Source organism: Salmo salar, unplaced genomic scaffold (assembly GCF_965601325.2).
Source record: "Salmo salar unplaced genomic scaffold, fSalSal1 ptg000152l, whole genome shotgun sequence".
In the NCBI taxonomy this organism is placed as follows: domain Eukaryota; kingdom Metazoa; phylum Chordata; class Actinopteri; order Salmoniformes; family Salmonidae; genus Salmo; species Salmo salar.
The window spans coordinates 2040846-2112934 of NW_027675323.1; the positions used below are offsets into that span (position 1 = coordinate 2040846).

Here is a 72089-nt window from a genome sequence, read left to right on the forward strand (position 1 = left end):
TTAGGGTTCTACATTGTGACATCATTAAAATACTCCTACTACAATGTTTAAACATTCTACAATGTGACATCATTAAAATACTCCTTCTACAATGTTAAAACATTCTACATTGAGACATTAATTCATTGATATCATGAAATAACTCCATGAATTTTCTGATGTTTAATCAGAGATCTTTTACTAGAGTATCTCTTCTCACATTGATTACAGCTATAAGGTTTCTCTCCTGTGTGTGTTCTATGGTGTCTAGTCAGCATGCTAGAACAAGTAAAACTCTTCCCACATTGAGCACAGCTATAAGGTTTCTCTACCGTGTGTGTTTTCTGGTGGTATATCAGGCTGCTTAGCAGAGTAAAACTCTTCCCACATTGATTACAACCAAAAGGTTTCTCTCCTGTGTGTGTTCTCTGGTGTGCTGTCAGGCCGCCAGGTGAAGCAAAACTCTTCCCACATTCATCACAGCTACATGGTTTCTTTCCTGTGTGTGTTCTCTGGTGTGATATCAGAGCGATTAAAATAGGAAAACTCCTCCCACATTGATCACAGCTATAAGGTTTCTCTCTTGTGTGTGTTCTCTGGTGTGATATCAGGCTGGTTGACAGAGGAAAACTCTTCCCACAGTCAGAGCAGAAGTAAGGTTTCTCTTTTGTGTGATTTCTCAGGTGTATTTTGAGTTCTGATGAAGATTTAAAAAATGTCCCACAATCAGAGCAGCAGTGAGAATTATCCCTTGTGTGAATTCTCCGGTGTAGTTTAATGCCTGATGAGGTGCATCTTTTCCCACAGTCAAAGCAGCGGTGAGATCTTTTCCCTGTGGTTCTCCGCTGGCGTTTATTGAGGTGTTCTGATGTGGAGAGACTCTTCTCTGCCTTGTCAGCATCATGAGGTTGTTGAGGCTCCCCAGAGGATCCACGATAGTCCCGTCTCTCTCCTGTGTGAACAACAAAGTCAGACAGATGGTTAAAGGCCCACAACAGCGAAAATCCACTGTAAAAGGTGATGCCAACAGCGTAGCCATGATGTTGTACAACAATTGACGTCTGTAATGAATGTAATGATTACTTGACATTTGTCTTAAAATGAGCAAGAATAGTCATATTTTGTCTTGTTTTCACATTAGTAGTAACATCGATGATTGTAGGCTAGAAATAAGTTATTCATGTTGTTGAAACTCTAAGCAGTGTGCCAGACGACTTTTGGTCTCCAATATAGGCCCCTTTCTGTGTTTAATAAAATTGCGGCACGAGGGCAAAGCACACAATTTGGTTGCAGAAACTCATCCCTGCTAATGAGGAAACCACTAGTTATGGATGTACTATATCTGCTAATGAGGAAACCACTAGTTATGGATGTAGTATATCTGGTAATGAGGAAACCGCTAGTTATGGATGTAGTATATCTGGTAATGAGGAAACCACTAGTTATGGATGTAGTATATCTGGTAATGAGGAAACCACTAGTTATGGATGTAGTATATCTGGTAATGAGGAAACCACTAGTTATGGATGTAGTATATCTGGTAATGAGGAAACCGCTAGTTATGGATGTAGTATATCTGGTAATGAGGAAACCACTAGTTATGGATGTAGTATATCTGGTAATGAGGAAACCACTAGTTATGGATGTAGTATATCTGGTAATGAGGAAACCGCTAGTTATGGATGTAGTATATCTGGTAATGAGGAAACCACTAGTTATGGATGTAGTATATCTGGTAATGAGGAAACCACTAGTTATGGATGTAGTATATCTGGTAATGAGGAAACCGCTAGTTATGGATGTAGTATATCTGGTAATGAGGAAACCACTAGTTATGGATGTAGTATATCTGGTAATGAGGAAACCACTAGTTATGGATGTAGTATATCTGGTAATGAGGAAACCGCTAGTTATGGATGTAGTATATCTGGTAATGAGGAAACCACTAGTTATGGATGTAGTATATCTGGTAATGAGGAAACCACTAGTTATGGATGTAGTATATCTGGTAATGAGGAAACCACTAGTTATGGATGTAGTATATCTGGTAATGAGGAAACCACTAGTTATGGATGTAGTATATCTGCTAATGAGGAAACCACTAGTTATGGATGTAGTATATCTGGTAATGAGGAAACCACTAGTTATGGATGTAGTATATCTGGTAATGAGGAAACCACTAGTTATGGATGTAGTATATCTGGTAATGAGGAAACCACTAGTTATGGATGTAGTATATCTGGTAATGAGAAAACCACTAGTTATGGATGTAGTATATCTGGTAATGAGGAAACCACTAGTTATGGATGTACTATATCTGGTAATGAGGAAACCACTAGTTATGGATGTAGTATATCTGGTAATGAGGAAACCACTAGTTATGGATGTAGTTGTCACGTCCTGACCCTTGTAAGATGTCATTTTCTATAGTAGTGTGGGCAGAGCGTGACAGGGGGTGTTTTTGGGTGGTTTTCTATGTCTATGTTTAAGTTCTAGTTTTTCTATTTCTATGTTGTTGTTTTTGGGGTTGATCTCCAATTGGATTCAAGTGCATTTCACATTACTTTGGATTATAATTGTAGGGCTCGTTTGAATCTCCTGCTTAATATGTTTGTGTTATTGTCGCAAATCAACTGCTTTACACTTAAAAAACACTTCAACCAGTAAAATGCTCTTTGGCTAGCTTTAACATCAGCCTGACAATGAGGGTTTGTACACTAAGTGTTTAACAAATTGGCCCATAACTTCACCTAACAATAACATAGACCTACTGTAGGACCCATAACTTTATCTAACAACAACATAGACGTAGGACTATAAATCATTTAATATTTCAGGTGAAACATGGAAACTAAAATGTATTTGTCATGACATTTCATAACCTGATCACCAGATAATTTTGTGAATAATCCCACTAGGCTACTCTGTAATGTGTTGTCATTCTAAATGTCCTGAATATAGGAAAATAGCTCTGTGTGTTGTACAATAGCCTATCCATCAAGGAACATTTCTCTACACATTATGAGCTAAGTATCTCTGTGCACAAACAGAGTAACGAGACCCTACTGTAAATCGACCAGACAATAACACATTATAAACATCAATTTGTTAGGGATGTTGGATCCAACGTGGAGCACGGCATAACTGTCTTTACCAGAGTAATGAATGAAGAAGCACTTTGGTTGTTGTTGCATGTCGTGATGTTTGTCATGTGACTGTCATTCAGAAAATGATTTCCTGGATCAGCTGATGATAGTTGAACATGTGACTGTAACTAAACAGCTACAGTATTAAGTATTGTGTGTAATTATTGAAGAACCACGTTAATGACAGTATCCATTTGGGTGTCAATAAAGTTAAGGTGACTCTCGGTTAGAACCATTGGATTTAGTAAACTGAAATGATTTAGGATTTCTGTGCCCATGAAAACTGTTTTCCCAGCGTAACATAAGGAGACACTAAATGTTACGTAGGTAGAGAGCATTTCAGAGATCTGAATACAGAAATCCGTCCTAACAGGACAATAACCTAAACCACAAGGCCAAATCTACACTGGAGGAGCTTACCAAGATGACATTGAATGTTCCTGAGTGGCCTAGTTACAGTTTGGACTTAAATCATCTTGAAAGTCTATAGCAAGACTTGAAAATGGCTTTCTAGAAATGATCAACAACCAACTTGACAGAACAGGAAGGATTTTTAAAAGAATAATGAATATTCACATGAAGATCAGTCTCCTATTGGATGACATCACGACTTCCCATCAAGCCAACTCCTTGGAGGCCTTACTATGACATCACTCACTCCTTCTAGTTTGCAGTTGTTAAAAAAACACTATTTTACTCAAAACATTTATTTGTTTCCCTTTAGTGTGTTTATAATTTACTGTATTTATATATCACTTTTCAACAGGAAAAGTTTAAAAATCCCTGGAGGACGTCATGAACAATTCATACAGTACAAAAACATATTTGAGTGTAGAATGCCCTTTTAAAAATCACACATTAGTTCAACAACTGCAGAGTTTGTGTCCCTGTTTTATTAGATAGTACTCACTGTATTTACTGGTGTTAATCAGATCAATGTCCCTGTTTTATAAGATAGTACTCAATGTATTTACTGGTGTTAATCAGATCAATGTCCCTGTTTTATTAGATAGTACTCACTGTATTTACTGGTGTTAATCAGATCAATGTCCCTGTTTTATTAGATAGTACTCACTGTATTTACTGGTGTTAATCAGATCAATGTCCCTGTTTTATAAGATAGTACTCACTGTATTTACTGGTGTTAACCAGATCAATGTCCCTGTTTTATTAGATAGTACTCACTGTATTTACTGGTGTTAATCAGATCAATGTCCCTGTTTTATAAGATAGTACTCACTGTATTCACGGGTGTTAATCAGATCAATGTCCCTGTTTTATTAGATAGTACTCACTGTATTTACTGGTGTTAATCAGATCAATGTCCCTGTTTTATTAGATAGTACTCACTGTATTTACTGGTGTTAATCAGATCAATGTCCCTGTTTTATTAGATATTACTCACTGTATTTACTGGTGTTAATCAGATCAATGTCCCTGTTTTATAAGATAGTACTCACTGTATTTACTGGTGTTAATCAGATCAATGTCCCTGTTTTATAAGAGAGTACTCACTGTATTTACTGGTGTTAATCAGATCAATGTCCCTGTTTTATAAGATAGTACTCACTGTATTTACTGGTGTTAATCAGATCAATGTCCCTGTTTTATTAGATAGTACTCACTGTATTTACTGGTGTTAATCAGTTCTCCAGTCTTCTCTTCATCATTGACAGTAATTGACCCCTCTTCAGCCTTAATTCCAAAAACGTCTTCATCTTCTTTCACTTCATCCTCCACTCCAAAAACTGCATCTTCCTCCTTTTCTTTCACAGTAACATCCTCCTCCTCTTTCACTCTGAAGGCGTCTTCCTCTTCTTTCTCTGTAACGTCTTTCTCTTCTTCTTTCACGGTAACAGCCTCACCCTCTACTTGTTTTTGTATTGTAACAGCCTCCTCTTCCTCCTCCTCTTTCACCAGAGCTTCTTTCTCCGTCCAGCAGACCTCTTCTTTAACAGGAGGAGAGTAGCTTAGTGAACTCATGGTCGGAGATAATAGCTAGTTAGCATTAGCATAGTGCTAATTTAAACCTCTTGAGGATACCGTAGGATAGGGGGCGCCACAGCGCATTTTGAAAAAAAATCGTTCCCATTTTCAACGGCCTACTAATCAAACTCAGAAGATAGGGCATGCATATACTTATTATATATGGATAGAAAACACTCTAAAGTTTCTAAAACTGTTTGAATGGTGTCTGTGAGTATAACAGAACTCATATGGCAGTCAAAACCCCGAGACCGATTGAAACAGGAAGTGTAATTCTGAATTGTGGACTCGACTTCATCACTTTGCCTATTAATCACACCGTGAGCAATGGTTCACTGAGCACTTCCTATTGCTTCCACTAGATGTCGCCAGTCCTTTCACAGTGGTTTGAGCCTTATAGAGTCAAAACTCAGTGAATGACACGAGTTTGAAATTGGTCACAGGGGATGGGCCATCACCATTATGACGCCGGCGGCCATGTCTGCCCCCACCTTTGGATACGGTTTTAAAGGCCATGACATCATCCCCCTCGAATCTTATTGGCTCTCTTGGTGTTAGAGGCCCTGAAGATTTATTTTATACAACGTTTGACATGTTTGAACGAACCTACATGCGCGAGCATTGCTTTTATTCTGAACTTCAGAGCTGCGCTTGGAGAGAGCCATAGGACGCGCTACCAACATCAGGCTAATGGAACGTGAAGTATGGACTTTTTGACCGAAAATACATCTGTTGTGGACCTGGGATGCTTTCTGATGAAGACAACTAAAGGTAGGCGATTATTGACAATATTATACAAGATGAGATGGTTCATGCTATTGCGTCCAAGATGGCGCCGAGCTCTGTATATTAGCTCATTTTCTGAGTATCGCATCTCCTTTTATCGCAAAGTGTGATTACCCAGTAAAGTTAATTTAAAATCTGGTATGACGGGTGTTCTCAAGAGATATTCATCTATAAATGTTAGATTGACAATATACATTTAAAAAATCGTTATAGTATAGTAATTTATTGAAATGCAGCATTGTTTACCGGGACGCTTTTGAGGGGAAATAATGAAGTCAACGTCAGACAGAGATGTAAAATGCTGTTTTTATATATAAATATGACCTTTATTGAACAAAAGAATGCATGCATTGTATAACATGATGTCCTAGGGGTGCCATCTGATGAAGTTTGTAAAAGGTTAGTGCTGCATTTAGCTGTTTTTTGATTATATGTGATGCAAGTGGTTGGTCGGAAAATGGCTATGAAGCTGCTTTTTACGATGGACTCATCTAATATAATCTAATGATTTGCTTTTCCTGTAAAACCTTTTTGAAATCGGACGACGTGGGTCGATTCAGGAGAGGTGTATCTATAAAAAAAAAAAAAAAAAATATTATTATTTTTTTTTTTTAAATTATGATTTTTTTTTAATGCTAATTGGCGATATGATTTTTCGCTGGATTTTGATCCCGCTAACGGGATCAGATGCTGAAGAGGATAATTATTAACCAGCCAGCTAGTTGACTTACAACGTAAATATTAAATTTAATGGGGTAGCTAGTTGTTTCCACATAAGCATGTTTAAATCACAGTGGCAATTAAACCACGAAATTGTCCAAAGAACTTGAATGTTCCGACTTTGTCGGCTAGCGAGCTACCGAGGTGGCTGCAGTTGTTGAAGAAGCGTTCCGTCCACTAGATTAGACGTCACACTAGAAACATCGCCTGAAAGACACATGTCGCCATCTGCTGTCTGGAGGGAGGAAACGCAGTTGAGGAGGGAAAACTATTTTTATTCTTCATTGAATTATAATATTATAAAGCAGTTTAGGGAAACGTTTTTTTCTGTCCATTAAATATGAATATTATATCAACACGTACAAAGAGCAACAAGTGTTGTTTGATTAGTTCAGATTTTTTTATGAGAATTTTAAACAAACTCTACATCTACTCCACATCTGTATTTCTGATTCAGTCAAATAACTAGATATCAAAATAAGCACCTAGTTATTGATACCCTTGATAAAGATGAGAAAAAATGACTGTATAAAATAAATAAACTTTACCCACTACCAGGATATTTTAGCCGAAAATCATTTCACATTCAAATATGTCATTTTAAATGGCTCAATTCAATCCAGCTGGGCCTTTTTAACACAGACAGTTGTTCCTGGTGTAGATGTTATGCCTTTGTACAGATCTAGGATCAGTTCTCCTCCACAATGCATATTCAGTACCATTCAATTGTTTGGACACACCTCCAAATTCAATGTTTTTTCTTTATTTTAACTGTTGTCTACATTGTAGAATAATAGTGAAGACATCAAAACTATGAAATAACTCATATGGAATCATGTAGTAACCAAAAAAAAGTGTTAAACAAATCAAATTATATTCTATATTTTATATTCTCCAAGTTTATCATTTTAAAAGGCTAATTGATCATTAGAAAACCCTTTTGCAATTATGTTAGCACAGCTGAAAACTGTTGTTCTGATTAAAGAAGCAATACAACTGTCCTTCTTTAAACTAGTTGAGTATCTGGAGCATCAGCATTTGTGGGTTCGGTTACAGGCTCAAAATGGCCAGAAACAAATAACTTTCTTTTGAAAAACGTTAGTCTATTCTTTTTCTGAGAAATGAAGGCTATTCCATGCGAGAAATTGCAAAGAAACTGAAGATCTCGTACAATGCTGTGTACTACTCCCTACACAGAACAGCGCAAACTGGCCTAACCAGAATGGAAGGAGGCCCCAGTGCACAACTGAGCAAGAGGACAAGTACATTAGTGTCTAATTTGAGAAACAGACGCCTCACAAGTTTTCAACTAGGTGCTTATTCAAATTGTACCCGCAAAACACCAGTCTAAACGTCAACAGTGAAGAGGCGACTCCGGGATGTTGGCCTTCTAGGCAGAGTTGCAAAGAAAAGTCCATATCTCAGACCGTTTAAAAAAAGCAAAAGATTAAGATGGGCAAACTAACACAGACATTGGGCAGAGGAAGATTGGAAAAAAGTGTTATGGACAGACGAATCTAAGTTTGAGGTGTTCGGATCACAAACAAGAACATTCGTGAGTTCCAGAAAAAATGAAAAGATGCTGGAGGAGTGCTTGACGCCTTCTGTCATCATGGTGGAGGCAATGTGATGTTCTGGGGTGCTTTGGTGGTGGTAAAGTGGGAGATTTATACAGGGTAAAAGGGATCTTGAAGAAGGAAGGCTATCACTCCATTTTGCAATGCCATGCCATACCCTGTGGACGGCGCTTAATTGGAGCCAACTTCCTCCTACACCAGGACAATGACCCAAAGCACAGCTCCATTTAGGGAAGAAGCATTCAGCTGGTATTCTGTCTATAATGGAGTGGTCAGCACAGTCACCGGATCTCAACCCTATTGAGCTGTTGTGGGGGCAGCTTGACCGTATGATACGTAAGAAGTGCCCATCAATCCATTCCAACTTGTGGGAGGTGCTTCAGGAAACATGGGGTGAAATCTCTTCAGATTACCTCAACAAATTGACAACTAGAATGCCAAAGATCTACAAGGCTGTAATTGCTGCAAATGGACGATTCAAAGTCTGAAGGACACAATTATTATTCCAATTAAAAATCATTATTTAAAACCTTGTCAAAGTCTTGACTATATTTACAATTCATTATGCAACTCATTTCATGAATGTTTTCATGGAAAACAAGGACATTTCTAATTGACTCCAAACTTTTGAACGGCAATGTAGGTTCAACAGGTTTGAGCACCGAATCGCATGCGCAGTGTGGCCTTTTTGTCATCTACTAAACCACTTGCCGTGTTCGAGAGCATCAAATCCATGCTGCATTGTGGGTAAATGGTGACTGGCTGACTGATTTATAAATAATAATGAGTAGTTATTTATGATGTAAGGTGATTTGTAGATCAGTCAGTTGGCAGTCGCCTGCAGTGTCGAACAAGCCCAATACCAAACCAATCAGGTGGTTGTTTGATGAAATGAAGCTTCAGACGCCATTGATGACGTGCTGCTGATAAAGTGATACAGGCATCGGTACACTGCTTTGAAGTTTACTGCTTAGCGATTTGGACGCAGGCCTCGTAGCTCCGGTATCAAACATAACATCCCTAATGAAAAGTTGACAAAACAAAAAGTAGCAAGCAGGTTGATTTCCTCTGTCGATTTGAGCCCACAGCAAGAAGGCACCAGAGCCTACCGTGCTAACGGGTTCCCTCTAGATAACCCAATCACACAGTACATGGAAAGGTGTGGTTAACGTTTGCAAGCTTGAGCTAGATATCAACCTAGTGTGACCTTCCTGTTCCCGTCTCTCAAGTCAGTGAGTCAACACAGGAAGGAGCAATGGATGGACAGTTCATTTATTTCCAAAGCTGCAATGATGGGACACACACAGTATGGATGAATGATCAGTAGTGATGGGATATAAATAGCACTCCCATAGCAATTCTCCATAAATATGCCCTATAATATACTATCAAAAAACTATCAAGATGTCTGTCAAAGTTATTATGATCATATAGTGGATTTAACAATTCCTAATAATTCCTAATTTACTATAATAAAATAAATACAACATCAGAATAAACTGTCATCCATTTTAGTATCAAAATATATCAAATTAACCTGAAATATTACTCAATGTCCCCCTCTGGTGGTGAAGAAGTATAATCCACCTAAACTAACAGAACCGGGCTGATAAACTGGCTGGTGTTCATGAGTTTATAAAACACATACTTTATACATGTCATAAATTACCTGCATTGATGAGACACACAGTGTGGATGAATGATCAGGATATAAATAGCACTCCTAAAGAAGATGCAGTGTGGATGAATGATCAGGATATAAATAGCACTCCTAAAGAAGATGCAGTGTGGATGAATGATCAGGATATAAATAGCACTCCTAAAGATGATGCATTTTCCAGTTTGCTACCAACTTGAAAGAGGGAACTTTAGCATAAAACCCACATGGAAGAAGTTACTAAAACATAAATTGCTAATTTATGATGTAAAAGGTGGATTTTATGATGTAATGTCAACTTTATACATTTGTATCCCAGGACCACTCAATTTCCAATTTCTCCAGAAATCTGCTGTGGGTTACCCAGAATCACATTGGGTTACCCAGAATAACATCCTTTATCACTGACTGTAATGTAAACACACGAGCAGCGATCTAAGGTACTGCATCTCAGTGCTAGAGGCGTCACTACAGACCCTGGTTCAAAACTAGGCTGTATCATAACAGGCCGTGATAGGGAGTCCCATAGGGCAACGCACAGTGGCCCAGCATCGTCTGGGTTAGGGTTTGGCCGGGGTTTGGCAGGGGTTTGGCCGTCATTGTAAATAATAATTTGTCCTTAGCAGGCTTTCCTGGTTAAATAAAGGTTAAATACATTTTTTAAATGTAACTGCATTACACCGTTACACTGGCATACAAACTCGGTAGCATAGAGTTGATAATACATATGACGTTAAGAACTAGTGCATTGTGGGTAGTTTAGAAGATTTCCATAAATAAGTGAATAAATATGTAATAACACAAAAACATAACTGTTTGTACTTATAGGTAACCATATCGTGACTACAACTAGGCTACTAAGTCTTTAACCACACTGTGTTGTTACACTTGTGAGTAAAAACTTATGCTTCCTACAATTAAACTTGTCTGAAACTAAAATAAACATTTTACTCTACTGCGTTACCCACTCCAGTCAGCAGATGGCGGTCTGGGAATTTAAGGTGATGCTGTTGGTGTGACGTATAATCTAGTGGACGGAACGCTTCTTTCAACAGCAACAACAGTTATTCACAAGCAGGCTTTAATGTGCTGGGCTTTGTTGTATAAACACAACTTTTCACCTCATAAATGTTTTATTTGGAACAATGGGTCAATATTACATAGAAATAAGATGTTATTTAACCATAAATGGTTCTCGAAAAACATTGTTCTTGTCAGCCAATTGGTTAATAACAGTGGGAATCTATTTACACGGAGAGAATTTATGGAAATATACAACTTTGAGGTTTCAAGCAAGGAATATGACACTGTTATTAAAGCTATACCTAGTGGGATAAAAACTTTACTTCAGAATAATGCATATTTTGGAATATCTCCGATTGTAAGCGATATTCAGGTGAATGGCATTGGTCTACTAGATACGAAATTCAACAATCGTTTAATAAGGGATATTTTCTACAGGAAGTCTATTCCCTCTGCTATATTTTGTTGGGCTTCATCGTTTGATGTAAACTGGCGCCGTGCTTGGCTCACTCCACACAGATTTATGGTGACCAATAAAGTAAAGGAGATCTCCTTTAAGATAATCCATAGATGCTATCCGTGTAATAGCTTGATTTCTAAATATATATTTGACGTTACCAGTGAATGCAGTTTTTGTGAACTAGAAACTGAATCTATTGAACACTTATTCTGTAATTGTTTATATAGTGAAGTATTTTGGACTGATGTAAAACTATATCTTAGCCGCAAATTGCATACAACCATTGATATTACTAAGTTTGACATATTATTTTACTACACTGATTCCACAATTGAACGTGAGTATGTCATAAATCTCTTTATTTTATTAGGAAAATCTTTCATCCACAAATCAAAATTTATGAAGATAAAGCCCCTTTTCTTAATTTTTTTATCTGATTTGGAAAAGTACGTAGAATCTTTAAAACGTATACAAAACAATATGTCAAAAAAATGTATTCGATATATGTCTGTATTTGATTTGATATAATAGTTTTTTTTCTTTTTCTCTAATTTCTTTGGATTCCCTCTGGCTGTTATGTTATGTTTATGTTTTGCATGTTACTGTTATTTACAACAAGTTAAATAAAGATCTGTGCAAACTAAAAAACTACAAAAAAAATAAAATAATAGTTAGCGAATACATTACTGTAAACTAAAAAAATAAAAAATAAATAAATAATAATAAAAAATAAAAAAATTATGAATATGAAACTGCCTTAAATACAGATACCAGGGCCTGGACATGCAGTTAGGTTTGTTTTCCTGTAGCTACTCTCCAGTTTGCTCCCAGCAGCGTTCATAGAACATAGATCACTGTTCAACTAGGCTGCGGAGTTCCTAGTTTGACAGATAATTCAACCAGTGTGACCAGTGGGTTTCTTTAAATGAATGAATATGAAACTGCCTTAAATACAGATGTGAATGATAGTATGTTTTAAATTCTCACTTAAAATATGCAGTGCTCTATTTGAACGTCTCAATATAATATTATTATTTCATGAAAGGAATGAAAAATAAATTTGTGTGCAAAAATACAACAATCTTAACTGCATTTCCCTCCAGTCAGCAGACGGCGATGTGCGTCTTTCAGGCGATGCTGCAGCGTGACGTATAATCTAGTGGACGGAACGGATCAACAACAACGAGTCAGCCACCTTGGTAGCCTACAGCCGAAACATTTAGACTGTTTCTGTGCATATTTGCCTCTGTGTTTTAAATATACTTCTGACATCTAGTTAATTGCCCCCATTTAAATGTTATAGGTACATTGTTAGTCAACTAGCTGGCTTGATAAGTTAGCCTAGCACTAAACTAGTCGCTCATGCTAACTAGCTAGCTAGCTAACATCCCCGACCATGAACTCACTGATGTATTCCTCGCCTGCTAAAGAAGAGGTCTGAACATGAGCTCCCTAAACTACTCCCCTCCTGTTAAAGAAGAGGAGGTCTGCTGGACGGAGAAAGAAGCTCTGGGGCTGAACATTGTCGTGAAAGAGGAGAAGGAAGAGGAGGATGTCACAGTAAAACAAGAAGTAGAGGGTGAGACTGTTACTGTGAAAGAAGAAGAGAAAGACGTTTCAGTGAAAGAAGAGGAAGACGCGTTCAGAGTGAAAGAGGAGGAGGATGTTACAGTAAAAGAAGAGGAGGAAGAGAAAGAGGAGGATGTAGTTTTTGGAGTGAAGGAGGAGAAAGAGGGAGAGATAACGGTCATATTGACAGAGGAGTCAGGAGATCTGATTACCATCAGTAAGTACTGTCTTAAAAACGGGCTCTAACTCTCCAAAGGTTTTGAACGAACGTGTTGTTTTAAAGCAGCATGCTACTGAAATTCTATACTTGAAGATGTTGTTCTGTACTATAGGAATTCATGTTATAATATAATGTTAAAGCTACATTTTAAAATGGATGATTAAAGCCCTGAATGCTGATTGGCTGACAGCCGTGGTATATCAGGCCGTATACCACGGGTATGTCATGTATTTTTACTGTTCTAATTATGTTGGTAACATGTTTATAATAGCAATAAGACACCTCAGGGGTTTGTGATAGATGGCCAATATACCACGGCTAAGTTCTGTATCCGGGCACTCTGTGTTGAGTCGTGCTTAAGAACAGTCTTTAACCGTGCTATATTGGCCATATACCACACTTCCTCTGGCCTTATTACTTAACTGTAACATGTGTATACCATCAGAGTCCCCCCACCACAAAATCACAACTTAATTGTCTCACAGAATGGCAAACATGTTATAAATGAAATTTTTGACGTGTGTCCATTGTAGGCCTTGCGTAGAGTGTGTATACCCGCAAAAAGCAGATTTCTAAATAATGTTGGAGAAATACATAAAATAAGTGTCACGTCCTGACCATAGTAACTGGTTATTTTCTATGGTAGAGTAGGTCAGGGTTTGACAGGCGGTGTTTTGTGTTTTTCTATGTTTTCTATTTCTATGTGTTAGTTCTAGGTTTTCTATTTCTATGTTTTTTTGGGGGGTTGATCTCCAATTGGAGGCAGCTGGTCCTCGTTGCCTCTGATTGGAGATCATATTTAAGTAGGGGTTTTTCTTCCTGGGTTTTTGTGGGCAGTTGCATTCTGTTTAGTCTCTGTACCTGACAGAACTGTAAGTTGATAATTTCCTTTTGTTATTTTGTCATTAGTGTTTTGAGTAAATAAATATAATAATGAACACTCAACACGCTGCGTTTTGGTCCCCTCTATACGACGCCCGTTAGAATAAGAAGCATTATTGAAATGAAATGGACACGTGTTATGGGGAGACTGAACATATTAGCAAAAGGACAAGCGTTTTGGGGAGACTGAAAATATTAGCAAAAGGACAAGTGTTTTGGGGAGACTGAACATAATAGCAAAAGGACAGTTTGTAAGTCTTCAAAATAACAATTTTGAAGGAAAGGTGTGGCTAAACAAAAAAATATAATTTAGAGAGATAGTAATGTCCATTATTACTTTAGAGATGAAGTGGGACACCAACAAAACGTTATTAACAATGGATCAACTGCAGCCTATAACACTGACTGGAATAGTAATATATATTATTATAGAGCTCTGATCAGCCTATAAACATGACATTATCTATTATTATAGAGCTCTGATCAGCCTATAAACATGACATTATCTATTATTATAGAGCTCTGCTCAGCCTGTAAACATGACATTATCTATTATTATAGAGCTCTGCTCAGCCTATAAACATGACATTATCTATTATTATAGAGCTCTGATCAGCCTATAACATGACATTATCTATTATTATAGAGCTCTGATCAGCCTATAAACATGACATTATCTATTATTATAGAGCTCTGATCAGCCTATAACATGACATTATCTATTATTATAGAGCTCTGATCAGCCTATAAACATGACATTATCTATTATTATAGAGCTCTGCTCAGCCTGTAAACATGACATTATCTATTATTATAGAGCTCTGCTCAGCCTATAAACATGACATTATCTATTATTATAGAGCTCTGCTCAGCCTATAAACATGACATTATGTATTATTATAGAGCTCTGATCAGCCTGTAAACATGACATTATCTATTATTATAGAGCTCTGATCAGCCTATAAACATGACATTATCTATTATTATAGAGCTCTGTTCAGCCTATAAACATGATCTATTATTATAGAGCTCTGATCAGCCTATAAACATGACATTATGTATTATTATAGAGCTCTGATCAGCCTGTAAACATGACATTATCTATTATTATAGAGCTCTGATCAGCCTATAAACATGACATTATGTATTATTATAGAGCTCTGATCAGCCTATAAACATGACATTCCCTGAGAGATTAGATTTGGAGCTCTTCATCATTTGTTTTTAAATCTCACCGTCACCAAGTTTATTATTAATGATGTAATGTTGTGAAAACTGACCTCAGGGTATTGAGGGATCTAGTCTAGATTAAACCTCATAGGAAGACATTTTTATTTAATGCAGGTTTCATTCAGGTCTCTGTTTAACTAGATACTCTGTTTGTCTTTGGCAGGAGAGAGACCAGACTCTGACAGCAGGAAGAGTTCCTCAGGGGAAACAGACCCAGAGACGCCTAACCAACACCACTGCTCCCACTGTGGAAAGAGTTTTAGGTGGTTAGGGAGCCTGAAAATGCATGAGAGAACACATACAGGAGAAAAGCCCTACCACTGTTCCCACTGTGGAAAGAATTTTACTCAGTTAGGAGCCCTGGTTGGGCATGAGAGAACACACACGGGAGAGAAGCCTTATCACTGTTCCCACTGTGGAAAGAGTTTTAGGTGGTTATGGGTCCTGAAAAAGCATGAGAGAATACACACGGGAGAGAAACCTTATCACTGTTCTCACTGTGGAAACAGTTTTAGGTGGTTAGTGAGCCTGAAAACGCATGAGAGAATACACACAGGAGAAAAGCCTTTCCAATGTTCCCAGTGTGAAAAGAGTTTTAGGTGGTCGGGGAGTCTGAAAAAGCATGCGAGAAAACACACAGGAGAAAAGCCTTTCCAACATACTAATACACAGGAGGAGAAGACATACCACTGCTCTCATTGTGAAAAGACATTTTCCCAGTCAGAGGACCTGAAATCACACGAGAGAATAGAGAGGCTGTGTTCTGACTTGTGTTTCTGACTGAGAATTTGTCCACGGCCAGGATTCATAGGGCCAGGGTGTCCGCTATGGACGCCTGGAAAAAATCAGCAGTGGACATTTCTGAACGTTTATCCAACAGACCTGTACATCCATGAATGGATCTCTATAATGTGTAACTATTTCTGATGTATGTGTTGTGATGAATTGTTTAATAGATGTACTATGTTAGGTATATTTATCTGTGGTTTAATTTCAACAGATTTTACTGATGCTATTAGATTGCTGTGTGGGGGGAGTTTTATATATACAGTGCCTTCAGAAAGTATTCACACCCCTTGACTTGTCCCACATTTCGTTGTGTTACAGCCTAAATTTAAAAAATATTTTTATTTATTTTTATTTCACCTTTATTTAACCAGGTAGGCCAGTTGAGAACAAGTTCTCATTTGCAACTGCGACCTGGCCAAGATAAAGCATAGCAATTCGACACATACAACAACACAGAGTTACACATGGAGTAAAACAAACATACAATCAATTATACAGTAGAAAAATCTATATACAGCATGTGTAAATGAGGTAGGATAAGAGAGGTTAGGCAATAAATAGGCCATGGTGGCTAAGTAATTACAATATAGCAATTAAACACTGGAATGGTAGGATGTGCAGAAGATGAATGTGCAAGTAGAGATACTGGGGTTAAATGGATTCAATACCCCATAATGTCAAAGTGGAATTATGTTTTTGGAAATGTTTACACATTTAATTAAAAGCCTAAATAAGTTCAGGAGTAAAGATTTTGCTTAACAAGTCACATAAGTTGCATGGACTCACTGTGTGCAATAATAGTGTTTAACATGATATTTGAATGAATACCTCATCTCTGTTCCCCACACATACAATTATCTGTATTGTCTCTCAGTTGAGCAGTGAATTTCAAACACAGATTCAACCACAAAGACCAGGGAGGTTTTCCAACGCCTCGCAAAGAAGGGCATGTATTGGTGGATGGGTAAAAAAAAGCAGACATTGAATATCCCTTTGAGCATGGTGAAGTTATTAATTACACTTTAGATGGTGTATCAATATACCCAGTCACTAACTCAGTTGCTGGAGAGGAAGGAAACCGCTCAGGGATTTCACCATGAGGCCAATGGTGACTTTAAAATAGTTAGTGTTTAATGATTGTGATATGAGAAAACTGCGGATGGATCAACAACATTGTAGTTACTCCACAATACTAACCTAAATGACAGAGTGAAAAGAAGGAAGCATTCCCAGTCAGAGGACCTGAAATCACATGAGAGAATAGAGAGGCTGTTGGCACTAAAGTAATACTACAAAAGAATGTGGCAAAGAAACAAACTTTATATCCTGAATACAAAGCGTTATGTTTGGGGAGGGTTTGGAGGGTTTGGCTGGCCGGGACGTCCTTGTCCCATTGTGCTCTAGCGACTCCTTGTGGTGGTCAGCATGCACGCTGACTTCGGTCGCCAGCTGGACAGTGTTTCCTCCGACACATTGGTGTGGCTGTCTTCCGGGTTAAACGAGCAGTGTGTCAAGATGTGCAGTGCGGCTTGGCAGGGTCGTGTTTCAGAGGACACATGGCTCGACCTTCGCCTCTCCCCGGAGTCCGTAGGGGAGTTGCAATTGGATATCATGAAATTGGTGAGAAAAAGGTGTAAAAGTACAAAAAAAATAAAAAATATATATATATATATATATATATACACTCGTACTGAAATTTGATTTTTCGATGATCTGGCAGATGTGAAAACCATGTAAACACCTGCAAGACTTCGGTTAGAAGTGAATCACCTGCCTGGACATCCTAAGAAGCACACAGAGACCTGCATTTTGAAGTGGGTTTAATAATACTTGTGAAAACTGACTTCAGGTGATTGAGGGATCTAGTCGAGATTAAACATCATAGGAAGTTTTATCATGTTTCATTCAGGTCTCTGTTTAATTAATTATATAATCTGTTTGTCTTTGACAGGAGAGAGACCAGACTCTCCTTCTGACAGCAGGAAGAGTTCTTCAGAGGAACCAGACCCTGAGATGTCCAAACCAGCAGGACAACATCACTGCTCCCAGTGTGGAAAGAGTTTTACTCAGTAAGGGAGCCTGAGAACACATAAGAGAATACACACTGGAGAGAAGCCTTACCACTGCTCCTTGTGCGGAAAGAGTTTTAGGTGGTTAGGGAGCGTGGAAAGGCATGAGAGAATACACACAGGAGAAAAGCCTTAACACTGCTCCCACAGTGGAAAGAGATTTACCCGGTTAAGGTACCTGAAAGAATACATACACATACACAGGAGGAGAAGACATACCACTGCTCTCATTGTGGAAAGACATTTTCCCAGTCAGAGGACCTGAAATCACATGAGAGAATAGAGAGGCTGTGTTCTGACTTATGTTTTTGATTGAGAAATTGTGTTTTTGTTCATTCTACATTAAATAATATTGTATGAATGAAATCATACTGAAAAATAGGTCTACATGTTTTTTCCAGCTCAAGACATGATCATGTCGAAAATCGGATTAAAAGAGTAAAAAAAACGTTTTGATTATGAACTTAAGATTGATTGAATGCAGGTGTAAACCCCTAAATGTTGTTCACTATATAATTGGGATATTTCAAACATGTTAATTATTAAATAGATTGATATTAGTATTTCTTCATTCAGATTGTCATTGTAAATGCGTATTGGTTCTCAATTGACATATCTGATTAAATAAATGTGAAATAAAGTAAATGCCATATTATTTTTGGGAAGTCTATTTGGTTCTATGTTGGGACTATAAGAATATTTTGAAGATAAATACACAAGGCAGAGTACGAGAGAGACAGAGGACGAGAGGTCAGTACAGTACTAACAACCAATGGAAATAGTGTTTTTTCCTGTAATAGGGAGTTATTGATCAGTGGTTCAGCAACATGGGAGGATGTAGATGTACACTACCGTTCAAAAGTTTGGGGTCACTTAGAAATAACCTTGTTTTTAAAAGAAAGCAATTTTTTGTCCATTAAAATAACATCAAATTGATCTGAAATACAGTGTAGACATTGTTAATGTTGTAAATGACTATTGTAGCTGGAAACAGATGATTATTAATGGAATATCTACATAGGCGTACAGAGGCCCATTATCAGCAACCATCACTCCTGTGTTCCAATGGCACGTTGTGTTAGTTAATCCAAGTTTATCATTTTAAAAGGCTAATTGATCATTAGAAAACCCTTTTGCAATGATGTTAGCACAGCTGAAAACTGTTGTTATGATTAAAGAAGCAATAAAACTGGTCTGCTTTAGACTAGTTGAGTATCTGGAGCATCAATGTAACCTCTCAAATTCATAGACAGGTGTCGCGTCTATTTTTACCCAAAAGTAGTTTTTTACCTGGAGACTGTAGTGCTACTTTCTCAAAATGAACATAAATGCTGTAGGGGGAGGGTTCTGGTGTTTTACCAGGAGACTGGGGCCGATCCCCATTTAGGAATGTATGTCTTGCTTACTCACACTCTGCATGTGTTGATACCTGGCTGAAAACCCTCACAATTGTTGGCCAACAGATTTTGTCATGGAGTTTTCATTCAATAGGGTTTAGAGTACATTTCATCTTAAGCCATTCTTTTAAATACGGTAATACCTTTAATTAGAATGTTGTGCCTTTAAATACCTTTTCATTCTCATTTTGTTGACGGACTCAATAGAATACACGGAGTCAGAAACTAGGGATCAATTCAAGAAAGTCATCATTCGTCTCTGTTTCAACACCAACTGGTAGATTTAAAAATACTCTGATCTTGTAGATTATTTAGGTACATTTTAGGGTTAGGAAAGTATGTATGAATCATAAAAACAATAGTCCTATAAATCTACCCTAATTCTTACTAATCATGGAAGTTTCAGACCCTTAACTCAGTACTTTGTTGAAACACCTTTGGCAGCGATTACAGCCTTGAGTCTTCTTGGGTATGACGCTAGAAGCTTGGCACACCTGTATTTGGGGAGTTTCTTCCATTCTTCTCTGCAGATCCTCTCAAGCTCTGTCAGGTTGGATGGGGAGCATCGCTGCACAACTATTTTCAGGTCTCTCCAGAGATGTTTGATCGGGTTCAAGTCCGGGCTCTGGCTGGACCACTCAAGGACAACAGTGCAATAATATGTAACAACTTCACAACAAATACACACATCTAAAGTAAAGGAATGGAATTAAGAATATATAAATATTTGGACGAGCAATGTCAGAGTGGCATAGACTAAAATACAGTAGAATAGGATAGAATACAGTATATACATATGAGATGAGTAATACATAGACTAAGATACAGTAGAATAGTATAGAATACAGTATATACATATGAGATGAGTAATACATAGACAGATACAGTAGAATAGAATACAGTATATACATATGAGATGAGTAATACATAGACTAAGATACAGTAGAATAGTGTAGAATACAGTATATACATATGAGATGAGTAATGCATAGACAGATACAGTAGAATAGGATAGAATACAGTATATACATATGAGATGAGTAATACATAGACTAAGATACAGTAGAATAGGATAGAATACAGTATATACATATGAGATGAGTAATACATAGACAGATACAGTAGAATAGGATAGAATACAGTATATACATATGAGATGAGTAATACATAGACTAAGATACAGTAGAATAGGATAGAACCTAGTCTGTTCATTATATACTTCTACATTATGTATTGTTACACCATGTAGGAGCAGTATAGACCTAGTCTGTTCATTATATACATCTACATGATGTATTGTTACACCATGTAGGAGCAGTATAGACCTAGTCTGTTCATTATATACATCTACATGATGTATTGTTACACCATGTAGGAGCAGTATAGACCTAGTCTGTTCATTATATACATCTACATGATGAATTGTTACACCATGTAGGAGCAGTATAGACCTAGTCTGTTCATTATATACATCTACATGATGTATTGTTACACCAACACAAAAAAAGGAAATTATATTATTTTATACTAATACAATTGCTCAGAGAAAGAGATTTAGTTTAAAATGTAATTCTCAAAAGGTTGGGGTCTGAATTATTGCCACCCATGTTTTCAATACTCCAGCACCCTCCCCTTGGGAGGATAACAACACTGAAATGTTTTATGAGATTAGAGAACACATTGGTTGGGAACCTTAGACCCTTCCTCCATACAGAATCTCTCCAGGTCCTTGATTTATTTAGTCTGCGCTTGTGGACTGCCCTGTTCAATTCAAACCACAGGTTTTCAATGGAGTTCAAGTCCGAAGACTGAGATGGCCATTGAAAATGTGGATTTTTGTGCCCAATTAACCATTTCTTTGTGGATGTTGATGTGTCTTGCTGGAAGATCCACTTATGGCCAAGTTTCAGCCTCCTAGCAGAGAGGTAACCAGGTTTTGGGCTAAAATATCCTGGTAGTGGGTAAAGTTAATTTATTTATTTCATACAGTAATTTTTGCTCATCATTATCAAGGGTACCAATAACTAGGTGCTTATTTTGATATCTAGTTATTTGACTGAATTAGAAATACAGATGTGGAGTAGATGTAGAGTTTGCTTTAAATTCTCATAAAAAATCTGAACTAATCGAACACTTGTTGCTCTTTGTACGTGTTGATATAATATTCATATTTAATGGAGAGGAAAAAAACGTTTCCCTAAACTGCTTTATAATATTATAATTCAATGAAGAATAAAAATAGTTTTCCCTCCTCAACTGCGTTTCCTCCCTCCAGACAGCAGATGGCGATATGTGTCTTTCAGGCGATGTTTCTAGTGTGACGTATAATCTAGTGGACGGAACTCTTTTTCAACAACTGCAGCCACCTCGGTAGCTCGCTAGCCGACAAAGTCTGAACATTCAAGCTGTTTGGACAATTTCGTGGTTTAATTGCCACTGTGATTTAAACATACTTATGTGGAAACAACTAACTACCGCATTTAATTTAATATTTACGTTGTAAGTCAACTAGCTGGCTGGTTAAGTTAGCACTAGTCTAGTCGCTAATGCTAACTAGCTATTATCTCTAGCTAACATCTCCGACCATGAGTTCACTAAGCTACTCTCCTCCTGTTAAAGAAGCGGTCTGCTGGACGGAGAAAGAAGCTCTGGTGAAAGAGGAGGAGGAGGAGGAAGAGGAGGCTGTTACAATACAAAAACAAGTAGAGGGTGAGGCTGTTACCGTGAAAGAAGAAGAAGAGAAAGACGTTTCAGTGAAAGAAGAGGAGGAAGATGCAGTTTTTGGAGTGGAGGATGAAGTGAAAGAAGATGAAGACGTTTTTGGAATGAAAGATGAAGAGGGGGAGATTACTGTCACATTAGAGGAGGACGAAGAAGAGAAGACTGGAGAACTGATTAACACCAGTAAATACAGTGAGTACTATCATATAAAACAGGGACATTGATCTGATTAACACCAGTAAATACAGTGAGTACTATCTAATAAAACAGGGACATTGATCTGATTAACACCAGTAAATACAGTGAGTACTATCTAATAAAACAGGGACATTGATCTGATTAACACCAGTAAATACAGTGAGTACTATCTAATAAAACAGGGACATTGATCTGATTAACACCAGTAAATACAGTGAGTACTATCTAATAAAACAGGGACATTGATCTGATTAACAACAGTAAATACAGTGAGTACTATCTAATAAAACAGGGACATTGATCTGATTAACACCAGTAAAAACAGTGAGTACTATCTAATAAAAAAGGGACATTGATCTGATTAACACCAGTAAATACAGTGAGTACAATCTTATAAAACAGGGACATTGATCTGATTAACACAAGTAAATACAGTGAGTACTATCTAATAAAACAGGGACATTGATCTGATTAACACCAGTAAATACAGTGAGTACTATCTAATAAAACAGGGACATTGATCTTTTATTTTATTTATTTTTTATTTCACCTTTATTTAACCAGGTAGGCAAGTTGAGAACAAGTCCTTTATTAAACCAGGTAGGCTAGTTGAGAACAAGTCCTTTAATTAACCAGGTTGGCTAGTTGAGAACAAGTCCTTTAATTTAACCAGGTAGGCAAGTTGAGAACAAGTTCTCATTTACAATTGCGACCTGGCCAAGATAAAGCAAAGCATTTCGACAACATACAACAACACAGAGTTACACATGGAGTAAAACAAACATACTGTAGAAAAAGAAGTCTAAATACAATGTGAGCAAATGAGGTGAGATAAGGGAGGTAAAGGCAAAAAATGCCATGGTGGTGAAGTAAATACAATATAGCAAGTAAAACACTGGAATGGTAGATTTGTAGTGGAAGAAAGTGCAAAGTAGAAATAGAAATAATGGGGTGCAAAGGAGCAAAATAAATAAATTAATACAGTAGGGGAAGCGGTAGTTGTTTGGGCTAAATTATAGATGGGCTATGTACAGGTGCAGTGATCTGTGAGCTGCTCTGACAGCTGGTGCTTAACCTGTTGGGGATAGGGGGCAGTATTTGCACGGCCGGATAAAAAACGTACCCGATTTAATCTGGTTACTACTCCTGCCTAGTAACTAGAATATGCATATAATTGTTTGATTTGGATAGAAAACACCCTAAAGTTTCTAAAACTGTTTGAATGGTGTCTGTGAGTATAACAGAACTCATTTGGCAGGCCAAAACCTGAGAAGATTCTGTACAGGAAGTACCCTGTCTGATCATTTCTTGGCCTTCTTGATCATCTCTATCCAAAACAGGGGATCTCTGCTGTTACGTGACACTTCCTGCGGCTCCCATAGGCACTCAGAAGGCGGCAAAAAGCTGAATGGTGGCTTTGCAGGCCCTGGCTGTAAAACATTAGCGCATTTTGATAGTGGTCGATCAGAGAACAGAGACTGGAGGCGCGTGCACGAGGCGACCCCATGTTTTTATTATTTCGTCTTTGAACGAAAACAACGACTCCCGGTCGGAATATTATCGCTTTTTTACGAGAAAAATAGCATAAAAATTGATTTTAAACAGCGGTTGACATGCTTCGAAGTACGGTAATGGAATATTTAGAATTTTTTTGTCACGAAACGCGTCGGGCGTGTAACCCTTCGTCACCCTTGGATAGTGTCTTGAACGCACGAACAAAACGCCGCTATTTGGATATAACTATGGATTATTTTGAACCAAACCAACATTTGTTATTGAAGTAGAAGTCCTGGTAGTGCATTCTGACGAAGAACAGCAAAGGTAATCACATTTTTCTAATAGTAAATCTGAGTTTGGTGAGGGCCAAACTTGGTGGGTGTCAAAATAGCTAGCCCGTGGCGGCGAGCTATCTACTCAGAATATTGCAAAATGTGCTTTCACCGAAAAGCTATTTTAAAATCGGACATATCGAGTGCATAAAGGAGTTTTGTATCTATAATTCTTAAAATAATTGTTATGTTTTTTGTGAACGTTTATCGTGAGTAATTTAGTAAATTCACCGGAAGTTTGCGGTGGGTATGCTAGTTCTGAACGTCACATGCTAATGTAAAAAGCTGGTTTTTGATATAAATATGAACTTGATTGAACAAAACATGCATGTATTGTATAACATCATGTCCTAGGAGTGTCACCTGATGAAGATCATCAAAGGTTAGTGCTGCATTTAGCTGTGGTTTGGGTTTATGTGACATTATATGCTAGCTTGAAAAATGGGTGTCTAATTATTTCTGGCTGGGTACTCTGCTGACATAATCTAATGTTTTGCTTTCGTTGTAAAGCCTTTTTGAAATCGGACAGTGTGGTTAGATTAACGAGAGTCTTGTCTTTAAATTGGTGTAAAATAGTCATATGTTTGAGAAATTGAAGTAATAGCATTTCTAAGGTATTTGAATAACGCGCCACGGGATTCCACTGGCTGTTGAGTAGGTGGGACGATTTCGTCCCACATACCCTAGAGAGGTTAACGGGATTGGTTGGACAACAACCAGTGAGATAGCACGGCGCGAAATTCCCCCCCAAAAATTCTCAAAATTTTCATTCAAGTATTATACGGCATTTTAAAGATACTCTACTCGTTAATCCAACCACATTGTCCGATTTCAAAAAGGCTTTACGGTGAAAGCAAAACATTAGATTATTGTAGGATAGCACCTTAGCAACAAAAAAAAGCCATTTTCCAAGCACGGATAGCCATCACAAAACCAGATATACAGCTAAAATTAAGCACTAACCTTTGACAATCTTCATCAGATGACACTCCTAGAACATCATGTTACACAATACATGCATTTTTTGTTCGATCAAGTTCATATTTATATCCAAAAACCCAATTTTTACATTTGCGCATGACGTTCAGAAAATGTTTTCTCCCCATAACTATCGGTGAATGGGCACATTAATTTACAGAAGAACTCATAAACGTTGACAAAATGTATAACAATTTTGTGGGGGTGCTTTGCTGCAGGAGGGACTGGTGCACTTCACAAAATAGATGGCATCATGAGGGAGGAAAATCATGTGGATATATTGAAGCAACATCTCAAGACATCAGTCAGGAAGTTAAATCTTGGTCGAAAATGATTCATCCAGATGGACAATGACCCCAAGCATACTTCCAAAGTTGAGGCAAAATGGCTTAAGGACAACAAAGTCAAGGTATTGGAGTGACCATCACAAAGTCCTGACCTCAACCCTATAGAAAATTTGTGGGCAGAACTGAAAAAGTGTGTGCGAGCTATAAGGCCTACATTCTGACTCAGTTACACCAGCTCTGTCAGGAGGAATGGGCCAAAATTCACCCAACTTATTGTGGGAAGCTTGTGGAAGGCTACCCAAAACGTTTGACCCAAGTTAAACAATTTAAAGGCAATGCTACCAAATACTAATTGAATGTATTTCCTACTTCTCACCCACTGGGAATGTGATGAAAGAAATAAAACCTGAAATAAATAATTCTCTACTATTATTCTGACATTACACATTCTTAAAATAAAGTGGTGAACCTAACTGAGCTAAGACAGGGAATATTTACTAGGATTAAATGTCAGGAATTGTGAAAGATGTAGTTTAAATGTATTTGGCTAAGGTTTATGAAAACTTCCGACTTCAAATGTATATTGCAATATATTTCAATCTCTTTTTCCATTTTTAAATTAAATATTACTTCTGGCAACCCGCCTCACCCAATGTGATACGGATCTGCTATTTTTTTAGACCTTATAGCTAGAACCTCCATCAGAAGCTAGCCATCAGAAGCTAACCAGCTAATTAGCTACTAGCTATTTAGTCCTTGTTAGCCACTGCTAGCGGACCATTACACCGGATAATCGCAGCTAGCTAGCTGCTACCGAGTGGCCCAGCCCATCTCCCGGCCTGCTCAGTGGACTCTATGATCACTCGGCTACACAGCTGATGCCTCCTGGACTCTTCACTAACACAACTAGAAGCCACTACATCACCGGATTCCTGCCGTAAGCTCTGGACCTTTGCACCGGAGTGGCTATAGTGGCTAACACCCTTGTCCCGAAGCTATCACCAGTTAGCCTTGAGCCAGGTGCATCTCCCGGCTAGCAAACAAAATTACTCCAGCTACAATACCTCTTTTTCCAATTGGCCTGGACCCTTTGTTGACATGGAGCCCCGACGATCCATCACGACTGGTCTGCCAACGTAATTCCGTCCGATGTGCCCTCAACTGGCCTTTGCCAGACGTCGGTGTCCCGAAGCTAGCACCAGTTAGCCTCAAGCCAGGCGCGTCTCCCGGCTAGCATAGTAACGACTACCTAACGGCTTCCCTGGTTCATATATTGCTGTTCACTGGACCCTATGATCACTTGGCTACATAGCTGATCCCTGCTGGACTGTTCATTAATCACGGTACTCTGTTTTGTTTATCTGTCGGCCCCAGCCTCGAACTCAGGCCCTGTGTGTAGTTAACTGACCCTCTCTGCCCATTCATCGACACTTTACCTGTTGTTGTTGTCTTAGCTGATTAACTGTTGTTGTCTTACCCGTTGTTGTCTTAGCTAGCTATCCCAATCAACACCTGTGATTGCTTTATGCCTTGCTTTGTCTCTCTAATGTCAATATGCCTTGTATACTGTTGTTTAGGGTAGTTATCATTGTTTTATTTTACTGCGGAGCCCCTAGTCCCTCTCAACATGCCTCAGAGAGCTCTTTTGTCCGACCTCCCACACATGCGGTGACCTCACCTAGCGTAACTGGTGCCTCCAGAGATGCAACCTCTCTTATCATCACTCAACGCCTAGGTTTACCTCCACTGTACCCGCACCCTACCATACCCCTGTCTGTACATTATGCCTTGAATCTATCCTACCACGCCCAGAATTCTGCTCCTTTTATTCTCTGTTCACAACGCATTAGACGACCAGTTTAGATAGCCTCTAGCCGTACCCTCATCCTACTCCTCTGTTCCTCGGGTGATGAAGAGGTTAACCCAGGCCCTGTGTGCCCCCAGGCGCTCTCATTTGTTGACTTCTGTAACCGTAGAAGCCTTGTTTTCATGCATGTTAACATAAGAAGCCTCCTCCCTAAGTTTGTTTTACTCACTGCTTTAGCACACTCCACCAACCTTGATGTCTTTGCCGTGTCTGAATCCTGGCTTTGGAAGGCCACCAAAAATTCTGAAATTTCCATTTCCCAGCTACAACATTTTCCGTCAAGATAGAACTGCCAAAGGGGGAGGAGTTGCAATCTACTGCAGAGATGGCCTGCAGAGTTCTATCATACTTTCCAGGTCTATGCCCAAACAGTTCGAGCTTCTAATTAAAAAAATTAGCTCCCAGCTGTACCCAGCTGTACCCTGGACACCATATGTGAATTGATTGCCCCCCATCTATCTTCAGCATTCGTTCTGTTAGGTGACCTAAACTGGCATATCCTTAACACCCCTGGCCATCCTACAATCCAAGCTAGATGCCCTCAATCTCACACAGATAATCAAAGAACCTACCAGGTACAACCCTAAATCCATAAACATGGGCACCCTCATAGATATTATCCTGACCAACTTGCCCTCCAAATACACCTCTGCTGTTTTCAGTCAGGATCTCAGTGATCAATGCCTCATTGCCTGCATCCGTTATGGGTCCGTGGTCAAACGACCACCCCTCATCACTGTCAAACGCTCCCTAAAACACTTCTGCAAGCAGGCCTTCCTAATCAACCTGGCCCTGGTCTCCTGGAAGGATATTGACCTCATCCCGTCAGTAGAGGATGCCTGCTTGTTCTTTAATTATAATTTCCTCACCACCTTAAATAAGCATGCCCCTTTCAAAAAATGTAGAACTAAGAACAGATATAGCCCTTGGTTCACTCCAGACCTGACTGCCACTCGACCAGCACAAAAACATCCTGTGGCGTACTGCACTAACAGCTCCCCACCCACCGCAGCTACTTCCCCAAGCCTCCCCAGCTTCTCCTTCACCGAAATTCAGATAGCTGATGTTCTGAAAGAGTTGCAAAACTTGGACCCGTACAAATCAGCTGGGCTTGATAATCTGGACCCTCTCTTTCTAAAATTATCCGCCGCCATTGTGGCAATCCCTATTACTAGTCTTTTCAACCTCTCTTTCGTATCGTCCGAGATTCCTAAAGATTGGAACGCTTCCTCGGTCATCCCCCTCTTCAAAGGGGGTGACACTCTAGACCCAAACTGTTACTGACCTATATCCATCCTGCCCTGCCTTTCTAAAGTCTTCGAAAGTCAAGTTAACCTCTTACATCTAGACGTTCCGCTAGCGGAACACCTGCTCTAATATCCAATGATGGGCGTGGCGCGAAATACAAATTCCTCTAAAATCCGAAAACTTCCATTTTTCAAACATATGACTATTTTACACCTTTTTAAAGACAAGACTCTCGTTAATCTAACCACACTGTCCGATTTCAAAAAGGCTTTACAGCGAAAGCAAAACATTAGATTATGTCAGCAGAGTACCCAGCCAGAAATAATCAGACACCCATTTTTCAAGCTAGCATATAATGTCACAAAAACCCAGAAGACAGCTAAATGCAGCACTAACCTTTGATGATCTTCATCAGATGACACACCTAGGACATTATGTTATACAATACATGCATGTTTTGTTCAATCAAGTTCATATTTATATCAAAAAACAGCTTTTTACATTAGCATGTGACGTTCAGAACTAGCAAACTAGCAAACTTCCGGGGAATTTACTAACAATTTACTAAATTACTCACAATAAACGTTCACAAAAAGCATTACAATTATTTTAAGAATTATAGATACAGAACTCCTCTATGCACTCGATATGTCCGATTTTAAAATAGCTTTTTGGTGAAAGCACATTTTGCAATATTCTAAGTACATAGCCCGGCCATCACAGGGCTAGCTATTTAGACACCCGGCAAGTTTAGCCTTCACCAAAATCAGATTTACTATAATAAAAATGGTCTTACCTTTCCTGTTCTTCGTCAGAATGCACTCCCAGGACTTCTACTTCAATAACAAATGTTGGTTTGGTCCCAAATAATCCATCGTTATGTCCAACAGCGGCGTTTTGTTCGTGCGTTCTAGACACTATCCGAATGGTAAATCAGGGTCGTGCGCATGGCGCATTTCGTGACAAAAAAATTCTAAATATTCCATTACCGTACTTCGAAGCATGTCAACCGCTGTTTAAAATCAATTTTTATGCAATTTATCTCATAGAAAAGCGATAATATTCCGACCGGGAATCTGCGTGACTGTAAACAGAGGGAAAAACAGAAAGGCGGGGGTGGCCAGTGCTCGCGCCTAAGCCCTTTGTCCTCTGATAGACCACTTAGCAAAAGCGCTCGTGTGTTTCAGCCAGGGCTTTGAATTACGTCATTCAGCTTTTTGCCGCCTTCTGAGAGACCATGTGAGCCGTAGGAAGTGTCACGTTAGAGCAGAGATCATTTGTAATGGATAGAGATGGCAAACAAGTTCAAGAAATGGTCAGACAGGGTACTTCCTGTACAGAATCTTCTCACGTTTTGGCCTGCCAAATGAGTTCTGTTATACTCACAGACACCATTCAAACAGTTTTAGAAACTTTGGAGTGTTTTCTATCCAAAGCTAATAATTATACGCATATTCTAGTTTCTGGGCAGGACTAATAATCAGATTAAATCGGGTACGTTTTTATCCAGCCGTGAAAATACTGCCCCCTAGCCATAAGAGGTTAACAAACAGATCACTGACCATTTTGAATCCCATCGTACCTTCTCCGCTGTGCAATCCAGTTTCCGAGCTAGTCACAGGTGCACCTCAGCCACGCTCAAGGTACTAAATGATATCATAACCGCCATCGATAAAAGACAGTACTGTGCAGCCGTCTTCATCAACCTGGCCAAGGCTTTCGACTCTGTCAATCACCGTATTCTTATCGGCAGACTCAATAGCCTTGGTTTCTCAAATGACTGACTCCCCTGGTTCACCAGCTACTTCTCAGACAGAGTTCAGTGTGTCAAATCGGAGGGCCTGTTGTCCGGACCTCTGGCAGTCTCTATGGGAGTACCACAGGGTTCAATTCTCGGACCGACTCTTTTCTCTGTATATACCAATGATGTTGCTCTTGCTGCGGGTGATTCTTTGATCAACCTCTACGCAGAAGACACCATTCTGTTTACATCTGGCCCATTCTGTTTACACTGTGTTTGCAAACCTCCAAACGAGCTTCAATGCCATACAACACTCCTTCCATGGCCTCCAACTGCTCTTAAACGCTAGTAGAACTAAATGTATGCTCTTCAACCGATCGCTGCCTGCACCCGCCCGTCCAGCATCACTACTCTGGACGTTTCTGACTTAGAATATGTGGACAACTATAAATACCTAGGTGTCTGGCTAGACTGTAAACTCTCCTTCCAGGCTAATATTAAGCATTTCCAATCCAAAATGTAATCTAGAATTGGCTTCCTATTTCGCAACAAAGCCTCTTTCACTCACGCTGCCAAACATACCCTCGTAAAACTGACTATCCTACCGATCCTTGACTTTGGCGATGTCATTTTCAAAATAGCCTCCAACACTCTACTCAGCAAACTGGATGCAGTCTATCACAGTGCCATCCGTTTTGTCACCAAAGCCCCATATACCACCCACCACTGGGACCTGTATGCTCTCGTCGGCTAGCCCTCGCTACATATTCGTCGCCAAACCCACTGGCTCCAGGTCATCTATAAGTCTTTGCTAGGCCGCCTTAACTCAGCTCACTGGTCACCATAGCAACACCCACCCATAGCACGCGCTCCAGGAGGTATATCTCACTGGTCATCCCCAAAGCCAACACCTACTTTGGACACATTTCTTTCCAGTTCTCTGCTGCCAATCATTGGAACGAATTGCAAAAATTTCTGAAGTTGGAGACTTATATCTCCCTCACTAACTTTAAGCATCAGCTATCTGAGCAGCTTACCGATCGCTGCAGCTGTACACAGCCCATCTGTAAATAGCCCATCCAACTGCCTACCTCATCCCCATGTTTTTATTTACTTTCTCTGCTCTTTTGCACACCAGTATTTCTACTTGCACATCATCATCTGCACATCCATCACTTCAGTGTTAAATTGTAATTACTTCGCTACTATGGCCAATTTTTGCTTTTCCTCTGTACTCCAGATTTTTCTATTGTGTTATTGACTGTTCGTTTGTTTATCCCATGTGTAACTCTGTTGTGTTTTTGTCGCACTGCTTTGCTTTATCTTGGCCAGGTCGCAGTTGTAAATGAGAACTTGTTCTCGACTGGCCTACCTGGTTAAATAAAGGTGAAATAAAAAATAAAATCTTAACTTTATTGACAACACCCAAATGGATACTGTCATTAACGCGGTTCTTCAATAATTACACATAATTCTTAATGCTTTAGCAAACATTTTATTAAACAGGACATTCAAAAATATCCTTACAATTATAATCCAAAGTAGTGTGAAATGTACTCATCATCAACCTGGAAATGGAGGTTACTCCCCTGAGTTTCCCCCGTTCACATTCAGAATACATTGTGAAAACTAAAATCTTTGCTCACCATTTTTGCTCCAGGCAGATATACTACATCCATAACTATCGGTTTCTTCATTAGCAGGGAGGAGTTTCTGCAATCAAATTGCCCTCGTGCTGCAATTTTAGCAAACACAGAAAGGGGCCTATATTGGAGACCAATTAGTCGTCTGGCACACTGCTTAGAGTTTCAACAACATGAATAACTTATTTCTAGCCTACAATCATCGATGTTACTACTAATGTGAAAACAAGACAAAATATGACTATTCTTGCTCATTTTAAGACAATTGTCAAATAATTTTAACATTCATGACAGACGTCAATTGTTGTCCAACATCATGGCTACGCTGTTGGCATCACCTTTTACAGTGGATTACCGCTGTTGTGGGCCTTTAATCATCTGTCTGACTTTATTGTTCACACAGGAGAGAAACTTCACTATCGTGGATCCTCTGGGGAGCCTCAACAACCTCATGATGCTGAAGAGGCAGAGAAGAGTCTCTCCAGATCAGAACACCTCAATAAACACCTGCAAAGACCCACAGGGAAGAGAACTCACTGCTGCTCTGATTGTGGGAAGAGATTCACCTCATCAGGCATTAAAATTCATCAGAGAACACACACAGGAGAGAAACCTTATAGCTGTGATCAATGTGGGAAGAGTTTTGGTCAATCTTGCCATCTGACTCAACACCAGAGAATACACACAGGAGAGAAACCTTATAGCTGTGGTCAATGTGGGAAGAGTTTTGGTCATTCTGGACAGCTGACAGTGCACCAGAGAACACACACAGGAGAGAAATCGTACAGCTGTGATCAATGTGGGATGAGTTATACTACATCTGGCTCTCTGAATCTACACCAGAGAACACACACAGGAGAGAAATCTTATATCTGTGATCAATGTGGGAAGAGTTTTGGTCGATCTTGCCATCTGACTCAACACCAGAGAATACACACAGGAGAGAAACCTTACAGCTGTGATCAGTGTGGGAATAGTTTTACTACATCTGGCTCTCTGACTTTACACCGGAGAATACACACAGGAGAGAAACCTTATAGCTGTAATCAATGTGGGAAGCGTTTTACTACATCTAGCCAGCTGACTTTACACCAGAGAATACACACAGGAGAGAAACCTTATAGCTGTGGTCAATGTGGGAAGAGTATTGGTCAATCTAGCCAGCTGACATTACACCAGAGAACACACACAGGAGAGAAATCTTATAGCTGTGGTCAATGTGGGAAGAGTTTTTGTCAATCTGGCAATCTGACAGTGCACCAGAGAACACACACAGGGGAGTAATCTTATAGCTGTGATCAATGTGGGAAGAGTTTTGGTCAATCTAGCCAGCTGACATTACACCAGAGAACACACTGTATTGTATATATACAATAAATGTATTGGAGATGAGTTTTGTTTGGGCTCGTTCCAAGGGGACGAGAGTTCTAGAAGCTAGTGAGTTTTAGGATTCTATAGAAAGAGAAAGGATAAAAAAGTATGATTGTATATTATTATTTAGAAATACGTGTAGCCAGTAGACACCATGTTTATATTGTAGAAGGTGAAGCTTTGTAGATGATTACGTGAAATGGAAGTTGTAGAGATACTCTGAATGATCGGCTATGAAAAGCCAACTGACATTTACTCCTGAGGTGCTGACCTGTTGCACCCTCGACAACCACTGTGATTATTATTATTTGACCCTGCTGGTCATCTATGAACATTTGAACATCTTGGCCTTGTTGTTATAATCTCCATCCGGCACAGCCAGAAGAGGACTGGCCACCCCTCATAGCCTGGTTTCTTCCTTGGTTTTGGCCTTTCTAGGGAGTTTTTCCTAGCCACCGTGCTTCTACGCCGGCATTGCTTGCTGTTTGGGGTTTTAGGCTGGGTTTCTGTACAGCACTTTGAGATATCAGCTGATGTAAGAAGGGCTTTATAAATACATTTGATTGATTGATTGATTGTACAACTGAATGCATTCAACTGAAATGTGTGTTGGGTGCACTGATTGGTGTCACCTCGTTAGTCAGTATGTGTTACACCTGTGCTGGCTTGTCCATCTCGTTAGTGGGAAGGTGTTTCACCTGAGCTGGTCCAGGTTCTATTTAAGAGTGTCTGGCCCAGTGCTCCAGTTGTCTTGATACATGTGGAGAGTCAACACCTTTAGTTGCTCCACCTTTTTGGTTTACTTCCTGTCTTTAAGTTTGGTGTGGGATTTTCTTTTGTTTTCCTCTTCTTGGGCAGATTTAGTGGGTCTCATGGTGGGTGTCTTTTAGGTCCCAGTCATGTACATTTACATTTAAGTCATTTAGCAGACGCTCTTATCCAGAGCGACTTACAAATTGGTGCATTCACCTTATGATATCCAGTGGAACAACCACTTTACAATAGTGCATCTAAATCTTTTAAGTGGGGGGGTTAGAAGGATTACTTTATCCTATCCCAGGTATTCCTTAAAGAGGTGGGGTTTCAGGTGTCTCCGGAAGGTGGTGATTGACTCCGCTGTCCTGGCGTCGTGAGGGAGCTTGTTCCACCATTGGGGTGCCAGAGCAGCGAACAGTTTTGACTGGGCTGAGCGGGAACTGTGCTTCCTCAGAGGTAGGGGGGCCAGCAGGCCAGAGGTGGATGAACGCAGTGCCCTTGTTTGGGTGTAGGGCCTGATCAGAGCCTGAAGGTATGGAGGTGCCGTTCCCTTCACAGCTCCGTAGGCAAGCACCATGGTCTTGTAGCGGATGCGAGCTTCAACTGGAAGCCAGTGGAGAGAGCGGAGGAGCGGGGTGACGTGAGAGAACTTGGGAAGGTTGAAAACCAGACGGGCTGCGGCGTTCTGGATGAGTTGTAGGGGTTTAATGGCACAGGCAGGGAGCCCAGCCAACAGCGAGTTGCAGTAATCCAGACGGGAGATGACAAGTGCCTGGATTAGGACCTGCGCCGCTTCCTGTGTGAGGCAGGGTCGTACTCTGCGAATGTTGTAGAGCATGAACCTACAGGATCGGGTCACCGCCTTGATGTTAGTGGAGAACGACAGGGTGTTGTCCAGGATCACGCCAAGGTTCTTAGCACTCTGGGAGGAGGACACAAGGGAGTTGTCAACCGTGATGGCGAGATCATGGAACGGGCAGTCCTTCCCCGGGAGGAAGAGCAGCTCCGTCTTGCCGAGGTTCAGCTTGAGGTGGTGATCCGTCATCCACACTGATATGTCTGACAGACATGCAGAGATGCGATTCACCACCTGGTTATCAGAAGGGGGAAAGGAGAAGATTAATTGTGTCGTCTGCATAGCAATGATAGGAGAGACCATGTGAGGATATGACAGTAGGTTAAAAGGGGTGTATCTTGGCTGTAAAAGACCTTTGTACTTTTGTATCGTGGCTCTCAACGAATCATCTGGGGGTGATTCATCTCTCAACGAATCATCTGGGGGGATTTGTTGACCAGCCATCATTATCGTAGAACACTCAATTGATTAATTTTGTATGTGTACGTTGTATTGCCCTGCTCCATTATTAAGTGATTAAAGATTTAGTTTAAGAATAACTCTGACTTGTGATAAGTTTGTCTCCTCAATTGATTTTAAAGAAATTAACCACCACATTTGGGGATGTGAATCTTGACTTGGTGACCGCTCCTGGTGACCTGGGTAAATGGTGCACCAGGGATCCCTCTAACTTGGGATCTCAGGGAGACCACACTGCGGGAACAGAGCAAATGGACCCACCTTGCAGCGAGCCGAGTGGATACCACATCTCGAACATAGTTTTAAAAAAATAAAGAGGTGAGCGAAACACGCAAAGTGGAGTTTATAGAAAGTCCTCGTAGGCTCTGAGTGTGTATTCCTGTGTGGAGGTGTAAACAGGGCCCAGTCAGTAGAATCTGAGTGTGTATTCCTGTGTGGAGGTGTAAACAGGGCCCAGTCAGGAGGCTCTGAGTGTGTATTCCTGTGTGGAGGTGTAAACAGGGCCCAGTCAGGAGGCTCTGAGTGTGTATTCCTGTGTGGAGGTGTAAACAGGGCCCAGTCAGGAGGCTCTGAGTGTGTATTCCTGTGTGGAGGTGTAAACAGGGCCCAGTCAGGAGGCTCTGAGTGTGTATTCCTGTGTGGAGGTGTAAACAGGGCCCAGTCAGGAGGCTCTGAGTGTGTATTGCTGTGTGGAGGTGTAAACAGGGCCCAGTCAGGAGGCTCTGAGTGTGTATTCCTGTGTGGAGGTGTAAACAGGGCCCAGTCAGGAGGCTCTGAGTGTGTATTCCTGTGTGGAGGTGTAAACAGGGCCCAGTCAGGAGGCTCTGAGTGTGTATTCCTGTGTGGAGGTGTAAACAGGGCCCAGTCAGGAGGCTCTGAGTGTGTATTCCTGTGTGGAGGTGTAAACAGGGCCCAGTCAGGAGGCTCTGAGTGTGTATTCCTGTGTGGAGGTGTAAACAGGGCCGAGTCAGTGGAGGATGATCTGAGAGTCAGTCGACTCAGACACCTATCATTGGTCGGTTGCGGGCGACCTAGAGCCATCCTGACACTGAATTGATCACAGTGGGGATTGGTCTGTAGGGGTGAGGGGCCAGGGTGACTGTGGGTTCTGTGTGAAACACGGTACCTGGTTAAACTCTATTGGAAGAAGGACCTCATTCTGAAAAGTGTCTGTGTGACTCTCAGAAGTGGTGAATTCCAATGATTTTAAATGTGCTGCCAGGTATGCCCTGGGTTTAAATATCTAGAATCTTTGGGAACTAGATGACAATTTTAATGTTAAAACATCCGGAATCCGCCCTGTTTACGCCTCCCAATACCTTCTTCTTGATCCCAATTGCATTGTGTCCATGTTCTGTCCTATAAGAATTTCAAAGGAAGAGAAAATGTGTCAAAGAATAGTCTTACAAGCATTAATGTATATATATATATCTATATATACTTTGTAATTTGTAAGTCGCTCTGGATAAGATCGTCTGCTAAATTACGTAATTGTAAATGTACTACATCAATATTTAAAGATATATGGCATCAACATACAATTGCATGTAAAATAGAATAACATATTGGAGAAAGCACTAGCCAATACAGTACTGCCATACAGTAACAGTACTGCCATACAGGCATAATATCACATTTCAAGATATCTTTGTACACAAATTGTTCAATATTTTATCAGGCTGACTTGAAAGATTATACGCAACATTTTGCTGCGTGGCAATACTGTGTTTGGATTCTGAAGGGCATTTATACAAAAGAGGTAGTATAGACACTGTATTAATACCATTATGCATTTGAATCCCATCTACAGCTACCATCTAAGATATTAATTTCCCTCCACAAGGGGGCGGACATGTAACGTTTCCAAAATGGGATAGTATTGTACATGTAACGTTTCCAAAATGGAATAGTATTGTACATGTAACGTTTCCAAAATGGGATAGTATTGTACAAGTAACGTTTCCAAAATGGGATAGTATTGTCCATGTAACGTCTCCAAAATGGGATAGTATTGTCCATGTAACGTCTCCAAAATGGGATAGTATTGTACATGTAACGTTTCCAAAATGGGATAGTATTGTACATGTAACGTTTCCAAAATGGGATAGTATTGTACATGTAACGTTATGCCCCCTTGTGAGTGTTAGGGTTTGACCAACTATTTGTTTGCATAACCTATATAATATAACAAAGAAGCTATGCTATAATATTAAGTTTATACTCTATATGATAAGAGCATATTGCTGTGTGAGAGGAAGGGGCTCATGGGATGTTGAGTCATATGGAAAGAATGCAGATGCTGTAAATCAGGGATATGGAAGAGCTTGTTAAAAGATAAGGGCAGGATATGGGTGAAATGTATATGCGGAGGGGTGTCGGGTTTTAGAGAACTGTGCATTGTGCAGTCACAAGATAAATCGACTGCCAAAGATAATAACTACGCCCGGCAACAGGAGGCGTCTTGAGGTTGGGACCAACCTGCACGCCAACGATAGGATGAGTAAGTTTAAACCACACTCATCCTCCCTCTGACAGGCCAGCAGTGAGCGGGAACTATCTCTGTCAGAGTATTTAATGAAAAGCAAAGGATGTGAAACTCAGTTCTCTGTTTTGCCCTGCGAGGTGTTACAGGGAGCCCGTATATACGAACCACCTATTTACCCTTCAAGTGTTTGCATTAATTAAAGTACAAAGAAATCAGAAGTTACTATGTGCTGACTATTTTGTTCTGATACCAGATTTGAATTGACGCGACCTAACATGGTGACCCCGACGTGATCTGGTAAAGGGACTTCGCTGAGTATTGATCAGCCAATTGGACATCGCTATCGTGGAACGGTGTGCTTCACAAAGAGTCCGCACAACTAAAAACAGGTAAGCAGACACCTATTGTTATAATAACTAAAGATCTGCATATTGGCTTTAACCAAATTCATTTTGTGAAGCACCTGTTCGATGTAAGTGAACCAAATTATGAATTATTATGAGTAGATAAGAAATATTATAGAGTCATAATTGTGAGTTCCAATTCCAATTTGTAAGTCGCTCTGGATAAGAGCGTCTGCTAAATGACTTAAATGTAAATGTGACATGCAAACCTGTGGTGAATGTGTTGTTAGTACCATGGTACCATAGAGTATTGGTCCACTGGAAAGATTTGTGAAAACAAAGGTGCGGTTAGGTTCAGGGAGAATACTGAAATCTTTCGGCAAGATTCGTAACTTCGAGGGTACGATTAGGTTCGAAGATATAGGGAATAATTGGTTTAGTAATTGGTATCGGCAAGATTCGTAACGTAGGGTAAGATTAGGTTCGAGGAATTACCCCGGCAAGGATCGGGAAATTTTATATAGAATACTGGGTGACCGGCAAGATCCGTAACATTAAGGGTTCGGCGGAGTAATTCTTAGGAAAGGAGGTGAGGTTGTAGGTGAGATAAAAGGGGGCTAATAAATTAGGAACTTAAAGGCAAGGGAAGGATAGCATAATAGAAGTTTGAAGATAAAATTATATGTCCAAATTAGGTGTAGAATAAAGGAGATATTGCAACACATAGACACATTGGGAAGTTTCCACAGGGGTAAGAGGATAATTGCGTGTGAGATGGATAAGAGGGTCAAAAGCCATATACATGTGAGACCTAATGGATCTATCAAAAGTCATGAAAGAAATTATTCTGGGATCCTAGAGGAAATTACCAATAGGACATGGACAAAGGAAAATACAGCACACACATAGAGATCAATAGCAAGTACACACAGATTGTAATTGAATCATAGTTTTAAAAAAAACACATAGAATAAAATATAATTTAAGATTCATACGAATACTCCTTCTAAAAATTCTAGAGTGGGAAAAGGAGCAGAATAACTACGATAGTAATTTAACAAACAAACACCTTAAAGGAGGTGCAGGAATTAACGGGAGATGAGCGATACATGGAGTTAAATGTTATAAAATAAATATTTATTTCGGTCCAATGTGGAGAAGGAAGTATGAATTTGATGGAAGTTTGGATGTGGAAAAGTTGGTACTAATGGTAAGAAAGATGCATAAGGTATGTGGGGACAAGACAGGGAAACAGCATGTCGAGGGTTAGACATAGCCAGGGTGTGGCTGTCTGGAGCCCGCAGAAGAAGGCAAGTGTAGAAGGAGAGAGAGGCAGAGTCAACGGTCGCATGGGAAAGGCTTAGACGTTTACATTAGGGCAATATTCTGGAAATTGTATCGATAGTACGTGCCTTATTGTACGACTACAGACATTGATAAATACGGTTATTTGCGAGGAGTGTCCATCAGTTCAATAGCGCGTTGGTGGTTCTGTGGTAGAAGTCTCGCCTGCCATGCGGGAGACTCGGGTTCGCTTCTCAGCCTATGCATCAGTGGATAAAAAATGTAGGTGCTGATTGTTATTCAACTGTTGGTGTGTTTTGCCTGGAAAGGTACGGTTGTTAGTGGTTGTTAAGGTATAAACCAAACGTTTTGATGGCTTGTTTAGTTTAAATTGAAGCGACAGTTACCGAAATCTAATGAATTATAATGAGCGGATAGGTTTGAAGGGAGTAGTATTAAGTTGTAGTCAGTATTTTATAAATTTGGCGATTTACATGTTACATTTAAGGTCATAGACATTTCATAAGTGTGAAGCCAAACGAGAGATACAGTTGTAACATTGGTATTAATCTTGCGATAGAGGAAAGGCAGAACGCTGTTTGAAAAGAGGTAATATTTTATTCCTATGAGTATGTGGCTGGAAGCGATTCTGGTCTGAATAATGGAATCGTAAAAGTTTTGTGATAAATTCTGGTTATTGAGTCGTGGTATTGATTGTTTAGTAACACCGGTGAATTGAACATTGCATGGAAAAATATCAAGTCATTAAAGTGAATTAAAGGTGGAGTTAATTTTATTTTTACAGGGACGGTGCACATTAAACACAGTTGTGTATAATGGCAGGGTATTCCTAGCAAACAGAATGGGCCGGTTTGCAGACAAACTGAAGGGCCTTTAAGCAATCTTGGGTTAAATTAGTCAAGTAGTACGTTAAAATATGGGGTTTCATAGATTGAAGTAAAATATTGTATCCAAGGGTAGCGCATGTTCAATTAAGTTTAAAACTAATGATTGGGGGGAGTACAATGGAATTATAAGTATCATTAGGTTTTATTGTAGTCAACGTTTGGGTTTTTGAATCGGTGTAGTAGGATGAAATGCTGACCAAGTGGTTGTATTTTCTGGAAAAAGGAGTGTTTCAAATTCCTAGGGACAGGATATCTTAAAGGGGTATACACACACATGGAATCTTAGAAGTTATACACCCATGGAATCGTTTAAGTTTTATTTTCTGAGTTTTAATTAAACACGTGAAATTCTTTTGATAGGGAATGTCCTGGGAACCTGGGATACAAAATGTAGATAAAGTTCTTAGCTTTCATTTGTGTAATGTAGTAAGAAACACGGTTCTGAAAGGGTGGTATGACTGTGTGGTCTGATCAGCCACATTGAAAAGCCATTTGGATGGTGAATTTAAGGTCATTTGTGATACTGACTTTAAGGACATTTGTAGAACTGATAATTATGATGGGGTTAAAGTTCTTAGACACAATTGATAATTTGAACCAATGAGAAGACAGAATGACGATAAGGGTACAATAATTTCTTTGTGGAGTAGTTTAGATTAATAGTTTTGATCTGATTATGTTATGTGAATATCGTTTGATAATTAGGGGTACTTTTTACATTATCTAGATACGTTTATTTTCCCTTAGGAAGTCAGCTGTGGTTGTATTCAGTGGAAGAGATTTAACACAACAAGGCTGTGGAATTAATATAATAGTATTATTATATTTTGTTGTTGAATAAGTTTAATAATGGTAGACTTATGTCAAGTATTAGGATATATTCTAAGCCAACGGACCAGCATAGTTAAATTATAAACAGGTGAGGACAGAAATAATACTGGGACAGACAGAAAATACATAATAAGAATAGAAGATAGGAAGAGAATTTAGTTTGGTTCGCTTAGTTAGGATATTAATTCATGGAGAGACTATCGGCTCCATTTGGCATGTATTTTAGTTTAGATTTTAAGTTTATGTTTGGTAAATTCGCTAAGAAGAGATATGACTGTTTACACAGACAAGCACATAGGCATTTAAAACCATACAAAGCAGCACAGATAAATCTTAAATAAGACACTTGACAGAGAATTGTTATAGGGTAGCTAAGGATGAATGCCCCAGGGAGAATTGGACATGTGGAAAATGAAAGGGGGCAATCCTACAAGAGAAGGGCTGACATAAGGATAATTTGTTTAGATATGCAGCAATATTGATACATGGCTTGAGCCATGTATAAATAGGGGGAGTATGGTAGAGCAGGTGATAGAACAGGTTAGGATAAACAAGGATAATTACTTAAACAAAAACATTTTTTGTAGAATATCCATTCCAACATTTGGAAATGGACTTAGTGAACTATTCCGATTGACATTTACATTTACATTTTAGTCATTTAGCAGACGCTCTTATCCAGAGCGACTTGCAGTAGTGAATGCATACATTTCATTTTAGATTTGAGGGGAAGAAGGGGTGTTTAACAATAATAGATAAGTATAGCAAATGGGTAGAAGCGTTCCCAACTTACTTGGTGGACATGATTATGGTAACTAAAATATTAAGTCAAGATATTATCCCTAGAGTTGGTTTACTGGGATCTCTTTAAATGATGGATGACAGTTTAGCTAATCAGGTAGAGCCTATAGAATGCCAGAGTTAGAGATACCAGAACAGGTAGACATAGAAGTTGAAGTAATACTAACAGACACATGAGAAGACTGTTTGTTAACCAAACCCGTATGTCCAAGATTTTGTGTCCAACAGGTGAATTACAGGAGAAGGTGATTCACTCAGTACAACTAGGAGACTGGGTGTGGATCCAGTCCCTGAGGAGAAAAAACTGGAAGCAGTCCCGTTGGGAAGGCCCATACCAGGTTCTGTTAAACCACTGCCTTTGCCATTAGAAAAGCTGAGAGAGTCACTTGGGTCCACATTATCCACTGCAAGAAGGTATGTACACATATGAGCACTGCTGATCACACACAGAGTTAGGAGAAGAACCGAGTACCAACAGGGTCCGGGGGTTACCTCCTTAACGAAGATTTCCTATCCCGACCGTTCATCACTGTGTGTGCTCCTAGAGGTAGCTGTAGCTCAGTTGGTAGCTCAGTTGGTAGAGCCAACTGTAGCTCAGTTGGTAGAGCATGGTGTTTGCAATGCCAGGGTTGTGGGTTTGATTCCCACGGGGGGCCATGTATGAAATGTATGCATTCACTACTGTAAGTCGCTCTGGATAAGAGCGTCTGCTAAATGACTAAAATGTAATGTAGGTGTGAGTATGGGGTGGTACCTAGCAGAGAGACTAAGGGCAGGAGAGGGTTGGTGGTTTTTGGGAAGAGTAGAGACTCTGAGCTGCATCATAGTCTAATCTTTCTGATACATTCAGATCCACCACCTTCCGGTACTAATCATATGACACCGTTGTCATTTATAAGAATGAAAATATAAACTATATAATACACTGATGAGTGACATACAGAATAAGGAATCAAAAAAGATCAGGATGTAGGTTTAAGGTAAACATTAAACAATTTCCTGGGGAAGCAGACAACTGTACAGGAATTGGGTTTGGCCAGATTGAAGTACTCAGCCAACCCACCTCGGTTCACCTTAACTCCTGATGAGTACCAGTGTTATAGATACAAGAATGGCACCGAGAACTCATATGATTTTAATGGCTGAAAGTAATCGTTAATGTGACTGAATTAGGTTTGAAAGATGAATAGAAAATTCTTAACCTCACAACACCTATAACTGATGAAGGGTGGGCTAGTACCAGCAAAGGACGCATACGACAGAAATGACCACAAAGGGTGGTTAGGAACTTGCGCCCTGGGTTTATTGGTCCAACCAGACTCTTAATAGGATGGGCAATGACTTTCTACTGACATTTTACTATTTTAATTTTATTGTGTCCTGTTCTTTTTTCCCCTTTGCTTTTTTAAGTGAGTTGTATTGATCAAGCGCCAGCATTTAGTGTTCAGTTAGGACCTGGCTTTCACTAGAATGTTCTGATCCAGATTATGACTCCATCTGTGGATGACAACAGCAATCTGTAGCATGCAGGTATGATTTGAGCCACATCTAAAATGTTATACCTTTTCTATATCCATATAGAAACACTAGCTACGACCTGCCTTATTTAGCTAGCTCAATGTGAAATTCTGATTGAGTCATCAGAGGCCAGTTATAGGAGGCTAAAGAAGGCACAGGATGAGTTTTGACCAGGATGGGAGTAGCCCTGTCTAGATGGATGCTATTGGCATCCTCAGGGAAGTTCCAGATAAATACAAAGCAATGAATCAAATATGTGAAGGCTTTAACACTACATTGTTTTGGTGGTTGACAATAAATAGAAATGTGGATTGGATTAATGACATTTTTTTATAATCAACAGAGAGTCATGAATGAAAACGGGGATGCAGTAAAGAGGTTCTCTGACCAATTATCCACCACCCCCCTCATGACCTGGTAAAATAGACTGACTCTCGATATGTTACTGGCAAAAGAGGATGGTGTAGGTAGAATGATTAGGTTCATTGCTGTACGTACATTTCTGATAATATAGTTCATGTTTGGGAAATGGAAAAAGGTTGTAAGAACTGTATTATGGGCTGCTTTCACCTGTATGAGTGTGTTTGGGTTGTGTGGTTGTTGTTTGGTCCCGTGTGCGAGAGGTCTCATTTCCAGGGCTCTGGAGAGATCGATGACGGAGCAGATGGTGAGATACGGACCGATTCCAAGTTCAGACCAGTGCGATGACAAATACCTAACGCCGAGCCTGGTGGAGGATTCATTCAATTATGAGGAGCCCATGATAAGATGCGACCATCTTTAGAGTTTCCTGAATTAGTTTGATTTTGTGTGAAATTTCTGAATCCAATAAAAATAGATGTGTTATAATGTATGTGAAATATTTAGCCAATCGGGTGAATGTAATGAAAGGTTTGACTAAAAGATTTCACTCAGAAACCTTATAACCTGTTGAAATGTATTGGAAATACAGCTATAATAATGGGTTAAAAACTATATTCCAATACTGTGTGAGTAAGACACTGTTACCAGAATGAGCAGGGCAGAGTTGATAAGACGACCTTGGGAAAGGAACAGGAGAAGAAGCCTCCCTAAGTTAGGGAGAGTAACAACGGCCTGGGAACGGCTAGTGGGCAGGAGATTAGAAGACAGGTGGCAAGGTTGATAAGGAATGTATGTGTACTGTGGGAAAAATACAGCCGCCTAAAGCTGGGTTGAGTTCTTTACTGATGTGTGTGTAACAGAGATTTGTTAACTATACTCGCACTGCACTGACAGGTATGGCTGAGCAACTAGAGGCTACCACTAGAACCGCTAGACAAAATAGATTGGAGTTGGATATGATATTGGCTAATAATGGGGGGTGTATAAAACGTTTGGTGAACAATGCTGTACTTTTATCCCTAATAACACTAGCCCTGATGGTAGCATTACCAAAGCTCTACTGGGACTTGACAAGCTATCTGCTGAAATGAAGGGTGTAGCAGGGGTATATGAGGGGAATTGGCTGAACATCTTTTTTGGTAAGTACACATCTATGGTGGTTACTGGATTTCTGACCCAAGTGCTTGTGTTCTTATTATTGTTGTGTTGTGTTGCCTGCATAATCCCTTGCTTGAGAAAATATCTTACAGAAGTTGTCCGAGCAACCGGAATGATCCTTGGTTTGCTGTTGGGGAAGTGGTTGAATAAAGCTTATCCAAAATGTTCTCATATGTATTGAATGTAGTGGCAGGTGGATGTGAAGGTTTTAAGTACTGGGACAAAAAGTCTGTCCCATACATGTTAGGTGTAGCCACTGTCGCAAAATGGTCTTCTTTTTATGTATTTTTTTTTTAATAATATGTTCTGAATTTATCCCGTGTACTATTTGTCTTTCCTTATGTGAAGGTTTGAAGTTCCTGGGTGGCTGGTAGTCAACCTAGTACAGGTTAGGTGTAGCTGGAGGACTGAAGGTTTTTGTTATTGTTATTGCCTATTAATAAAAGTGTTTGTATTGTATTTTAGTGAGTGACACCCTAGCGGGTGTCAAAAGGGGGAATCCTACATTTCTCTGAAATGTCGTATTGTGGAATGTTCTTCGGGTGTGAAAAGGGGGATTGTTGGGTTTTATTTCACTTATTAGATGTGATGCATTACCATTTACAGTAGATGTAGACCTAAGTATGAACGGACTGTAATGCACTAAGAGGTTTATATTGTATTAACATAGATTGAGCAACATATAATAGACATGACTAACTGGAGGGTTGCTGGCTAGTAGGAGTGTAGGCTGAGTAGACTCGTGACACACACACACAATGCCTGGTTGTGGGGCCGCTCATGGACAGGTGTATGTGAGGAACTGATAGAGGGGAGAATGACTGTGGCACAAGAACAGGCACTGTCCTTGGGTGTCTGACTCTCGGGTACACACATGAAGATAAGCTAGAAGACAACTATGCTTGGCAACAAAGATGCGTCTAGAGGCTGGGACCAGCCTGCACGCCAACGATAGGATGAGTAAGTTTAAACCACGCTCATCCTCCTTCTGACAGGCCAGCAGTGAGCGGGAACTATCTCTGTCAGAGTATTTAATGAAGAACTTATGATGTCATTTTCAGTTCTCTGTTTGCCCTGCGAGGTGTTACAGTGAACCCGTATATACGAAGATTGCATTTACCATTTATTCTGCTTGACTAATTCTATTAATAAACAGCTGAAAATATATTCAGTAGCCTAGTGTTAAATTTTGTTCTGATACCAGAATTGAATTGACGCAGCCCTAACACTAGCTCATCATCCCCAACATGTAGGATACATTACCACTGGTCTGTATAGCTAGCTCATCATCCCCAACATGTAGGATAAATTACCACTGGTCTGTATAGCTAGCTTATCACCCCCAACATGTAGGATAAATTACCACTGGTCTGTATAGCTAGCTAATCACCCCAACATGTAGGATAAATTACCACTGGTCTGTATAGCTAGCTAATCACCCCAACATGTAGGATAAATTACCACTGGTCTGTATAGCTATCTCATCATCCCCAACATGTAGGATAAATTACCACTGGTCTGTATAGCTAGCTAATCACCCCCAACATGTAGGATACATTACCACTGGTCTGTATAGCTAGCCCTGTGATTTGTACATAGTTACAGGCGATATTTGGGTTCTATTCAAATTTAGAAAACCAGTTTTTGGAGCATCATATATTGGTAATTTATACTCTTTATACTCCCTTTCTCTATGTTTTAGCCGGGGTCCTACTTCTGATGTTAAGGTCGTCACGGGGGTGTCAGTACTGAACAAATCCATGTTTTATTCATTTCTTCTTTAGAGTTTTCTGTGGTTTATCTCTCTTGAGGTTTCTTGTCGCTTGTAGTGTTCACAGGACAAGTCTAACACTTACTTATACTCAGGCAGACCTACCCCGGAAATGTATTTTTCATTCTGCAGATGGTCACAAGCTCACTACACACATTATTCAAACAGTTCAAATTCAGGCCTCCCCCATTCACTACAACAATAACCAACTGTTCCCAAGATCACCACACATCAATTATCAGGCCATTACTATTTATTGCAAACATTTGCTTTACTGCTGCACTATCGTGTTACAAAAGCACACCCTAAATAGCATGAGGACATCTGGACAGGATGTCCTTGAAAGGGCATAAACATAAGACACATAAATAGATCATCAATCACTTTCTGACACATACCGTCTACTATATTCTCTCTAGCTTTTAAATAATTTATTTTCAATCTTTCTTACCATTATCTGGGTACTTGCATTTCAATGCGAGTTACGCCATCATTTTTCTGTGGGATTGTACCATGTTTATTCTGGTGATAACTGGATCGCTGGCTGTCTCATGGAGTGTGTGAGGGTGTCATGGCCGGGATGGCCTGAACTCAGAGCCTGATAGAATACCAAGGAAAACACCAGTAACTTACAGCAAATTTGACCCTCCATTTTCCCTGAAACAGAAGGTAATTAACCAGGACACTTTGTCCCCAGATATAACAGAAGATAATTGAACCCGGACACTTTGTCCCCAGATATAACAGAAGATAATTGAACCAGGACACTTTGTCCCCAGATATAACAGAAGATAATTGAACCAGGACACTTTGTCCCCAGATATAACAGAAGATAATTGAACCAGGACAATTTGTCCCCAGATAAAACAGATACTAAGGCTGGTTTCAGTCTGAACTGGTCTTTGACCAAATGTGTAGCAGCAGTTTGTAACTGTATAGTAGAATAGCTGTGTACATAATCCTAATACTATGGACTACATTTAAACACTTAAACATTATCTTATTTTAGGGTGTGGTCAGATAGACTAGTGGTTAGAGTGTTTGTTAAGCCGTCAAGGTAAAAATCTGTCTGTGCCCTTAATTTAAGCAAGGCACTTACACCTAATTTGCTCCAGGGGCGCAGTACTACTATGGCTGACCCTGTAAAACAACACATTTCACTGCATCTATCATACTACTATGGCTGACCCTGTAAAACAACACATTTCACTGCATCTATCATACTACTATGGCTGACCCTGTAAAACAACACATTTCACTGCATCTATCATACTACTATGGCTGACCCTGTAAAACAACACATTTCACTGCATCTATCATACTACTATGACTGACCCTGTAAAACAACACACCTATCATACTACTATGGCTGACCCTGTAAAACAACACATTTCACTGCATCTATCATACTACTATGGCTGACCCTGTAAAACAACACATTTCACTGCATCTATCATACTACTATGGCTGACCCTGTAAAACAACACATTTCACTGCATCTATCGTACTACTATGGCTGACCCTGTAAAACAACACATTTCACTGTATCTATCATACTACTATGGCTGACCCTGTAAAACAACACATTTCACTGCATCTATCGTACTACTATGGCTGACCCTGTAAAACAACACATTTCACTGCATCTATCGTACTACTATGGCTGACCCTGTAAAACAACACATTTCACTGCATCTATCGTACTACTATGGCTGCCCCTGTAAAACAACACATTTCACTGCATCTATCATACTACTATGGCTGACCCTGTAAAACAACACATTTCACTGCATCTATCATACTACTATGACTGACCCTGTAAAACAACACACCTATCATACTACTATGGCTGACCCTGTAAAACAACACATTTCACTGCATCTATCATACTACTATGGCTGACCCTGTAAAACAACACATTTCACTGCATCTATCATACTACTATGGCTGACCCTGTAAAACAACACATTTCACTGCATCTATCGTACTACTATGGCTGACCCTGTAAAACAACACATTTCACTGTATCTATCATACTACTATGGCTGACCCTGTAAAACAACACATTTCACTGCATCTATCATACTACTATGGCTGACCCTGTAAAACAACACATTTCACTGCATCTATCGTACTACTATGGCTGACCCTGTAAAACAACACATTTCTCTGCATCTATCATACTACTATGGCTGACCTGTAAAACAACACATTTCACTGCATCTATCCGCTGTCTGTGACAATAAAACATTTTAAAAGCAAGCTAACATAGAAAATGACAGCATAGATTTTTTTTTAAATAATGACAACAGTTAATTTAACAATGCTGGTTATAAATCTTGTTGACATACATCCAAGGACAGCTTGACTTGCATTACACTCTCACTGCAGAAAAATATTCTCATGAAATCACATTTCATTTCTAGTTAGAGAAAAGGATTCCTGTAAACACGGCCTGCTACAAGCAGGAAACAAGTTATGGACGAACCAGAAATGTCACATGTCTGTTTGACAGTAACCCTGGATGATGAATGTGTGAACTATCTTGTCATCTCTTTGGGTAACCACAATGGAACATTCTAGTCTTCCCTGTGGCTCAGTTCTTAGAGCATGGCGTTTGCAACGCCAGGGTTGTGGGTTCGATTCCCACGGGGGGCCAGTGCGAAAAATAAAAATAATAATAAATGTATGAAATGAAAATGTATGCATTCATTACTGTAGGTTGCTCTGGATAAGAGTGTCTACTAAAATGTAAATGTAAGGACATGAACTGGCAGAACAGGTTTCAGAAAAGTATGGAGTCATTGTTTTCAGGAAGGTGTACCCATGGCCAGTGGTGTAAAGTACTATAAAGTACTACATAAGTTGTTTTTTGGGGGGTATCTGTACTTTACTTTTGAATTTGTATTTTTGATAATTTTACATCACTACATTCCCAAAGAAAATAATGTACTTTTTAATCTATACATTTTACCTGACACCCAAAAGTACTCGTTACATTTTGAAAGCTTAGACAGGACAGGAAAATGGTCTAATTCACTTATCAAGACAACACATGGTCATCTCTACTGCCTCTGATCTGGCGGAGTCAGGAAACACAAATGCATCTTTTGTAAATTACGTCTTCGTTTTGGTATGTGCCCCCTATCCATACATTTTAAAAAACAAGATAATGGTGACACCTGATTTTCTTAATAGAAGGAATGAAACGATTTATACTTTTAATTTTACTTTTCATACTTAAGTATATATAGAACCAAATATTTGTAGACTTTTACTCAGGTATGACAATTGCGTACTTTTCCCACAACTGTCTATGATGATAGGAGAGACAGGAGGCAGACTAAGAGCAAGGGCAGCCACCTGAACTACTGCCCTAGAAATACAAGGAGCAGTCTACACAAACAGCCACCTGAACTACTGCCCTAGAAAAGACAAGGAGCAGTCTACACACACAGCCACCTGAACTACTGCCCTAGAAAAGACAAGGAGCAGTCTACACAAACAGCCACCTGAACTACTGCCCTAGAAAAGACAAGGAGCAGTCTACACACACAGCCACCTGAACTACTGCCCTAGAAAAGACAATGAGCAGTCTACACACACAGCCACCTGAACTACTGCCCTAGAAAAGACAAGGAGCAGTCTACACACACAGCCACCTGAACTACTCCCCTAGAAAAGACAAGGAGCAGTCTACACACACAGCCACCTGAACTACTGCCCTAGAAAAGACAATGAGCAGTCTACACACACAGCCACCTGAACTACTGCCCTAGAAAAGACAAGGAGCAGTCTACACAAACAGTGAATCTGAGAAAAATGGTTTCAAGTTTGTTTTTTAGTCCATGCATATCAACCATGACCACTGATCTGACCTATGACCCCTAAAACACAAAAGAAAAGTGTAATATCTAGAAATCTGAATGTGTTTATCCAGCTTTCTTGTTGTTTTTCTGTTTGATGGAACTAGTTGAGAGTTCTGTGTTATTTCTTATTTTATGTACCTTTATTTAACCAGGTAGGCCAGTTGAGAACAAGTTCTCATTTATAACTGCGACCTGGCCAAGATAAAGCAAAGCAGTGTGACACAAACAACACAGTTACACATGGGATAAATATCACGTCCTGACCAGTAAAAGGGGTTATTTGTTATTGTAGTTTGGTCAGGGCGTGGCAGGGGGGTGTTAGTTTTGTGTGTTTCGGGGTTTTGATGTATGTTCTATATTTTCTATTTCTATGTTTATTCTAGGTTTCTCTTTCTATGTTGTGTTTTTTTCAATGACCTCCAATTAGAGGCAGCTGGTGGTTGTCTCTAATTGGAGGCCATATTTAGTGTGTTCGTTTTCACTTGTGTTTGTGGGTGGTTGTTTCCGGTTTAGTCTGTGCACCTTACTGGACTGTTATCGTCGTTATTTTGTTTGAGTGTGTTTACCTTCAATAAATACGAAGATGAGCAATATACCCGCTGCATATTGGTCCGATGATTTTTCCTCTTCAGACGAAGAAGTTTATGACAATAAACAAATGTACAGTCAATAACGCAATAGAAAGGTCTATATACAGTGTGTGCAAATGTAGTAAGATTAGGGAGATAAGGCAATAAATAGGCCAGAATGGAGAAATAATTACAATTTAGCAATTAAACACTGGAGTGATAGATGTGCAGAAGATGAATGTGCAAGTAGAGATACTGGGGTGCAAAGGATAACAAAAATAACAAAATGGGGATGAGGTAGTTGGTTGGGCAATTTACAGATGGGCTATGTACAGGTGCAATGATCGGTAAGCTGCTCTGACAGCTGATGCTTAAAGTTAGTGAGGGAGATATGAGTCTCCAGCTTCAGTGATTTTTGCAGTTCGTTCCAGTCATTGGCAGCAGGGAACTGGAAGGAAAGGCGGCCAAAGGAGGAATTGGCTTTGGGGGTGATCAGTGAAATATACCTGCTGGAGCGCGTGCTACTGGTGGGTGCTGCTATTGTGACCAGTGAGCTGAGATAAGGCGTGGCTTTACCTAGCAAAGGCTTATAGATGACCTGGAGCCAGTGGGTTTGGCGACAAATATGAAGCGAGGGCCAGCCAACGAGAGCATACAGGTCGCAGTGATGGGTAGTATATGGGGCTTTGGTGACAAAACGGATGGCACTGTGATAGACTACATCCAATTTGCTGAGTAGAGTGTTGGAGGATATTTTGTAAATGACATCACCGAAGTCAAGGATCGGTAGGATAGTCAGTTCTACAAGGGTATGTTTGGCAGCATGAGTGAAGGATACTTTGTTGCAGAGTTGTATGGCATTGAAGGTCGTTTGGAGGGTTGTTAACACGGTGTCCAAAGAAGGGCCAGATGTATACAGAATGGTGTCGTCTGCGTAGAGGTGGATCAGAGAATCACCAGCAGCAAGAGCGACATCATTGATGTATATAGAGAAAAGAGTTGGCCCGAGAATTGAACCCTGTTGCACCCCCATAGAGACCGCCAGAGGTCCGGACAACAGGCCCTCCGATTTCACACACTGAACTCTATCTGAAAAGTAGTTGGTGAACCAGGCGAGGCAATCATTTGAGAAACCAAGGCTGTTAAGTCTGCTGATAAGAATGCGGTGATTGACAGAGTTGAAAGCCTTGGCCAGGTCGATGAAGACGGCTGCACAGTATTGTCTTTTATCGATGGCGGTTATGATATCGTTAAGGACCTTGAGCGTGGCTGAGGTGCACCCATGGTCAGCTCTGAAACCAGATTGCATAGCGGAGAAGTTACGGTGGGATTCGAGATGGTCGGTGATCTGTTTATTAACTTGGCTTTCGAAGACTTTAGAAAGGCAGGATAGGATGGATATAGGTCTTTAACAGTTTGGGTCTAGAGTGTCACCCCCTTTGAAGAGGGGGATGACCGCGGCATCTTTCCAATCTTTAGCGATCTCAGACGATACGAAAGAGAGGTTGGACAGACTAGTTATGTAGTTGTGTTTTCATGTTTTGAATGTTGTATTGTAGTAGGCCTAACCCTCACCAATTATTCTGGTGATGGAGAGAGACACCAGACAAGACACAGAGACAGCAACAGAAGAATAGGATATGATGGAGAGAGACACCAGACAAGACACAGAGACAGCAACAGAAGAATAGGATATGATGGAGAGAGACACCAGACAAGACATAGAGACAGCAACAGACGGCACAGAGAAAGTGATGGAGAGAGAAAGAGGAGGGGAGAGCACACAGCAGACTGTATCAGTAAGCTGCTATAGGGATTCTGATTACTGCATTGTGTGTGTGTGTGAGTGAGTGAGAGTGAGAGTGAGAGAGAGAGAGAGAGAGAGAGAGAGAGAGAGAGAGAGAGAGAGAGAGAGAGAGAGAGAGAGAGAGAGAGAGAGGGTGATTTGGTACTGTGGGATTCTTTAATCAGTTTGGCTCATTAGACAGGTCAGAGTCTATGTTTGAAGTGGTGGAGTGGGTTTTGGCAATACAATTTAGATGTATTCATGGATTTAGCTGTTGAAATTCCGTCCCAGACCCCCCTACTGGCTGTAGGCTAAGCCACCAATGTCTTCAAATCCTAGGGGAGAGAGGAGCTGCTACCCCTGGGGGGAGAGAGGAGCTGCTACCCCTGGGGAGAGAGGAGCTGCTACCCCTGGGGAGAGAGAAGCTGCTACCCCTGGGGAGAGAGGAGCTGCTACCCCTGGGGAGAGAGGAGCTGCTACCCCTGGAGAGAGAGGAGCTGCTACCCCTGGGGAGAGAGGAGCTGCTACCCCTGGGGAGAGAGAGGAGCTGCACATTGTAAGAGCTGTAAAGAGAGAGGGAGTGGAGAGAGAACAGGCAGAACCTGATATGTAAATGAGCAGAGCAAACGAAAGTAACTTTCAACGACCGAATGATCATTACAGACTCTGTTTCTATTGAGAGATAAAAGGTAAGACGACGATTGTCATGTGTATTAATATAGTTGATGGTATTGTTATGTGTATTAATATAGTTGATGATATTGTTATGTGTATTAATATAGTTGATGATATTGTTATGTGTATTCATATAGTTGATGATATTGTTATGTGTATTAATATAGTTAATGATATTGTTGTGTGTATTCATATAGTTGATGATATTGTTATGTGTATTCATATAGTTGATGATATTGTTATGTGTATTAATACAGTTAATGATATTGTTGTGTGTATTCATATAGTTGATGATATTGTTATGTGTATTAATATAGTTGATGGTATTGTTATGTGTATTCATATAGTTAATTATATTTTTGGTGGACAGTGTTATAATAGTCCTACTCTCCTTAAAATGTTTTGGATATAAATTAGATGCGTGGGGTGAATTCGTTCTGTGCCCATCTGTGTGCCCCAGGGTGATCGCTCCTACACTATCTACAATCTAAAAGGGTTCTTTGGCTGTCCCCATAGGAGAACCCTTTGTAGAACCCTTTTTTTGGTACTAGGTAGAACACTTTTGGGTTCCGTGAAGAACCCTTTCCACAGAGGGTTCTACATGGAAGCCAGAAGGGTTCTACCTGGAACCCAAAAGCGTTCTCCTATGGGGACGGCCGGAGGACCCGTTTGGAACCCTTTATTCTAAGAGTGTACTGTATCATAGGTCTATAGACTTGTCTTCTCAAAACAGGCTTAAAACACAACAAGCAACAAACAAACATGTTCTCTTTATAATCTACAGTTAACTCTTTTCACTCAGGAAGGTATGTTGTGTGAAAGAGAGACTAATAAATATTGTTCGAGAGACTAACAACAACTTACACTTCCTCAAAACAGTTTGTGTGTATTCATTAGTGCCCACCGTAGCAAAACGTTTGGCAACAGAAACCGTTTAGGTCACGTTGTACAGCGTTTAGAGTAAGCGGTTTATGTTTTATTTAACTGGCTGTGGAGTAAACTAATGAATACGACCCAGGTTGTCGCCTACGACTCGGCATGTTGATACCTGCCTCTTGCTGAAACCTGAACGTAGCCTGAGGGGTATACTATGATACAGGCTTGATATACTGGTTTTCTAAAGCTAGCCAGCTTCAGTTAGCTTCACATTCCAGCTCAGGCCTCACCCATCAGAATATACACAACAGAACAGAAAAAAATCACAATGAAGTTTCAAGGTGAGAATCCTGCCAGGGATTATTGTAAAGTGTGTAGATAAATTAAATGTAATGTTAGTATAGTGAATGACAGTAAAACACTCATAACAGTCTACTACTACTGAGACAGGTTGGTGTAATGTTAGTATAGTGAATGACAGTAAAACACTCCTAATAGTCTACTACTACTGAGACATGTTGGTGTAATGTTAGTATAGTGAATGACAGTAAAACACTCCTAACAGTCTACTACTACTGAGACAGGTTGGTGTAATGTTAGTATAGTGAATGACAGTAAAACACTCCTAACAGTCTACTACTACTGAGACAGGTTGGTGTCAGTTTAATCAGACAAAATGGAGCAGACTGGACGTGGTCAAGTCAAATTCAATATATCAATATTCATATATTATAGTTCTACATTTAACATTTCATATGATAATGTAATTGTATCATAGTTCCACTATAGTGCAGTGATCCTCTACATTTCATATGATAATGTAATTGTATCATAGTTCCTCTATAATGTAGTGATCCTCTACATTTCATGTGATAATGTAATTGTATCATAGTTCCACTATAGTGCAGTGATCCTCTACATTTCATATGATAATGTAATTGTATCATAGTTCCTCTATAGTGCAGTGATCCTCTACATTTCATATGATAATGTAATTGTATCATAGTTCCTCTATAGTGCAGTGATCCTCGCTATATGAGCCACTTCACAATTCCAACCAAGTGACCCAATTGGTGCCAATGGCGCGATGCGTAGGTTGTTGGCCTTTTACATGTGCGACCTGGGTTCACTTCCCTGCCCAGCTGTTTGCTACATTGGTGTCAAAAGTGGTATGGTGTCTGTGAGAACATCAGAATGGACCGGATGTGTGAGGGGTCTGAGTAGTCGAAGCACGGGACTAATTAACATATTGATACTGGGTTAACACTATTTATACTGATACTGGGTTAACACTATTGATACTGATACACTATTGATATTGATACTGGGTTAACACTATTGATACTGATACTGGGTTAAACCTATTGATACTGATACTGGGTTAACACTATTAATACTGATACTGGGTTAACCCTATTGATATTGATACTGGGTTAACACTATTGATACTGATACTGGGTTAACCCTATTGATACTGATACTGGGTTAACCCTATTGATATTGATACTGGGTTAACCCTATTAATACTGATACTGGGTTAACCCTATTGATACTGATACTGGGTTAACACTATTCATACTGATACTGGGTTAACACTATTCATACTGATACTGGGTTAACCCTATTGATACTGATACTGGGTTAACCCTATTGATACTGATACTGGGTTAACCCTATTTATACTGATACTGGGTTAACACTATTTATACTGATACTGGGTTAACCCTATTTATACTGATTCTGGGTTAACCCTGTTTATACTGATACTGGGTTAACCCTATTAATACTGATACTGGGTTAACCCTATTTATACTGATATTGGGTTAACCCTATTTATACTGATACTGGGTTAACCCTATTGATACTGATACTGGGTTAACACTATTTATACTGATACTGGGTTAACACTATTAATACTGATACTGGATTAACCCTATTGATACTGATACTGGGTTAACCCTATTTATACTGATACTGGGTTAACCCTATTGATACTGATACTGGGTTAACCTTATTGATACTGATACTGGGTTAACACTATTTATACTGATACTGGGTAAACACTATTGATACTGATACTGGGTTAACACTATTTATACTGATACTGGATTAACCCTATTTATACTGATACTGGGTTAACACTATTAATACTGATACTGGGTTAACCCTATTGATACTAATACTGGGTTAACACTATTAATACTGATACTGGGTTAACCCTATTGATACTGATACTGGGTTAACACTATTGATACTGATACTGGGTTAACCCTATTGATACTGATACTGGGTTAACACTATTGATACTGATACTGGGTTAACACTATTTATATGTTAAGGGCTCTAACATTGGAACAAAACTATTTGTCTCCCTCTTGATGTTGCTTGCAGTTCCTCTCTCTCTTCCTGCATTCCTCTAACCCCTCCCTCCCTCCCTCTAACCCCACCCCTCTGGCAGAACCAGGAAGTCCATCCCCCTTCACAAACTCTCTTCTGAGGAAACGAAACTGATCTGAGTCTCTGTGTCGTCTGTCTGTGTGAGAGTGAACAACCGTCTAAATGGCTCAACAGGGAGTTCTGCTGCACCAGGACCAGTTCTGTTGTTCTGTCTGTCTGGATCTACTGAAGGAACCAGTCACCATCCCCTGTGGACACAGTTACTGTAGGAGCTGTATTGAGGGCTGCTTGGATCAGGATGTTCTGAAAGGGGTCTATAGCTGTCCTCAGTGCAGACAGACCTTCAGTCCGAGGCCTACGCTGAGTAAAAATAACATGTTGGCTGAGGTGGTGGAGAAACTGAAGAAGACAGGACTCCAGGCTGCTCCCCCTCCTGCTCTGTGCTATGCTGGACCTAGAGATGTGGCGTGTGATGTCTGTACTGGGACCAGAAAGCAGAAAGCCCTCATGTCCTGTCTGGCGTGTCTGGCCTCTTACTGTGAGACTCACCTCCAACCTCACTACGAATCTCCAGCTTTCAAGAAGCACAAGATGGTCAAAGCCACCGCACAACTACAGGAGAAGATCTGCTCTCATCATGACAAACTGCTGGAGGTTTACTGTCGTACCGATCAGCAGTGTATCTGTCTGCTGTGTGTGATGGATGAACATAAAGGCCATGATACAGTGTCAGCTGCAGCAGAGAGGACTGAGAAACAGGTAAGACCAGAACAACTTGTTGGTGACTGTCTGATAAACAAAGAATTAAAGATACAGTAGGAACTGAGGCTGTTTGAATATGAGATCATTCAAATGAAATGAATCCTCAGCAGAACAAATATGAACACAAACCTTGAGTATATAGATATGTTAACCCAGATTCTCCAGATGTATCACCATTTTATAATGTCAAACACTATTATCATTCTGAATGGCCTTTTATGAGTCCAAAGTTCAGTCTCAACCTGTTGATACATGTAGTCCTACCATAAAAACTATAGTCATTCACATAGCAACAAATAAATATCATTTAGTAAATGGACCATCCATTTTTTTAGACCTTCCTCTCTATGGGCCCTATGTCACATTACTATACTATTGATCTACTGGACTAATAAAGCTTGATAGCTCATTGAAGAGTGATTCTCCACAGAGGCGGCTGGGGATGAGTCAGCAGAAGGTCCAGCAGAGATTCCAGGAGAGAGAGAAGGAGCTGAAGGAGCTCCAACAGGCTGTGGAGTCTCTCAAGGTGAGTATTGTTGACCAGAGGAGACACACCATTTCACCTGTCTCCTCCAGTCAGAGAGAGAGAGAGAGAGAGAGGTAGAGGGGCCCCTATCCAATCCCACTGACCCCACAGTTGGGAACAGGTTGTCACTGCTGAGGCAGTGAAGAAAGTAGAGGAGGATGGGTCAAGGCTGAGGGATCCTGAGAGGATCCCTGTGAGTAGTAGATCTGTGACAGCACAGAGGGACGGGCCAACGAGGGATATATGCTTCAGTAAGGTTGGCTTCTTAGTGTTCATAGCAAATGGTTATCAACTGTACCGCAGAAATGGAATGTAAATCACAGAAAAAAAATATGTTTTGGTGGCAGCTGCAGAGAAGTATTTGGTCATACTAGATTTGACTTCAGAAGAGTTCCAGGGTGTGTTGAGTGGTGGTGTCCCGTCCTCCCAGGTCGTTGGCCTGGTGCAGGAGCAGATAGGGTCAAAGTAGTGGAATGGGGTAGTGGGTTTTAATGAGTGTAGGGTTAGTTGGCCTGGTGCAGGAGCAGATGGGGTCAAAGTAGTGGAATGGGGGTAGTGGGTTTTAATGAGTGTAGGGTTAGTTGGCATGGTGCAGGAGCAGATAGGGTCAAAGTAGTGGAATGGGGTAGTGGGTTTTAATGAGTGTAGGGTTAGTTGGCCTGGTGCAGGAGCAGATAGGGTCAAAGTAGTGGAATGGGGTAGTGGGTTTTAATGAGTGTAGGGTTAGTTGGCCTGGTGCAGGAGCAGATAGGGTCAAAGTAGTGGAATGGGGTAGTGGGTTTTAATGAGTGTAGGGTTAGTTGGCCTGGTGCAGGAGCAGATAGGGTCAAAGTAGTGGAATGGGGGTAGTGGGTTTTAATGAGTGTAGGGTTAGTTGGCCTGGTGCAGGAGCAGATAGGGTCAAAGTAGTGGAATGGGGTAGTGGGTTTTAATGAGTGTAGGGTTAGTTGGCCTGGTGCAGGAGCAGATAGGGTCAAAGTAGTGGAATGGGGTAGTGGGTTTTAATGAGTGTAGGGTTAGTTGGCCTGGTGCAGGAGCAGATAGGGTCAAAGTAGTGGAATGGGGTAGTGGGTTTTAATGAGTGTAGGGTTAGTTGGCCTGGTGCAGGAGCAGATAGGGTCAAAGTAGTGGAATGGGGTAGTGGGTTTTAATGAGTGTAGGGTTAGTTGGCCTGGTGCAGGAGCAGATAGGGTCAAAGTAGTGGAATGGGGTAGTGGGGTTTTAATGAGTGTAGGGTTAGTTGGCCTGGTGCAGGAGCAGATAGGGTCAAAGTAGTGGAATGGGGTAGTGGGTTTTAATGAGTGTAGGGTTAGTTGGCCTGGTGCAGGAGCAGATAGGGTCAAAGTAGTGGAATGGGGGTAGTGGGTTTTAATGAGTGTAGGGTTAGTTGGCCTGGTGCAGGAGCAGATAGGGTCAAAGTAGTGGAATGGGGTAGTGGGTTTTAATGAGTGTAGGGTTAGTTGGCCTGGTGCAGGAGCAGATAGGGTCAAAGTAGTGGAATGGGGTAGTGGGTTTTAATGAGTGTAGGGTTAGTTGGCCTGGTGCAGGAGCAGATAGGGTCAAAGTAGTGGAATGGGGGTAGTGGGTTTTAATGAGTGTAGGGTTAGTTGGCCTGGTGCAGGAGCAGATAGGGTCAAAGTAGTGGAATGGGGTAGTGGGTTTTAATGAGTGTAGGGTTAGTTGGCCTGGTGCAGGAGCAGATAGGGTCAAAGTAGTGGAATGGGGTAGTGGGTTTTAATGAGTGTAGGGTTAGTTGGCCTGGTGCAGGAGCAGATAGGGTCAAAGTATTGGAATGGGGGTAGTGGGTTTTAATGAGTGTAGGGTTAGTTGGCCTGGTGCAGGAGCAGATAGGGTCAAAGTAGTGGAATGGGGGTAGTGGGTTTTAATGAGTGTAGGGTTAGTTGGCCTGATGTTGTCATTAGCTTATTGGGTTGAAAGGCTGTGAGGTTGAGCATCCCACTGCTACTGTTCTAGATGACTGTTGGGAATATACTAGTAGACAAGGCAGTGGTTTTGGTTGGACAGTTGGAAAGCTTGCTGATGAGAGTAGTTTCAGGGAGTTGGAGGTTGGCCCTTTCTGTGGTGATAGGGGATGTTCCTCCATGGTTACTCCCAGATCCTGTTGTTGATCTAACCTTGGTAGACAAAAGGAAAGATTGGGTCAGAAGTCAGTGATAAAGGGAAACTGGTTGACAATTACATTGGTAGAAGTTGTTATGCTTTTTTACCTCTTTTCACAGATGGATCCAAGGGCCCAGATAGTGGGCCCACAGGAGCAGGTGTTTACCTTCCTGAATGTGATGTGCAGATATGTAGAAGACTAACAGATGAACTGTCAGTGAACTCAGTTGAACTGTTGGTGATAATAGTTGTCCTCCAGTGGGTGGAGGACGTACAGCCTGTTAGAATTATAGTATCCTCAGATTCTCTGTCTGTATTGAATAGTTTATCATCTGGTAAATCTATTAGGAGTGACCTACTATTGGAGGTATTAATGTTATTATGGAGAATTGAGAGAATGGGTCTAGTAGTGAGATTCTGCTGGGTCCCAGCACATTCAGGTGTGGAATGGAATGAAATTGTAGACTAATTAGCTAAAATAACTTTAAAACAAGATATAATATATATTAATGTTCCACTGGGTAGAGGTGAGGACAAATGTGAGATCAGAGACATTTTGATAGATGTGTGGCAGAAGAGATGGGACTCTGAGCACAAGGGACGGCATTTATATGCCCTCCAAAGAAAGGTCGGTGGACCAAGGTTCAAAGGTCAGATTAGGAAGGAAGAGGTGGTGTTTCCTCGATTGTGTTTAGGACATTGTACATTGAACTGGTCCTTCCATCTGGTTGGCAGCATGTGAATGGTTTGTGTCTGGAGGGTATTGTCAATGAAACGGTGGAGCATGTGTTGTTATATTGTTGTAAGGATGTTGAAGAGAGGGAAAGATTGAAGTGTAGGGTCATTGAGGTTGGATGGGGTTGGATGGGGGGTTGGAAGGGATTTGGGGGATGGGGGAGGGTCTATTAGAAGTTAGTAGGGATCTTTTTTATTTTCTCAGAAGTACTGAGTTAGGTAGGAGGATTTAGAAATGGTGTAAACCGTGATTGAACACACCCCAGCACAGTAGGAGGCGCCACGCTCCTTTAACGTTGGTTTGAGGACCGCCATTATACCATAGAAGAAGAAGAAGTTGGTAACGTGAGGTTTTGTCGTTCGTAAAAAGTGCAGCTATTCTTTTGCCTATTTTCCAAATGTATTTTGTCATGGTGGGAGGGTTTGTTTATCGGTTTCCGCTGTTTATCGGTTAGAGTTGAGGAGGGAGTAGGGTAGTTTGATGTCCTCAACCGAGTGGAGAAGAAACGCTGTCTCTTCAGGTGCGTTGTGGAGAATGGTGTGGAGGAATTATTGATCCTGGTCGGTGAACAGGTGGGAGAGGAACATATACACTCTGTATCCAGAATGAACAAGGCGGTGGTTGTGGTAATGTAAAAGGTGAGTCTTGTTACCCGGCTAGTTACCAGTATGATTTATGTGAGGGGTTGTGTTGGTGCTGATTTCGACAAGAGTAGTGGTGTCTAATCTGCCTCCGTTTATTACCAGCGAACAGATCCGTAAAGAGTTGGTTCGTTTTGCTAAATGTGGAAGTGTTTTTCTGAACGAAATTCAAGGTTAAACAGGGGAGGGGTGGTACACAGGGTTTGTTAGCACAGAGGAGCCCAGTGATATAATATTATATATATAATATTACTATATGTCCCAGCTGTTTGCTGTGGTTTTGAAGTAATTCTCTTCCAGCCCGCGTTAACCTTGTAGGTTTACCTCAGGTAACTGATTATTAACTAACCTTATTTTATTTGTTTCTAAATGGCTGCTGGGTAATATGATAATCGTTGAAATCTGTTGGTTCGTAGACATCAAATAGAGAGAATGCTGCGCAGGTTCACTGAGTTGTAAACCAAATGGATAGGTGGAGATCATTGATTTGTAGCTCTGACTCAGTTGCTACCTCAGATTATGAGCCTATCAAGTGTGGTGAATGAGGTATGTAGTTCCCACAGAAGACCACAGGGAGGAGCAAGAGAGATATAAACCCATACAGTTTATCTCTTTAAATACCCTGAACCTAACAATCAATCTAATGTATTTATAAAGACCTTTTTACATCAGCAGATGTCACAAAGTGCTGTACAGAAACTCTAACCCTACGTATAACCTGTTTTATCCTGAACCCTAATTCTAGGGTAGGGTTGCCTAGAACCCCTTTAGAAACTATTATAGTAATAATATTATGTTAGTAAATACCATTATAGTACTAAATAGGTTCTATTGTTATTTTTTTAATAAAACCTATGTATAGTACTTAGCATTTAACTGTTTTTTTGTTTGTTATTTTATTATATTTATTATTTAGAGGAGTCTGTCTAATTAATGAAAAGTTAAGTTATTGCCAGACTTTTTAATGAAACCTTTATTTAACTAGGCAGGTCAGTTAAGAACAAATTCTATTTACAATGACGGCCTCCTGGGGACCAGTGGGTTAACTGCCTTGTTCAGCGGCAGAACAACAGATTTTTACCTTGTCAACTCTGAGGTCGTCCCATTGTTTCCGAAAGGGGAAAGTTTTTACCAATTGTTGGTAGTTAAAACGTAAACCAGTTATTATTATAATACAGTTTTTATGGCTTGGTCCTAAGAACAGGTTTTAGTGGTAAATTAAAAAGGGAGACAGTTTTTGGTGCCATTTATGGAAAACTGAATTGGGTTTGTGGCTGGATCAGCAGCTCTTCATCATGCGGCCGGAGAGACTCAATACAACAGGGGTCTCTGATTTCTATGCTGCAGTACTGAGGGCCTGGCAGCTGCTGAGACCCACACGAGAGGAGGGGGGGGTGGTGGTGGTGCCTGGGCCGTGGGGATGGGAGTAACCACTGATCACTGGGTTTGGTGGACCTGGAGAGCAGGGTGGCAGCGTTCTGACTCAAAGCAGCACAGAGGCTACTGTACCGTACGGACGTGGGCTTAGCGGGAGGGAAGGGGCATCAGTGACAGGGGGTTGTGTATTAACTAACTGCTCTCTCTCTCTGTCTCTCTCTCTCTGTCTGTCTCTCTCTCTCTGTCTCTCTCTCTCTCTCTGTCTCTCTCTCTCTCTCTGTCTCTCTCTCTCTCTCTGTCTCTCTCTCTCTCTCTCTCTGTCTGTCTCTCTCTCTCTGTCTCTCTCTCTCTGTCTCTCTCTCTCTGTCTCTCTCTCTCTGTTTCTCTCTCTGTCTCTCTCTCTCTGTGTCTCTCTCTGTCTCTCTCTCTCTGTGTCTCTCTCTCTCTCTGTCTCTCTGTCTCTCTCTCTCTCTCTCTGTCCCTCTCTCTCTCTCTCTCTCTGTCCCTCTCTCTCTCTCTCTCTCTCTCACTCTGTCCCTCTCTCTCTCTCTCTCTCTCACTCTGTCCCTCTCTCTCTCTCTCTCTGTCCCTCCTCTCTCTCTCTGTCCCTCTGTTCCTCTGTCTCTCTCTCTGTCTCTCTCTCTGTCTGTCTCTGTCTCTCTCTGTGTCCCTCTCTCTCTCTGTCTCTCTCTCTGTCTTTCTCTCTCTCTGTCTTTCTGTCTTTCTCTGTCTCTATCTGTCTCTATCTGTCTGTCTCTCTCTCCAGAGTTATCAGTCTCTCTCCAGTATCAGTGTATCTTCAGACTTACCCAGCATCGTTGTCCGTCCTCTTCAGTACTTTGGAGATGTGAGTAAGACTGTGTCTGAACTGAGAGAGAAACTAGAAGACTTCCTTAAAGGAGAATGGACCAAGATCTCCACTACAGGTGTGTTGAAAACAATCAGAACATCAACTTTAGACCATTGAAAGTTCCCTACTAGTCATATACATGTGGAATATGGTATGATGATAACATTCCCTCTCTCTGTCAATGTGTTTGTGTGTCTGTAGTGAATATAGTGGAGGTTGTTCTGCCTCCAGAGCCCAAGACCAGAGAACAGTTGTTACAATGTGAGTCTCTTTATTGTGAAGTAACTAACAGTCTCTTTTTACTGCCACTCCTAACAATCCCTCTAGAAATATATAGCAATAGTAGATCTAATCAAAGACTGGGTATCTATCTGACTCCTCATATTTCTCTGATTTGATCTCTGCTGTGCTCTAATCAAAGACAGGGTAGATACAGTATCTGACTTAACTTATTGTTCTGACTCCCCTCATTGGTCTCTGCTCTTCTCCCAGATTCCTGTCAGCTCACACTGGACCCAAACACAGCACACACCTCTCTCTGTCTGAAGGGAACAGAAAGGTGACCTATACAGGCCAAGTCCAACCATATCCTGACCATCCAGACAGATTCACCAACATATTCCAGGTTCTGTGTAGAGAGGGTCTGTCTGGACGCTGTTACTGGGAGGTGGAGAGGACTGGGGAGTGGGTTGATACAGCAGTCTCATATAAAGACATCAGCAGAACAGAGACAGATAATAGATTTGGATTCAATAACAAGTCCTGGAGTTTACAGCGCTATAGTGATGGTTATTATTTCAGACACAATAATGTTGAGACTAAAGTATCAGGCCCTCAGTCCTCCAGAGTAGGAGTGTACCTGGATCACAAGGCAGGTACTCTGTCCTTCTACAGTGTCTCTGACACAATGACCCTCCTCCACAGAGTCCAGACCACATTCACTCAGCCCCTCTATCCTGGGTTTTATGTCACTGGTACTGCTGAGCTGGTTAAACTGTAGTAGGGTCCACATAGATACTAGTCATGCTGGTGTAGTCTATAGCTGAGCTGGTTAAACTGTAGTAGGGTCCACATAGATACTAGTCATGCTGGTGTAGTCTATAGCTGAGCTGGTTAAACTGTAGTAGTGTCCACATAGATACTAGTCATGCTGGTGTAGTCTATAGCTGAGCTGGTTAAACTGTAGTAGGGTCCACATAGATACTAGTCATGCTGGTGTAGTCTATAGCTGAGCTGGTTAAACTGTAGTAGGGTCCACATAGATACTAGTCATGCTGGTGTAGTCTATAGCTGAGCTGGTTAAACTGTAGTAGGGTCCACATAGATACTAGTCATGCTGGTGTAGTCTATAGCTGAGCTGGTTAAACTGTAGTAGGGTCCACATAGATACTAGTCATGCTGGTGTAGTCTATAGCTGAGCTGGTTAAACTGTAGTAGGGTCCACATAGATACTAGTCATGCTGGTGTAGTCTATAGCTGAGCTGGTTAAACTGTAGTAGGGTCCACATAGATACTAGTCATGCTGGTGTAGTCTATAGCTGAGCTGGTTAAACTGTAGTAGGGTCCACATAGATACTAGTCATGCTGGTGTAGTCTATAGCTGAGCTGGTTAAACTGTAGTAGGGTCCACATAGATACTAGTCATGCTGGTGTAGTCTATAGCTGAGCTGGTTAAACTGTAGTAGGGTCCACATAGATACTAGTCATGCTGGTGTAGTCTATAGCTGAGCTGGTTAAACTGTAGTAGGGTCCACATAGATACTAGTCATGCTGGTGTAGTCTATAGCTGAGCTGGTTAAACTGTAGTAGGGTCCACATAGATACTAGTCATGCTGGTGTAGTCTATAGCTGAGCTGGTTAAACTGTAGTAGGGTCCACATAGATACTAGTCATGCTGGTGTAGTCTATAGCTGAGCTGGTTAAACTGTAGTAGGGTCCACATAGATACTAGTCATGCTGGTGTAGTCTATAGCTGAGCTGGTTAAACTGTAGTAGGGTCCACATAGATACTAGTCATGCTGGTGTAGTCTATAGCTGAGCTGGTTAAACTGTAGTAGGGTCCACATAGATACTAGTCATGCTGGTGTAGTCTATAGCTGAGCTGGTTAAACTGTAGTAGGGTCCACATAGATACTAGTCATGCTGGTGGTGATGGTCCCCAGATGTGATGATTTATTCTGCTCTGTTTTATGTACAATCCTTATTTTCTGACTGATTTGAATTTGAAGAGATTTAAGGTTTTCATATTTGATAAAATACAATGTCCATTTCCATGAATCATGATGTCTGGTGTTGATGTAACAACAGGTGGTCTTTTTAATCCACTATCCAGAGTCAGGAACAGATGAAGTTAGGTCTGCTACTGTTCAGTGATTAAATATATATACTTCTGTGAATATATGAACCATTTGCATCCAAAAATAAACTGCTCACATTCTGGAGAGAAACTTTGTAAGGACTGTGTGTGTTTTTTGTGTAAATAGTTTCTGAAAAAAGTGTGTCCAGCTCAAATACTGATTGTTGTTGTAAATGAGCGTTCTAAATGAGGGTTCTAAATGAGCGTTCTAAACGAGGGTTCTAAACGAGGGTTCTAAATGAGGGTTCTAAACGAGGGTTCTAAACGAGGGTTCTAAATGAGCGTTCTAAATGAGCGTTCTAAACGAGGGTTCTAAATGAGCGTTCTAAACGAGGGTTCTAAATGTGTGTTCTAAATTGAGAGGTAGCCTGACTGCCATTAGGTACCGAGATGAGATCCTCAGACCCCTTGTGAGACCATATGCTGGTGTGGTTGGCCCTGGGTTCCTCCTAATGCAAGACAATGCTAGACCTCATGTGGCTGGAGTGTGTCAGCAGTTCCTGCAAGAGGAAGGCATTGATGCTATGGACTGGCCCGCCCGTTCCCCAGACCTGAATCCAATTGAGCACATCTGGGACATCATGTCTCGCTCCATCCACCAACGCCACGTTGCACCACAGACTGTCCAGGAGTTGGCGGATGCTTTAGTCCAGGTCTGGGAGGAGATCCCTCAGGAGACCATCTGCCACCTCATCAGGAGCATGCCCAGGCGTTGTAGGGAGGTCATACAGGCACGTGGAGGCCACACACACTACTGAGCCTCATTTTGACTTGTTTTAAGGACATTACATCAAAGTTGGATCCGCCTGTAGTGTGGTTTTCCACTTTAATTTTGAGTGTGACTCCAAATCCAGACCTCCATGGGTTGATAAATTGGATTTCCATTGATTATTTTTGTGTGATTTTGTTGTCAGCACATTCAACTATGTAAAGAAAAAAGTATTTAATAAGATTATTTCTTTCATTCAGATCTAGGATGTGTTGTTTAAGTGTTCCCTTTATTTTTTTGAGCAGTATAAATACTACTTTATTCATCTCAATACCAGTACAATATAAATACTACTTTATTCATCTCAATGCCAGTACAATATAAATACTACTTTATTAATCTCAATGCCAGTACAATATAAATACTACTTTATTCATCTCAATGCCAGTACAATATAAATACTACTTTATTCATCTCAATACCAGTACAATATAAATACTACTTTATTCATCTCAATGCCAGTACAATATAAATACTACTTTATTCATCTCAATGCCAGTACAATATAAATACTACTTTATTCATCTCAATAACAGAACAATATAAATACTACTTTATTCATCTCAATACCAGTACAATATAAATACTACTTTATTCATCTCAATGCCAGTACAATATAAATACTACTTTATTCATCTCAATAACAGAACAATATAAATACTACTTTATTCATCTCAATGCCAGAACAATATAAATACTACTTTATTCATCTCAATAACAGAACAATATAAATACTACTTTATTCATCTCAATAACAGTAGCCCACCAAGTACAATATAAATACCGATTGTAAATATGGTATTGGAACTGACCCCGTATAAATACTGAACAAAAATATTAAATGCAACATGCTACAATTTCAAAGATTTTACTGAGTTACAGTTCATAGAAGGAAATCAGTCATTTAAATAAATAAATTAGGCCCTAATCTATGGATTAGACATGACTGGGAATACAGATATGCATCTGTTGGTCACAGATACCGTTAAAAGTTAGGGGTGTGGATCAGAACCAGTCAGTATCTGGTGTGACCGCCATTTGCCTCATGCAGAGCGACACGTCTCCTTCACATAGAGTTGATCAGGCTGCTGATTGTGGCCTGTGGAATGTTGTCCGACTTCCTCTTCAATGGCTGTGTGAAGTTGCTGGATATTGGCGAGAACTGGAACACGCTGTCGTACACGTCTATCCAGAGCATCCCAAACATGCTTAATGAGTGACATGTCTGGTGAGTATGCAGGCCATGGAAGAACTGGGACATTTTCAGCTTCCAGGAATTGTGTACAGATCCTTGTTGACATTATCATGCTGAAACATGAGGTGATGGAGGAGGAAGAACGGCACGACAACGGGGCCCCAGGATCTCGTCACGGTATCTCTGTGCATTCAAATTGCCATTGATAAAATGCAATTGTGTTCGTTGTCCATATCTTACCGTACGCAGCAGGTTAGGAGAAAAAACGTATCAGGTTGTGATAATTAAGTTAAGGTTAGGAAAATGGTTAGGGTTAGCTAAAATGCCCCCCCAAAAATATTATATATACTTTTATGTTTCCACACCTCACAAGCTACAGACAACATGGAAAGCGGTAATATGTCTAGATGGGATACAGCTTTTGTCAAATTGACATCTAAGTATATTATATATTTTTGGTGTATTTTAGCTAAACTTAACCATTTTCCTAACCTTAACCTAATTATCATAACCTTTTTCTCCTAACCTGCTACGTACGTTCTCCTAAACTTACTACGAAAAGTTTTTTTTTTTTTTGTTTGTTGACAAAAGCTGTATCCCATCTAGACTCAAAATCACAGTCCTCCCACAATCCTCTCCTTCCATTTTTAATCCCGACATCCACTGCGGTCTCCACCGGACAAGATGGCGGACAGAATAGGTACGTCGGTTGTCTGTAAAAAAATAAAATAAACGTTTACAGGTTTTAATTAATTTTTTTATTAATTAAACTGACATTTTCACTTCAGCATTTACATGCGAAACATTGTATTTTATTACATTTTAAAAAAGCGAGTTAGTTAATAATGTTTCTATGTTGTGTTTTTGAAGGCCGCGGTAAATCCATGGTTACGAGTCAAGTCAAGGACTTTACTGTCATGGTCATTAAAACGGACAAAATACAACTTTAAAAACAGCTTGGGTATATTACAAGGAGGAGAATAAGGGAAAAAACAAATAGAAATATATATATATATTCCCTGACAGTTTCTCTAAAGGGTTGTAAAAATATTCAACTAATTTTACAGCGTTTTGCGTCCAGACGATATGCTAGGTGGCTAGGTATTTAGCCAGGTAAGTTAGTTAGCTATATGTCTGTATTTGATTTGATATAATGTGGAATAGGTTCTGTTTTTTGTTTTCTCATTTCTTTGGGAATAACCTCTGGCTGTTATGTTTTATATGTTACTGTTAAAATAAAAAGTTAGCTAAGCTAAGCTAGTTAGCCTGCAGGACTAGCCTCTTGCAATGCAGTCGGAGTTAGCAACGTTATGTAGCTTGCTGGCTAATGACAGGCTAACTGGTTATGACAAACAGCCTTGTCTCAACATAACTCCCGTGACTTTGAACTAGCTAACTTTAGCTAACTATCATATATATTTTGATATGCTAGGTGGCTAGGTATGTAGCCATGTTGGAGGCGCTGGAAGATGGCGGCGAGTGTAGACGAGATTTCAGCTTGCTCCGAGTAACCTTAACTTTTATCCCTCTCAAACTTACTTAAATGTAACGGAACTTGGCTTATAGTAAACACAATAGAGAACAACGCTTAGTTGACCGATAATTTGATTCATAACTTTGAGAAATGGAAGGAAAAAATGTGCGAAAGAGCAAACGGAGGAGAAGGCTGTTGCTAGCTGAGCACTCATACGTTGGAGAAAAACCGCCACCTGACTCAGGAGAAGAAATGGAGGATTCTGGACATTCGGTTGATTCTGACAATGCAGTCAATAGTCCTGCACCCAAAAAGACACAGAAAGAATTATCTTTGCGCGAACTACAGATCAACATAATCGATGCTGTAAACGAAAGAGCCGACGGTCTGGAGAAAATGATACGCGAAAACACATCAAAAATAGTTGACCTCGAGACCTCTCTGAATCATGCATACAAGAGTATCGAAGAGCTTAAACTTGCAAACACTGCTACGTCTGAGAAATGCATTGCTCAGGAGAAGACCATCGCAGACATGCAAGAGCGCTTATCGGAAGCAGAGCGATACCGGAGAAGGTGGGGGCTACGGCTTTACGGTGTCCCCGAGAACCAGGATGAGAATGTGAAGCGCTTAGTAAGAGACATCTGTAACCGTGTGGCACCGGACTTTCCCGATGGATATATGGATATGGCTGTGGATGTCGCTCATCGGATTGGGAAGAAACAAGATGCCATCGTCAGCCGATCGATCATCATCCAGTTTGCTTTTCGCACAGCGAGAGATGCAGTTTGGAAGAAAGCAAAGGAAAGCGCCTTTCTGAAAGAAAAAAACTTAGATTCGGGGAGGATTTGACTGTAGCAGACAAGGCAGCAAAGGCAAAATTGTGGCCTCTCGTACCACAGGCCCGAAATCAAGGAAACGGTGGATACTACAGGGGAATCAGAGCTTTTTTCGCCAACGGTAAAGAAATACGACCGGGGTGATTTGATTTGTTCTGTCGGTAGGTTTACAAGGTAGTTCCTTCCCCACTGCAAACTGAACGTTCTACTTTTGAAACATGGTGTTACTATTTTACAAGTTAAGAATTCTGTTAATACATATATGAAGCAACTTTTTATAGAGAGGGTAAAGTTGAGATTGCATAGGATTTTTCTTTCTATTCTATAGATATGGACTTGAAGTTTATGTCAATCAATGCCAGGGGGATACGTAACATGTTGAAGAGAAAAGCTTTTTTTTTGTTTTGTAAGGACTGCAACGCAGATCTTGTATTCGTTCAAGAAACACATTCATGCAAAGAGGACTATAATTATTGGAAAAATCAGTGAGGCAGTGACATTTTTTTGGCCCACGGGACAAATTATTCAGCTGGGGTTGCAATTTTAGCACACAATTTCAAAGGGAAATTTTTGTTTACTCAAATGGACTCCAATGGACATTGGCTAGTAGCGGTCATCAACCACATGGACAGATTATTTGTGTTGTGTAATGTATATGGATACTGTTCTAGTCCTCCAAATAACTTACTTCTAGAGGAAATTGAAGAAATTCTTAAAAATCTTCTGAGAAAATATCCATCCAGTCAGATAATAGTTGGTGGAGATTTTAATATGGTTTATTCTAATGAGACTGATAGATTGCCTCATAGGCCTAACATTGGTGTGAACAAGTTGGTGAATTTCTGCCAAAGCCTGGACTTAATTGATATATGGAGAGTAAAAAACCCTGGAGAGATACAATACACATGGAGTAATAGAGATCGTTCCTTACAATCAAGAATTGATTTGTGGGTGATAACCTCTAGTCTTGTGCCCAACACTGTAGAGGTAAAAATACTGCCTGCAGTCCTGACGGATCATAAAGTCATATGGTTGACTGTAAGAATATGCAGTAATAACTCATTGTTATTGCATGATGATTTAAAAAATGTGATTAAGAATCTAATTTCTGTTTACTGGAGTTTAGCTACATCTAATGCAGAATATGGGAAATATTGGGAACTGCTGAAATTTAAAATCCGCTCAGCCTGTATTACTTATGGAAAACGGCTTGCTTTAAGAAGGAGATGTGAGGTAGCTGAACTCTCTAAGACAATTGCCGATATCACAGAGATTAAGCATCTTGATCTTAATGAGAAAGCTAAATTGAATGATTTACAGAATCAACTAGATACATTGTATGAGGAAAAGGCTAGAGGAGCTTT

At 40.3% G+C, this 72089-nt stretch overlaps 2 protein-coding genes, 1 long non-coding RNA gene and 1 pseudogene across 3 annotated transcripts; all 4 read left to right on the forward strand.

Annotated features, from left to right (window-relative positions):
* The first annotated feature begins 12492 nt into the window (after positions 1 to 12492).
* LOC123732911 (uncharacterized) lies at positions 12493 to 16760 on the forward strand. The gene is made up of 2 exons (XM_082971074.1): positions 12493 to 13120; positions 15399 to 16760. Exons 1-2 carry the CDS (start codon positions 12778 to 12780, stop codon positions 16013 to 16015), a joined length of 960 nt encoding a protein of 319 aa, XP_082827200.1. The 5' UTR covers positions 12493 to 12777; the 3' UTR covers positions 16016 to 16760.
* A 9892-nt stretch (positions 16761 to 26652) lies between these two features.
* On the forward strand, positions 26653 to 34557 carry LOC145866987 (uncharacterized; annotated as a pseudogene).
* Positions 34558 to 56975: 22418 nt separating this feature from the next.
* On the forward strand, positions 56976 to 58453 carry LOC145867030 (E3 ubiquitin/ISG15 ligase TRIM25-like). Its single transcript, XM_082971076.1, has 2 exons — positions 56976 to 57838; positions 58272 to 58453. Exons 1-2 carry the CDS (start codon positions 57242 to 57244, stop codon positions 58443 to 58445), a joined length of 771 nt encoding a protein of 256 aa, XP_082827202.1. The 5' UTR covers positions 56976 to 57241; the 3' UTR covers positions 58446 to 58453.
* A 5346-nt stretch (positions 58454 to 63799) lies between these two features.
* Positions 63800 to 65373, forward strand: LOC145867032 (uncharacterized). Its single transcript, XR_014383197.1, has 3 exons — positions 63800 to 64168; positions 64294 to 64353; positions 64585 to 65373. It is a non-coding gene; the product is annotated as an uncharacterized LOC145867032 (long non-coding RNA).
* The last annotated feature ends 6716 nt before the right edge of the window (positions 65374 to 72089 follow it).

Excerpts from the sequence above, each read along its gene's own strand:
- LOC123732911 (XM_082971074.1), top strand. The coding sequence starts at position 12,778 with ATGAGCTCCCTAAACTACTCCCCTCCTGTTAAAGAAGAGGAGGTCTGC. Across the intron at positions 13,121-15,398 it reads AGGAGATCTGATTACCATCA|GAGAGAGACCAGACTCTGAC; the intron begins GTAAGTACTGTC and ends TGTCTTTGGCAG.
- LOC145867030 (XM_082971076.1), top strand. The coding sequence starts at position 57,242 with ATGGCTCAACAGGGAGTTCTGCTGCACCAGGACCAGTTCTGTTGTTCT. Across the intron at positions 57,839-58,271 it reads CAGAGAGGACTGAGAAACAG|AGGCGGCTGGGGATGAGTCA; the intron begins GTAAGACCAGAA and ends GATTCTCCACAG.